This window comes from Helianthus annuus, chromosome 10 (genome assembly GCF_002127325.2).
Source record: "Helianthus annuus cultivar XRQ/B chromosome 10, HanXRQr2.0-SUNRISE, whole genome shotgun sequence".
NCBI lineage: Eukaryota > Viridiplantae > Streptophyta > Magnoliopsida > Asterales > Asteraceae > Helianthus > Helianthus annuus.
This window is the reverse complement of record NC_035442.2, coordinates 173,115,837-173,187,925: the sequence shown is the minus strand read 5'-3', so window position 1 is coordinate 173,187,925 and position 72,089 is coordinate 173,115,837. Positions and strand designations below refer to the sequence as shown.

General features: G+C 37.2%; 4 protein-coding genes across 9 annotated transcripts; 2 read left to right on the top strand and 2 right to left on the bottom strand.

Moving 5' to 3' along the window:
• Positions 1 to 29,826: 29,826 nt before the first annotated feature.
• LOC110886631 (protein SRG1) lies at positions 29,827 to 31,659 on the bottom strand. Its single transcript, XM_022134443.2, is given in 5 exon segments — positions 29,827 to 30,172; positions 30,293 to 30,363; positions 30,366 to 30,622; positions 30,699 to 30,946; positions 31,328 to 31,659. Coding segments are annotated over 5 exon segments (1,062 nt in total). The 5' UTR covers positions 31,574 to 31,659; the 3' UTR covers positions 29,827 to 29,932.
• Positions 31,660 to 38,144: 6,485 nt separating this feature from the next.
• On the top strand, positions 38,145 to 40,058 carry LOC110883549 (protein SRG1). Its single transcript, XM_022131272.2, has 4 exons — positions 38,145 to 38,413; positions 38,958 to 39,205; positions 39,294 to 39,624; positions 39,745 to 40,058. The coding sequence occupies exons 1-4, from the start codon at positions 38,168 to 38,170 to the stop codon at positions 39,982 to 39,984; spliced, it is 1,065 nt and encodes a 354-aa protein (XP_021986964.1). The 5' UTR covers positions 38,145 to 38,167; the 3' UTR covers positions 39,985 to 40,058.
• Positions 40,059 to 55,064: 15,006 nt separating this feature from the next.
• On the bottom strand, positions 55,065 to 62,096 carry LOC110886632 (pyrophosphate-energized vacuolar membrane proton pump 1). The gene is made up of 7 exons (XM_022134444.2): positions 61,773 to 62,096; positions 59,172 to 59,746; positions 57,908 to 58,287; positions 57,726 to 57,812; positions 56,435 to 57,176; positions 55,630 to 55,689; positions 55,065 to 55,459 (listed from the first exon to the last, which is right to left on the bottom strand). Exons 1-7 carry the CDS (start codon positions 62,017 to 62,019, stop codon positions 55,253 to 55,255), a joined length of 2,298 nt encoding a protein of 765 aa, XP_021990136.1. The 5' UTR covers positions 62,020 to 62,096; the 3' UTR covers positions 55,065 to 55,252.
• Positions 62,097 to 69,304: 7,208 nt separating this feature from the next.
• Positions 69,305 to 71,850, top strand: LOC110886633 (BAG family molecular chaperone regulator 1). Of its 6 annotated transcripts, none has more exons than XM_022134447.2 (6): positions 69,386 to 69,400; positions 69,540 to 69,557; positions 69,900 to 70,096; positions 70,561 to 70,724; positions 70,826 to 71,082; positions 71,279 to 71,850. In XM_022134447.2, exons 3-6 carry the CDS (start codon positions 70,035 to 70,037, stop codon positions 71,342 to 71,344), a joined length of 549 nt encoding a protein of 182 aa, XP_021990139.1. In that variant the 5' UTR covers positions 69,386 to 69,400; positions 69,540 to 69,557; positions 69,900 to 70,034; the 3' UTR covers positions 71,345 to 71,850. The 6 variants fall into 6 exon arrangements, with proteins under 6 accessions (XP_021990137.1, XP_021990141.1, XP_021990139.1 ...); XM_022134448.2 differs by lacking the exon at positions 69,386 to 69,400 and adding an exon at positions 69,783 to 69,835 and having other exon boundaries at positions 69,408 to 69,557; positions 69,932 to 70,096; XM_022134445.2 differs by lacking the exon at positions 69,540 to 69,557 and having other exon boundaries at positions 69,305 to 69,400.
• The last annotated feature ends 239 nt before the right edge of the window (positions 71,851 to 72,089 follow it).

The window sequence follows — 72,089 nt, the reverse complement described above, 5'->3', positions numbered from 1 at the left end:
TTGATGAATACCGGATGAAATCACTATAAACAAACAGTTAAAACACTTTTTGAAACCTTCTGTTAAAAAAAAATTCAAGTGACTCGACGAAACTGTGAATGATGAAGAGTGCGGCGAAACTGGATGTAATATGATGAACGACGAAACCGAATCATATGTGAAACTGAATAATGAACGACGAAAGTCAGATGTGCTTTTTGTTCGACGAAAAACAATTTTGTTTGATAAATGACGAAACAGATTTGCGACGAAACTGATTTATGATTTAAACTGCGACGAAACTGAACGATGATTTATATCGACGAAACAGGAATGAATATGGAGCGGCGAAACAGGTGAATGATTTAGAAAGCGACGAAACAGGTTAATGATTTAAATGATGTGACGAATGTTTCGTTGGTTTTTTTGTGTGTGACTAAACCTTCCAAAAAGATAAGATCATAAGTTGGTGAAAATTTTCAACACAAAATCTTATCCTTTCTGACACTAGTACACCGATTTCAATCCTTTACCATACCTATCTTACTTTGAAAGTATGGCCACTAATATTTGAATCAACTTCTAATTTTCAATGCACCAACAACTTGAACAGTACATTTAGAAAGGATCAAAAAGTTGATATCATGAAGAACACTTTGAAGGTTTGAATTTTCCGGCCACTAACGAAGTTTCCGAACAACAGATTTTGACGTAGAAACTCGACACAACTTGTACCTTCGATAATCTCCAACACTTTTAACAAGTTTTAAACCAAACAACATCAAACAAACACAGATTTTTCGAGTTTTAAATCCAGATTTTTATGAACAAGAACTGGGTTTTTGAAAATTATGGAAGAATAACTCAAAACCCACTCGAAAATCACACCGGTAACTCGGTTTTCAACAAGAAATCGAGCCTTACGCTCTGATACCAATTGTAGGTCCGTTTGCGGATCGCCGGACAACTACGAGATCTTGTTTCGAATACCGTAACGAGTGCGGAATCCACGTTACGATACAAACCGAGCGAGAGATAGACACAACACAAAGATATATACCGTTTAACGATTGTATATTGATACCGATCGAGTTTTCTTACAGAAAGATATAACAAGAAATACAACTAAACTCTCGGTTCTCTCTCTCTCACTGTGTTCTCACACTTGTCTTCTGTCTTCAGTCTTGTTTATATAGGACCAGGTACGACGAAACTGAAGCAGGGAGTCGACGAAACTGTTGTTGTCGACGAAACACTTGGCGAGTCTTCAAAGTCGACGAAACACTTCCTTGTTTCGTCGACATGCACGTTTGGGTTATGACTTATGGGGTTTCGGCCCAGTGAGGTTCTGGCCCAAATGAGAAGTTACGGCCCATATAGAGTTTCGTCGATCACCAGCAACAACTCATGTTTCGTCATAGTATAAAAGGCAAACAGCAAAACATATGAATTCACGTTCAAATTAATGAAGATATGCATTGAAAAGTCTTCTCATGACATCATCATGACATCATCATGGTGATGTCATGGTGATGTGGCGTCGGGAATGGTTGGCGGCTCTCCGTGCTTCGCGTGTCGAACTCTGGGGCGCACGACGGAGGAATGTCGCGACGTCGGGCTTGAGCCGAACCTAACCAAGTCGAACCGAACCGAGTCGCGTCCACATATCGTGTACCAACAAGATGGATCTAGTATCTTTTCAACAAGATGTTGATCAACCCCTGTTACAAATTAAAAGATATTTAAATTAAACAAACTGTGTATCTTCAAAATCAAATATCAAATAATTTTGCTCATATTGTAAAGAGTAAAATGCCATTTTTGTCCATGAGGTTTAGCCAGTTTTGCGACTTTTGTCCAAAGGTTTATCTTTTCGCATTTAGATCCAAAAGGTTTGAAATCTTGCCATTTTCATCGGGCACGTTAACTCCATCCATTTTTCTCCGTTAAGTGAGGGGTATTTTCATCTTTTTGTTAACTTAAAGGGAAATTCGGTCATTTTCACGTTATGTACAAGCATTTAGCATAATGTACAAATATTTGTGGTGCTTTAGTCCCATAACTCTTTTCAACTTATTAAAAAGGTTTAAATAGTTGGGTTTAATTTGTAATTTACAAATAATAAAATCTCCCAAATCATTTTGTTCAAACTTTTGGATTTATTATTGAAATTATAAAATATCATATTTATTAGAGTGTATGTATTTGTAGTATGTATGTGTAGTTGAGTTAGTTGGAGTTAGGTGAGATAGTTAGTTGTGGGTGTATAGGGCGTGATCGTCGACAAGAAGCCCTCACCGCATTCCAGTATGCATGGTCTTAGTACCATGTATGAAGAAGACATATCATATATGCATGGGCGCAGCTTCCTTGGGGCGGGAGCCCCCCCCCCCACCCCCGCGGAATTGGGAAAAATCGACCCCTCAAGCTTCGCCAATGCATATATGCATGTCCATGCAAAGTAGAAATGAATGAGGGGATGTATCATACGATCATGTGTGTCTCACTTTCTTAATTAACATTTAATGGTACACATAAGATATTACTAAAAGTGGACATAGTAAGGGAAAACATTATTCTATAAGCCTTTTGTTCAAATAATGCAAGAGGAATGTGTAAATAGGGGTATTCTTGGAATTTAATCTTGTAAAAGATTTTCGAGTTAATTACTGTTTTCGTCCCTATGGTTTGTCAAAAATCACTATTTCAGTCCATTAGTTTAAAAATTGCGATTTCAGTCCCTGTGCTTTCACTTTCGTAACCATTTCAGTCCCTGTGGTTTCACTTTTGTAACCATTTCAGTCCATTTATTCTGTTAGTACAGGGACTGTATGGTTACGATGTGGACTGAAATGGTTACGAAAGTGAAACCACGGGGACTAAAATCGCAATTTTTAAACTAATGGACTGAAATAGTGATTTTTGACAAACCACAGGGACGAAAACAGTAATTAACTCAAGATTTTCTTTTACATCATCACCAATTGTTTAAATTCTAATGTAGGAGTTAATATAAATTGAGGATTTATGACTTAGAAAGAAATCAAACGTGAGGATCAACATGATAGATAAACACACAGGCCACAAAATGTTAGTCGCAGTTGGATTTTTTCTTGTGTGCCATTGATTTTAGGTAATATATTGATAACAAGAATGGTATAAAATATATAGTGTGTATGGTATAAAATGAGAACTTAATTATAAATATTCTCAAACACAAGCTAGATTTATTTCATCTTTAATTAATCTACACTACCAAAAATGTCTAGGAGAAAAATCTTACTACTTCCATTTTGACATGGGTCCCATTATTAGAATCTTTTGGCAACTATATAAAACCTTCAAGTTTCAATCAAGAAAATCACCAACTGAAACACTGTCATATCACCGGCTCAAACACTCAAGATCAACGACTGCTATCTTTGCAGATTGATATTTTTAGTGATTTTAAAGGAGATAATGTGATTGTTCTTTTTGTTTGTGATTTCAGGTTCTTAAACTTATAATAAGAGAGAATGAGCAGTGGAGATTGGATATGCTGCATGCCAGCATTTGAACTTACTGTGGGTCACATAAATACATAATTACGCTAGTAGGACCTCGTGTTATACACGTGGTACATTAACTAAGAGATTATAGTGCTATAAAAAGAACACAAAAACAAATAACAAATAATAAACGAGTCGCACTCGAGCTTAATTAGACATATAACTCGGAAAACATATAAAACTTGTACTCGCTTGAGTTTAAACTTTGTCTAGTTGCTACTAGCTAACCAAATATGTGAATAATTCTACTAGCTAACCAAGTATCTGAATAATACGTAATATAGACAAATAACCAAAAAGGCAAAAAGCCAACGTCCATTTAATTCACCAATCAAGGCCACTTCTTTCCTTATATCTACATAATAAAGAACAACAACAACAACAACAAATATATATAAGCAATTAGACATTAAGGGTGGGAGTTTGCTACAAAGTCCATCTTTCCTACAAAGTGTACAAAGTCATAAAACACCACAATTTCAGCTATAAAACACACTCAAAACCCACGAATAACAAAGTGGAGATTACTAAAACACCATATTTGTGGGTTTTGTGTTGTGTTTTGGATGATCAGGCTTTGATTATCGAATGAGTAACATTAGTGTGTTTTATATTGATTATCATGCTGTGTTTTATATTCATAGTTCTACGATGGTGTGTTTGAAGTTTTTATGGACCGATAGGGTTTGGATATTGTGTTTTAGTGATCTTCACTTTGTTATTCGTGGGTTTTGAGTGTGTTTTATGGCTGAAATTGTGGTGTTTTATGACTTTGTACACTTTGTAGGAAAAATAGACTTTGTAGCCGAACCCCACCCTAGACATTAGAGTTTAAACATATGTTTGTTAAAAACTAAAGTATGGAATCAAAAAGTAATGTAATACCTGACTTGGTACGATGGCAAGGGTAGAGCAAAACGTGGAACTAGCGGTGCCGGCTAGAACACCTTGATTAATTGTGTAGAAATCCCATCGCCGCCTTGCTATATCGTACCGGAAAAGTATGTATCGCCAATGTCCATTAACCAATATCGACAAAGACAAGTTAAATCCATTGTTAATTGGAGTAAGGTGATAAGAGCGGATGTCAAACATCCCGGTCGGTAGATGATCATTAGGGATTATTGATTCCAGCCGCCATCGGTTCAAGTTCTCGGTTAAGAGGTTAAGATGAAGAGTGAAATTCTTTCTAGACTTTGAGGCCCCATAAAATGATTCATAAAGGTGTCGATCATGACCGTGTGTCCATCCATTATATGCAAAACTTCCGAAATGTGAAAACCTATTGGTGGAAGTACATTAAATACCGGAAACCTGGTCAAATACACCGGTAGCTTGTCTCTAAAAATCAGTAAACAGGTACTTCGGGGCAAGTTTGATACCATAGTTGATCTTCCTAAATCATTGGTTTCCGCTACTGTAAGATTATCAACCAAATTACAAATCATTTGATGGTTTCCTTGTTCGTTAGACAACTGTCTCCAAAGGGTAATACCACCATCAACATGACGATAAAGAAATTCCACTACATAAGTAGCATCATTTACCAAGTCTTGGTAAACCCTTACCCCATTTCTCAAAAGTTCAATCATCATCGTAGGAAATACAACAGTCATGTAAAAAAATTGAATTCTCCTAACCATTCCATCCCGCAAGTTTACGATTAACAAACTCCCACCCGGAATGCCAAACAAAAGGATACTTCTCCAAAATCCTACAGGAACGAGCATCTCATTCAGGTCTATAAAATGTTTCGATTTTCAAACAACCTGTTAACTTGAAGCCGCCTGATTTCAACTTCGCCATTAGCCTCTTCTCGAACACAAGAAATCCATCCCAGATTCGGGTTAGGGTCAAAGTTGACGGGAAGATTTTGATAGTGAGTAGACCTCCAAACATAACGTCTATTAGCCGCTACACTGTTGTACTGCCTCCAAAAGTTGGCGGTGGAAGTGATAGTTTCCAAAATCTTTAACTAACCCATTACAGTCGCTCTTATAAATTTCGAGCTAAATATATAAAATAATGTATGTCATTTAGGAATGAGATACAAAAAAACGATTTAAATGGCATAGTTGCAAGAAAAATGTTTTATTTGAGCCTGAAAATTAATTATTTAATGTGTTACTAAGTCACTATGTATTACACATATTCAAATATGAACATTAAATGAGACAACACAAAACATGACCGAACACAACACGATTTTAACTTAGGTAGGTCCGACACCGACACAAATAAATATATGGGTTGGGTTAGCGTTGAAAGGTACAACTCGCTAACCCAAAACCAGTCATCTACGTGAATCGACTAATACCTGTGTAAAACTCACAAAAAATGATTCTAAAGCAAAAAATGTAATATCTACTACTATCCAACAGCTTTAAAACGTCAAATACATACACGGTCAAATATAGGTATAGAATTGGTACGTACCATACCGGAATTGACCGAACGGATACAGTACGTTATTTGGTTTAGAATGTAGCACAATTTTGGTATTGGTAAAATATGGTACAGTACTAGTTCAAGCCTTTTAACGAACGGTACCGTACAGTACCATATACTATACTATATTGGTACTAACCAAACATACGGTATTTGGTTTTGGGTTTAGCAAAATTTATGCATTGGTACTATGTGGTATGGACCGTACAGTACGGGTTCGGTGCTAGTACCGATCGTTCACATTTGGGCCTACTTGGAATTCCGGGGAGAATTTGGTTGTGTCCGGTATTAGTTCGATTCTGACAATATCGGTACCTGGTATTGTTTACAATACAAACTTTGAATACAACGTCATTTTAAATAAAATTTATATCATACTATAGCTATGTATTCAGCTTTTAAAAAAAAGTTAATAAATGAATTTATTAGAGAAAAATAAAATTAAATGAAAATGAGTTAAAGTATATAGTGTTTTTTTAGTGTAAGGGGTAAAATTGAATTCCAGGGTTTCGGATTATCTTCTGTTTGGTAAACTTTGAGATGATAGAACATAACATTAAAAGTATATTTCATTGAATATGATAAAATCTACAAGCTTTGGTATAAAAGTCTTCTTGCAATGTAAATTATGTTGGCACATGTATTTTGGGTTGGAGTTATAGGAAATGATAACATATATTCCAATATATTATTTCTTACTCTCCGATTCTAAAAGTAGTCCATTAGATTCTGCAGACTACAAGAAGCTTGTTTAGACTTTAACATCATTAAGAGGAACATTAATGCCTTTCTGAAAGCATTCATAATTAAAGACGGCTTAGTTTTTAACGGTCTTGTACACCCTCGGCGTCTTCTCGTCAACCAACACATCCACCGAGCCAATCTCTTTGTTAGGGTCGGGTTCTATAAACATAGCCATGGATATTCTCGCCTTCCCCTTGTTTGTCACAACCCTGTGAAGCGGACTCTTGAAAATCCCATTACTCAAGATCTGCAAAACCAATAAAACTTGTGTAAAGTATAACTGTATCATATAACTAACATAGTTTGAAACGAGTATGTTGTAACCTGCATTTGATCGCAAAGATTAATGAAAAGGGCATCGCGTATCACAGGAACCATGTACCATTTACCATCATTAAACACTTGAAGCCCTTCGACTTCAGGATCTTGTTGAAATCATAATCTCTTCACATCCTATATAAGTATTAGGGTTTATTATGTAATTAGTTAATAGTTAGTTTTTATTAGAATTAGATTAGTGATAGAAGTGCGGGGACTAGATATGACAACTTGAAAGATAATAACCTACAACTTGTTTGGATCGACACTTTCAAGGGACGTACCCTTTCAAGATTGGCGGCAACAGGAAACAAAGAAACAGGACGTGACTTTTCAAGAAGACACAACTCTTCATCTTCGATTGAGAGCCACAAGATCAAAAGACGCAACTGTTCGCGAAGAGACACGTCTATTGGATTCGCACCTCTTCAGTTAGTATAAATAGGGTTAGATATTTCTATTGTAAACACTCTCAATTCATTCACTTGTACATACATTCAAGATTTGTATTCATTCAGAAATAAAGGTTAGTTTACGTTTATTCGTTCATTGTGATATTCGTTGTTCGTTATCAAGATTCTGGGCAACAGTGGTATCAGAGCCTAGGGCTCAAATTCGTTTCGGGAAGATAATCATCAGGCGGGTGGTTGAATTCCCTGACAATTCTGATCACGCAGGAGGCGTTGATTGGGTTGTTCTTTGTTAAGTTTTAACATCAATCGCATCAAGCGGGTACGATTGTTGTTCGTTCGTTAATCGGTCATCAGAAGGGTGTTCGATTTTGATCCGATCATCACTGAGGGTGTTTGGATTCTAAGTTTTTTTAATTCAAATCACGGCAAGAGGCTACGATTCGGGTTAAGAAGACGGAAGCAAATCTGAGAAGTTTGTATTCCGGTTTGAAGAAGCAATCGCAAATCTGAGAAGTTTGGGTTGTTTGAAATTTGCAAAAGACACAAAATCTGAGAAGTTTTGTGATATCAAAGCATCAAGAGGGTGTTCGGTTGAGAAGGTTAGTCGCAAATCAAGCGGGTTTGGGGCTGATTTTTGGTTTGTATTTAGAGAGTCGCGAATCAAGCAGAAAGAAAAAAAACGCAGCCAAGAGGGTTGTTAAGAAAAGTCAGAAACCGTGCGGAGAATCACGATAAGAGAAGTCGGTCGGTTCGCAAATTCCAGGTTCTACGTTCTATTTTTCTGGAATTTATATAAGGTTTAGAAATTGTTTTGATTCCACGTTAGAAAGTTAGTGTGAATTTTTTTGGAATCATAGACTTCGGTTTTAGGAGAAAACCAAAGTTTAGAAAGTGAAAATTGTTGGAAAAGAAATTATGGCGGATTCGGGAGGAGCCTCTCCGTCAAATGCGGTAGTAATTAGAGAGGGTAGTTCGTTCTCCCAGTTTCAGTGTCCTATTTTAAAGTCTACAAATTATACGGTATGGGCAATCCGTATAAAAACCATTTTGAGGGCAAACGGTTTATGGGAAATGATAGAACCAAAAGAAAATACGCAAGCGGATGAAAAGAAGGATATGATGGCGACCGCTTATTTATTTCAAGCACTACCGGAAGATATGATAATACAAGTTGCAAGTTGCAAGAGTGCAAAAGAAATTTGGGATGCATTAAAGACTAGACACGTCGGTGCAGATCGAGTGCAAAAGGCACGTCTTCAAACGCTCAAAACAGAGTTTGAGATGTTAAAGATGAAGGAGGAAGACACTATCGATTCGTTCACTGCAAGACTAAATAGCATTGTCACGAGGGCAAGTGGTCTTGGATCAACTTTTGATCAACCGACTTTAGTACGGAAACTTCTGAGTTCTGTACCAAAAAGGTTCGTTCAAATTGTTGCAACCATTGAACAATTCGCTGATTTAGAAACAACGACGCTAGACGAGACAATTGGAAGGTTGAAAGCCTATGAAGAAAGGATCGGTTTGGTGGATGAAAACCCGGCATATAATCAAGAGAAACTTATGTATACGCGACGCGACAAGAACTATGGTCGTGGAAGGCGTTTTGGGAAGAATGGCCAAGGAAGGTTCAACTCATCGCAAGACAAATGGCGTGATGGAAAGTTCAAACAAGAAGATGATGATGAAGATTCATCACATGATGCTTACAAGAATGGAAGCAACCAAAGGAAGTTTGGGAAGGATTTAAGCAAGATAAAATGCTACAATTGCCAAAAGTTTGGTCATTATGCCTCAGATTGTCCTGAATCAAATCAAAGAGAAGAAGAAACAAATCTGGTGCAGGAAGACGATGAACCAACTCTCCTAATGGCAATCAAAGAAGACTGCAGCGATCTACTACAACATGCTCATGATAAAAATGGAGAAGTGCAGGATGGCAAGCAAGACATGGAGAAAGATCAAGGTGCAACTTAAGGATGTTCGAGATTAGGGGGGTGAATGAAATCATAATCTCTTCACATCCTATATAAGTATTAGGGTTTATTATGTAATTAGTTAATAGTTAGTTTTTATTAGAATTAGATTAGTGATAGAAGTGCGGGGACTAGATATGACAACTTGAAAGATAATAACCTACAACTTGTTTGGATCGACACTTTCAAGGGACGTACCCTTTCAAGATTGGCGGCAACAGGAAACAAAGAAACAGGACGTGACTTTTCAAGAAGACACAACTCTTCATCTTCGATTGAGAGCCACAAGATCAAAAGACGCAACTGTTCGCGAAGAGACACGTCTATTGGATTCGCACCTCTTCAGTTAGTATAAATAGGGTTAGATATTTCTATTGTAAACACTCTCAATTCATTCACTTGTACATACATTCAAGATTTGTATTCATTCAGAAATAAAGGTTAGTTTACGTTTATTCGTTCATTGTGATATTCGTTGTTCGTTATCAAGATTCTGGGCAACACTTGTAATAAAAAAGTAATCCCAGATTTATCCGAATGGGCTTTCAGACCAAGCACTTGATCTGGGGTTGGACATGGTGGGTACAAAAGAAACCTCGCTGACATAACTTCATGTTCTTCAGTAAATTGTTTCGACAAGCAATTTTCTTCCAAATCTAAAGATTTCGCCATTGCCTCGAATATGACCATAGATATAGATTTGATCTTCATGGTATAGTCATCGATGGTTTCCCTGCATAACACACGACTCTTTGTTCTTTTAACAGATTGAAGAGTATAGGTTATCAATGCATCTGGATGAAGAAAGTTAGAAATGGGACCTGAAATTCGATGGGTTTTCGGGCCAGAACTGGAGTTTTCTTTGATCTTTGGGGAGAAGTAGAAGAAAAAGGCGATCACACCAATCTTGAACTTGACTCTCAGAGACTGTCACGTCGTTTCCATAGCCTTCAGAAGAACCAGCTTCTCTGTAGTATTTTTTTCTTTTCCTCCAAGGGTAGCTCCAAGAAGTGTTTGATCACTTGTCGAACGATGTCTAGATATGACTCTGAAAGCCCGTGATTTACAGCCTAATTTTGAACAAAAAAGGTCAATGAATTTGAGTACCAACTTTCTTTAAGAAATCTTGAATTTCAAGATAAAAGTTTTTATTTTCATGGTAGTTTCAAGCTTGGTTTTAAAAAGCGTGTGACACTCTCTGATGCATTGATCTCAAAAGCCGATGTGTGAAGCGCACGCATCACGTATTTGAGGCGAGCATTATGAAAAACTACTAAAAAACTATGTATAAATGATAGTTTTTTTAGTAGTTTAAAAAAAAATTCAACTAGTTAACTTTTAAACCCTAAGATATAAGATATTGTCAGCATCTCTGGTCAAATTTGTTCGGTCGATGGTCTAAATTGTTCAACTACTCAAACCCATTGCTTAATAGATGGTGCGATTTGTTCAAACACTTGTCAAATGCATAAGGCGCCACATCTAATCACATCAAGTGATGCGTGATGACGGGGGTAGCCCAAGACAAAATCAAATGACTAAAATACTTGAGTGCTCAAAGGGTTAAAGGGTTCGAAGGTCAAAAAGTCGTAGAGGTGAAGTAAAGTAGTATGAGAACAGTAGAATGTCACATCTCCGAATCACTTCACCAACCCACTAGCCGCAAAAGTAACGCAGGTCCCAGAGCACACTCTATTATCCAGGGGTCAAAAGGCTTTAACCCCCGAAAGGGTAAGCCCCTCACTGCAAGCAGGGACACTAGTCAAAAGCCTTCTTCTTTGGGAGATGCCTTCTCCTATATAAGTGATACTTCATTTACTTTCCAGGACATTCCAGGCCAGTCTTGATTTCACTAAATCCCTGGCCATACATCACCGAGTACTTGCTTCTCGCAAGATACTCTTTTGTCACTTCCAACACACACATCATGTTTGCTCCTTCATTCAAATCTGAACGAACTTCAGAGGAGGGCCCATAGCAAACATCAAGAACCTACTAGTGAACCTCCTTCCACGTCTTGCAAACGTGGGGGGACCCCACGACCTGCGTTAGGCAAGGTTGAACCCTTCAGCCCTTTTGCCTAACCAGCCCAGCTACCATCCTTGGTCTATTATTTGTTGCATCAACAAGTTGGTGCCCACTGTGGGGCTACGCCACTATTTTTCTCCAAAGAGACCAAGTAGCGTAGCTCCGTTCTCTTGAAATTACCATGTCCGAAAGTGGATCTCCCTGGGAAGTGAATCAGGTCCCTAACACTTCCGCTCTGGGTGCTAGCCAAGCTCGAGTGGCTACACCCGCTTCCTTCTCAACACCAGGAGGTACCTCGGAATTCCTAACTTTCAGTACACCTACTCCGTCCAGATCAGGGGTTCCTTCCCCCAATGTTGGTGTCACCAGTGCTCCGTGACATGTCGAGCTTACCCCGGAGGGGGTCGCCAACAATTTCCTTGAGTTGAGGTCCCTCCTCAACCAATATGTGAGTAGAGAAAGGGACAAGGGAGTGAGAATCCGTCTAGACTATGACGAACCAGAGCCGACGTTGTCTCCTGGACCTCCCATTCCTCCCTTTGCATCTAGGGATGAGGCAGGACCCAGCAATCCTCCAAATCCTAACCCGTATCTATCAGCAAGACCAAACCCTACAGTATACCCTCTCTTTTCGTCTCAACCTGCTGCAAGTGGTGTTTCGCTGGGCCATGAACTGACCCTTGATCAGCTCCTGCAGTCCCCAGTAACGAGCCTTCCACCCACAACGACAACTTCGTGGGAACAAGCTTTGTCGGTACTCCCTCTAGCACGAAGTGCCGTTATGAGCACTCCCTTGGGAATCAACTGTTCTGTGGCACCGGGAAGCCTTCAAGGCTTCAACCTAATGCCCCATATGATGACCCAGATGATGGCCAACTTCCCGTGGCAACACTTCGTCAATCAAGTGCTAGCCACTCAAGGAAACAACAATGGTAACAACAATGTGGGTACAAGGGATGAAGAAGATTTGGCCAAGCCTTATAAGCCAAGCAACCTTTCATGCTTTTCACAGCAGATTTCCGATTATGACTTCCAGACAAAAATCAAGATGCCGGCCCACATCAGAACATATGATGGGACTGAAGATCCTGAAGACCATCTTCAGATCTTGACCGGTGTAGCAAGAATCGAGAAATGGTCGAACGCTGAATGTTGCTTAATGTTCATGCAAACCCTTGTGGGATCAGCAAGAATCTGGTTCAATGACTTACCTGCTCGAAGCGTTCGAAGCTTTGACGATCTTAGCAGGGGGTTCTTAGCGAATTTCTCCCAGCAAAGGCGATATGTCAAAGATGCTACAGTGATTTTCCAGATCAAGCAAAGAGATGACGAAAGCCTTCGGGAATTCATAGAAAGATATAAGAGGGAAGGCCTAACTTATGTGGGAGCAGACGAGAAAATGAGGGTGGCCGGTTTTATGAACGCCATAACATCCAAGTACCTCACAAGGGATTTCAACAAATCCCTCCCCAAGACCTTGGAAGAAGCTCTTGAAAGGGCTGAGGCCCACATTCGAGGAGAAGAGGCAGTGGATATCAAAGAACAAAGGAAGAGAGGGTCCGGCTGGCGAGGTAACAACCCACCCAGAAAGAGAGGAAATTTTAACCCCTATGACAGACGCCAAAAAGGTTCAGACCATCGAAGGTCTGAAGGTCGCAACCCTTCCAACAGGGAAAAAGGCATGAGTTTCACCCCTCTCACCAAAACCCCTCAAGAAATCCTGGCAACCGAAGAGGTTAAGCAAAACTTTCGACCTCCTAGGCCTCTCCCCAAAAGCAGAAAGAATGAAAACTCCACACAATATTGTGAATTCCATGAAGAAAAGGGCCACCACACCAATGACTGCTTCCAACTTAAGAAAAGAATTGAAGAAGCTGTCAAGTCCGGAGAACTTGCTCACTTGGTGAAAGGAGTAAGGGACAAAATGGCTGAAGGAAAAGGTAAGGAAGTCAATATGGTGGATTTTGATGGAAGGGTTCCACAGAAAAGACAACGGTTGGAGGCTTGGGAGCTTCAGTGTGTGTGCTTTCCCCCAACAGAGAACGACCCTCTTTCAAACCCCCTCGTGGTAGAAGCAACTGTGGGAACATTACCAACGAATAGGGCATACATAGACACTGGGGCAGCTACTGAAATCATGTTCGAAAAGTTCTTCAGTCGCTTGAGCAATGAAGAGCGATCAAGGCTTCAACCCTCTGGGACCTCCATAAAAGGTATTGGCGACATACCCCTTAAGCCTTTAGGGCAACTGACGCTTAATGTTCGTTTTAGCGAAGGTCAAAAGGAAAGAACTCAACCACTTACCTTTGTGGTTATCAATATTCCCTCAAACTACGATGTGATCATTAGGAGGCCAGGACAGTGTGCGTTTTACATGGCTGTGTCCATCGGCCATGGCACCGTCAAATTTCCCACCGAAAGGGGAATAGCAACCCTTCAACCTTCCCGGGAAACCTACATGGTTGAAGGTGAAAGTTCCAAAAGCGAAGAGGACGAGCAAAGGCTAATCATAAATCCTAAGTACCCTGAGCAAAGAATAAGGGTCAATCCAAGCCTCTCACAAGAAACCCTCTCATATCTCGAAAAGTTGCTAACACACTACAGTGATGTCTTCGCTTGGTGTCCAGAGGATATGACAGGAATTCCTCGGAACATTACCGAGCACGAGTTAAGGATACCACCGGATGTCAAGCCCGTGGTTCAAAAGAAAAGAAGTTTGGCACCAGAAAGAAGTTTGGCTGCATGCCAGGAGGTTGAGAAGCTTGTATCAGCCGGCATTCTCCGAGAGGTCAAGTACCAATCATGGGTTGCAAACCCAGTTATGGTCAAAAAGCCAGACAACTCCTGGAGGATGTGCATAGATTTCAAGGATCTCAATAAAGCTTACCCCAAGGATTGCTATCCATTACCGGAAATTGATCTCAAGGTTGACTCTCTCACCGGCTATCCTTTCAAATGCTTTCTAGATGCTTACAAAGGGTATCATCAAATACTCATGAAAGAAGAAGATGAGGAAAAGAAGGCATTTCACACCGATAAGGGAATCTTTTGTTACCGAAAGATGCCTTTCGGTCTCAAGAATGCTGGGGCCACCTACCAATGTCTGGTGGACAAAGCCTTCGCAAACCAAATTGGTAAAAACATGGAAGCATATGTAGATGACTTGGTGATCAAAAGCAAGACGGAATCTCAAATGCTCGATGACATCCAAGAAACCTTCAAGAACCTAAGAAAAGTTAACATGAAGCTCAACCCCGAGAAATGTTCATTTGGGTTTGAAGAAGGCAAGTTCCTGGGCCATATTGTTGGGAAACAAAGCATTAAGGCCAACCCAAACAAGGTGAAAGCTGTTCTTGAAGCCAAACCACCAAAAACTAAGAAGGAGGTTGAAAGCTTGAATGGAAAGCTTGCAGCCTTGAAGCGTTTTACCTCAAAATTAGCAGAGAGGTCTCTCCCTTTCTTCAAAACGCTTAAAGGTTGCACTGACAAGAAGGACTTCAAATGGACTGAAGAGGCTAACGAAGCCTTCGACCAAATGAAGCAGCACCTAGCTTCCCTGCCTGACATGGCAGCCCCAGAAACGGGCGAGTTGATTTCAGTCTACCTCTCAGTTGCCGAAGAAGTAATAAGCGCGTTCCTCACTATTGAACGAGAAAAAATCCAGGTACCCGTTATTTCTTCAGCAACACTTTAAAATTGGCTGAAACCAAATACCCTCCTTTAGAAAAACTTGCCCTAGCCCTAGTGCAAACAGCTAGAAGGCTTCGAAGGTATTTCCAAGCACACCCTATACAAGTGGTCGCCGACCAACCTATCAGGAGTGTGCTTGAAAAACCAGAGAACTCGGGACGATTAGCCAAATGGGCCATAGAACTAGGTGAACATAACATCACCTATTGTAACAACTGTCACTAAAATCAATAATTAGGACGATAATTAGTCAATAAGAAAACCCTAATTGAAACACCCAAGTAATTCTGCATTAGCCCTAAAATTTTCAGAACAATCGGAATCAGGATCAGGGCCCCTAAAACTCAAGGGGGGCAAACCCTAGTTGAATAATTATCTAAATTATACGTTGCTTAAAGCTGATTGGCCAAAATAGTTGATTCATGCAAGCTAGTCCCGAGCCTAGACAACCTATAATTAGACTGCTTAGCTTACGGACCGTAAGGGATCAGGCATACGGTCCGTAAGGGAGTCCCAAAAATTAGTATAAATAGCCGACCTTGGGACTTGCCTTCTGCCTTTAGAACGACGTTTATACCTTCTGTGTACGTCGAGTTATACTCAAAACAGTCCCCAACACACACACGAATCACGAGGTGCTGCCGCAATCAGGGTAATAACTCGATCGCTATTACGATTCAACATCCGATCGATTATACTATCCAACGATTGTCTGAGTGCTGCTCAAATTGAGCTGATACTTTGTTATTCATTGTGATTTCGACTTGAATGTTTGAGTGCTGTTCGAATTCGGACTATGCTCTGTCATTCGTTGTGAATCCATTGAATTATTAAATATTGCACTTATTAATTGTTGTGAGGGTTTAATCTCGTGAATTGACGTAACTGCTGAATTAGTTACTAACCCGTTTGTGTGTGCATTTTATTTAAATTAGGTTAATCACAGGCAAATCAGTAAGGCTTAAACTCTGCTCGTAAAATCTGCAAAGTGAGTCATTCTCTTTTTATCAAACATGCTTTACAAAAACTCCAAACTATTTTAAGTTATAATTACAGGGATTAAGTCTATGTAATCACCAAATTACAGCCGGTATGTGGGGTTTTGTATACATTACTTATTTCCCGTCACACTTGGACAACGAGTTAGCCAAGGGGTGATCTGACCACAGTCACAGACACCATTTGGACAACGAGATAGCCAACGGGTAGTCGAGTGACAAGTACTGTGGGTAGTTGGTTTGATATCAGAAACATTGTAATTCCCCTTAATACTGTAAATTATAACAAATGCGTCATTTTTATAAACTGAATGATTCACTCAGTATTTCCCCGCTGACAAAACCTTTTTCAAACATGTTTCAGGTGATCTATTGTGAGCAAGGAAAAGTGTCGTGGAGCACTCTCAGCTTAGAAAAGTGGCTCAATGTAAATAAATAAAAGAAACATGTTTTGAAAAATAAAGATTTCCCTGAGAAATCACATTATTGTAAATTACGGGAATTTATCCCTAAATTATGAAACGGGCAGTTTCAATTATTAAAAGATCCTGTTTTAAAAGTCTTCCGCTGTCGCCTAAATTAAATACCACGGGATTTCTGTCCCGCGACTCCTGAAACGGGTCAAACCGGGTCGGGGGCCGTGACACCTATGTTCCTAGAAAGGCCATCAAGGCCCAAGTTTTGGATGATTTCATTATAGAAGTCCCTATGCAAACTGTCACTGAAGTGAACACTGCAACCTCTAAACCCTCTGACCTTGAAGCCTGGAAGCTTTTCACCGACGGGGCTTCAAGCGTTGAAGGATCAGGGGCTGGGCTCATTTTGATCAACCCAGAAGGGTTGGAATTCACATATGCTCTCCGTTTTGACTTTCAGACCACCAATAACGAGGCTGAGTACGAGGCACTGATCGCCGGTCTAAGGCTGGCCAAAGAAATAAAGGTCCAAAAGCTTGAAGTGTTCACAGACTCATTACTGGTCTCAAGCCAAGTAAACGATAGCTATGTTGCCAAAGAGCCCAACATGAATCGGTACAAAGAAAAATCCAAAGAATTGATGAACACCTTCCAAATGTGTACAATCAAACAAATTCCAAGATCCCAAAACAAGAAGGCAGATGCCTTAAGCAAGCTTGTATCTCTCACTTTTGACCACCTAACAAAGAAGGTGTTAGTAGAAGTGTTAAAAGCTTCATCAATCGATGAGGTAGAAGTTCAGGACGTAATCATTGACGAAGATCCAAATTGGATGACTCCAATCAAGAAATTCCTTAAAAATGGTGAACTACCCAATGATCAAGTAGAAGCTGAAAGGGTTAAAATCAAGGCAAGGCAGTACATATTACAAGGAGAAACCCTTTACAAAAAGGGTTACCTTGCCCCCTTGCTAAGATGTGTTGGTCCTAAGCAAAGTCAGTACTTGATCAAAGAAATTGACGAAGGCATATGCGGAGCTCATTTTGGAGCTAGGTCGGTGGTTGCAAAACTCATGAACCTTGGAGATTTCTGGCCTTCAATGCATCATGACACTGCTGAGCAATTAAGAAAATGTGATGCTTGCCAGATCCATGCATCAATCCCAAAAAGTCCTAAACACGACCTTGTCCCAATAACCTCGGCATGGCCATTCCATAAATGGGGAATGGACATCGTTGGACCATTCCCCCAAGCAAAGGAGGAGTAAAATTCCTACTGGTGGCAATAGATTACTTTACAAAGTGGCCCGAGGTTAAACCACTTGCAAAGATCACAGGAAAACAGGTCATTGACTTTGTTTGGGAAAACATTATTTGCCGATATGGATTGCCGGGGGTACTTGTCACTGATAATGGCAAGCAATTTGCTGAGAAGCCTTTCAGCAGCTGGTGTAAAGAGTACAGGATTAATCAGGTTTTTAGCTCAGTGGCTTACCCGAAATCAAATGGTCAGGTCGAAAGGACAAATCGAAGCATAGTGGAAGGTATAAAACAAGATTGGGAAGGTACGAAAGTAACTGGCTTGATGAATTGCCTAGTGTTCTATGGGCAATAAGAACAACCGAAAAAACAAGTCATAAAAGAACACCCTACAGCTTGGTATTTGGATCCGAGACCGTAATCCCAGCCGAGGTGGGAGTTGTAACACAACGAATTGTCAACATGGATCCCGAAATAAACCAAAAAGAGACCATGTTGAACTTGCAACTCCTAGAAGAGGCAAGAGACCAAGCTGCGATTCAAGAAGCCAAGTACAAGCAACGAATGGAAGCCTATTACAACAAGAAGGTAAAGAATGAACGTTTCAAGCCGGGGGACTTGGTCCTTAGAAACAATGAAGCTAGCAAGAAAGAAAATCAGGGAAAGCTTGGCCCAAAATGGGAGGGTCCATACACCATCCTTGAAGCACACAAGGGTGGATCCTACAAGCTAGCTGACCAAGAAGGTAAAAGGCTTCCAAGGCACTGGAACGGAAAAACCTTGAAAAGGTTTCATGTCTAAACGGGAAAGATTGGTTTGTATTTTGCAATATTGCATTTCAAGAGTTGAACTATGAAAACCTTTTGTAAAAATATCTCTTGAATGAATGAAGTTGTTTTATCAAATTTGTCTTTCTATCCTAAGAACAGGTTGAGAACCTAGCAAGAAACTCCATGGCAAGGGCCATGTAAGGGGTTGAGCTCCCAGGCCACATCGCTCAATAGGTTCAAGGGTTGAATGGACCTATATAAGGGGTGAGTTCCTAGATCAATACAACTCCATGAGACTTATTAGCAACAACCAAAAAGTCTCATATACATGTTTGGACAGCCTACACCAAATGTTCCTTAAGCTTTAGAAAAATAATCAACAAACAGGCTTACAAAAACAAGAAAATAAATAGGATAGGTGTTATACCTTCTTGTTAAAAATACCAAGGCTAAGTGACTGCAGCACTGAACCCTTTAAGGTATAAAAAACATAAGGGCAACACAAACTCAACAAAGACAAGGTTATAAGAAAACAGAAACAATGCAACTTGAACAAAACTTGAAAAACGCTAACAAAGTCAAACCAAAACACTAGAAAGCCTTCAAGGCTTCAAGCACCCAAGATAACAGCTTGAAACCTCAAAGGTTTCAATCTATCTATAGACAGCCAAAAAGCTTAAAAACTGGAAAGTTCAAAACCAACCAAGCTGCCTCAACAAAATAGGCACAAGTACAAAAACGCAAAATATAGTTAAACATAATACCATAACAGAGAAAGCCCCGAAAGACTTTCAGCAAAGCATAAGCTAAAGCAAGTCCTACTGACTTGTAAGATAAGACATTGTTCAAGAGGCCATACAGGCCTAAAAGCACAACCACATAACAGGAACCTTAGGGGTTCCTGCAAAACCTAATATTGTTCAAAGTTAATATTACAAACCACAAGTTGTTTTTGCTAAGAAAGCTACGAATAATCATCAAACATTGGCAGAAGGCTTGGAGGCCCCGGAACCTTCAGCCTTGGCCTTCTTGGACTTCTTAGCTTTTGCACCACCATCACCACCTACTGCTGAAGCCTCCAAGCTTGCATCCTTCGAAGCATCCGGCACACTTGGAAAGAGTGTCATCACTATCTCCTGAATAGGATCTTTTCTTCGAAAGGGAACCCAAGACCTCAGCACTAACTTTCTCATCAAGGCCTTCCGGTTTCAAGTCCTGTAAAACAGCAAGAGGCTTACCAAAACAAGAAGAAACCTGATGAACATAACGATAGGTCAGCCTCTCCATCTGTTCAACCGAGCCTTTAAACACATCAGAGGATTCAGGACGAAACAAAGGAGACTTTTCCAGAGGATGCCCAGCTTCATGCAACTTATAACCAATGAGGCCTTGGTGTTTTCCCAAATTGAGCAACTTAGTGTAAACCTCACCAAGAGCAGAGTTAAATTTAGCAGAGTGAAGCAGATAAGTAACAACTTGTTGAAAGCCCTGCTCAATCAACTACTGGTTATCACTAGTAGCCCAGGAAACCAAAGCCTTCAAGCTTTCCTTCTCCACATCAAAGGCTTTCTGAGCAACAGACAAAGCCTCCTTGCCTGCCTTTAGCTTCAATCGACCGGCCTCAAAACTCTTCTTAAAATCACTCATCTCAATCTCATGCTGCTTCGACAAATCATCAACCTTTTTTTGACCAAGCCTCCTCTTTCTCAACAAAACCACTTATCTCCTTCTTCATTGCGGCCATCGAAGATTTCATTTTATTTTTCTTCTTAGAAAATTCTTCATATTCTTGCATCCTCTGGCGAAAACGGGCAATGCCCTGAGGAAGCATGGCAGCAAGGTTACAAGTGCTCAGAATCATACGAGACAACATCACGTCATCATCCATCTCGGAAATAGTATTATGAACTGAAGGAGGAGCAATATGACTCAAAGCATCTTCACAAACAGCAAAATCCTTAAAACTGTCATCAATCTTCACCGACCAACCTGGCACATAAACCGCATCCGGATCCAACCCTTCGACATCCATGCTCGAAGAACCCTGAACAGGAGTAGCAATAACCTTTTTGGCTGAAGCTTTTTTGCCATGAGCAACTAGCTTCTTCTCTTTTTCAGAACCCACTTCAACACCTTGATCCCCAGAAACTTTGATATCATCACTCAACTCCACTGGTTCAGTAGAGGTGGATTGAGGAATACCCTTTAAACGACGAGTAGATCGCCGGGTTGAAGCCTTGGGGGCAAGAGGCTTAGAAAAACCTTTCACATTGGAAATGCCAACATATCCAGTACCCTCAAACCTTTGCTCAGTACCTTTAACCACAGCATTCTCATCAGGGATAACAGGAACATCTTCAAATACCACATCAGAAGTATCGTTACTCTTAATAAAATCCAAGGCAGACATAACTGCAAACAACAAACAGACAGAACATAAGACATAAATTAAGAAAAACACAAGAAAAGTGAAGAAGAAAATGCATACCCATGCCATTCCTCATCAGAACCGGATCCCGATTAGCCTTTTCCCATGACTTACTAACCACTAACAAGACTAGCAAATGCTCAGGAAAAGGACGAACCCTTGAAGGACACTCCCGGATGGCTTTCAGAAAAGCATCATTCAAATCGGATTCAGGGGGTTCTGGTTCATTGAGAACAACATCCGGGTGCCTCCACACCATCTTGAAAGGGACAATAGAGCCAGAAACCCAGAAAAAACGGTCCTTCCAAGTACCAAGGGTGGTTACCATGGAAGAAATAAGGCAAGCATCGACCTTGGACGTTTCAAAGGTGAACCAGTCACCGTTTTTGGCCAATCGAAAAAATCGGCGAAAAAGCAAAAGCGAAGGATCATAACCAAGGGCACGACACAAAACTTCGAAATGTAAAACCCTAGCCATACCCTTTGGATGAATATGACCAAAGGAGACTCAGTAATACTCCAATAAGTTCAATACAAACAGGGAAAACGGATGACGGAGGTTAGAAAACTCAAAGTGACGGCAATAAAGAGCAATAAAACCAACCGGACATTTGTCAATTGAAACATCACACGCAGGAGCAGTAGGTTTAAATTAAGTCCCAATACCATATTCCATACAAAACAACTCTACTTCTTCCTGGGTTAATCGAGAAAAGGATCTCGACAAATCCTTATGAGCACCCATTTAAAAATACGAAGTAAGTAAGAAAAAAAAGAAGAAGCAGGGACTAACCTTGAAGTAAAGAAACGAAATTGCAGAGAGAAACTTGAAGGGATAATGTGAAGAATGAATGACTATTTTCTATAATAAAAACCAAAATAGGGTTATAATGGCAAACAGTTAAAGACTGCAAAAACCGCCGCCCTATGAACTGCAACACATTAATCAAATCAGTTGTCAGTTTTTAAAATTCAAAAAATAACTGACTCCAACCTTTCAAGCCTTTAAGCTTTGAACACCTTGAAACCTTTTGTCAATAAAAACACATGTATAAAAGTCAGAAGTCTTTGAGCTCACCTCCCAAACACCTCTGACTTGGGGGGCTGATGACGGGGGTAGCCCAAGACAAAATAAAATGACTAAAATACTTGAGTGCTCAAAGGGTTAAAGGGTTCGAAGGTCAAAAAGTCATAGAGGTGAAGTAAAGTAGTATGAGAACAGTAGAATGTCACATGTCCGAATCACTTCACCAACCCACTAGCCGCAAAAGTAATGCAGGTCCCAGAGCACACTCTATTATCCAGGGGTCAAAAGGCTTTAACCCCCGAAAGGGTAAGCCCCTCACTGCAAGCAGGGACACTAGTCAAAAGCATTCTTCTTTGGGAGATGCCTTCTCCTATATAAGTGACACTTCATTTACTTTCCATGACATTCCAGGCCAATCTTGATTTCACTAAATCCCTGGCCATACATCACCGAGTACTTGCTTCTCGCAAGATACTCTTTTGTCACTTCCAACACACACATCCTGTTTGCTCCTTCATTCAAATCTGAACGAACTTCAGAGGAGGGCCCATAGCAAACATCAAGAACCTACTAGTGAACCTCCTTCCACGTCTTGCAAACGTGGGGGGACCCCACGACCTGCGTTAGGCAAGGTTGAACCCTTCAGCCCTTTTGCCTAACCAGCCCGGCTACCATCCTTGGTCTATTATTTGTTGCATCAACAATGCGCAAATCCTGGAACCGCATCGCGCAATGTGATATCACCGCATTTAAAACCAATGTTTCTAAAACACTAAAAATTTGAAGATATCTACAAACTAGCAGAAACTAAAAGAGTTTTAGACAGTTTTGAACATAAAAGGTCAATGAATTGGAGTCCCATGTTTCATCAAACTTTTCTCGTATGAGACAAAAGACAAGGACACAAAAGGGGACAAGAGTACCTAAAAAGAAAAGATGTTTGTCTCCCTAAGGACAATAACTTCTAGAAAGCTTGGCCTCCAAGCATGAATGCTACTATATATAAAGGCATTGAGTTCAAGTTTTTGCATCAGAGTAAATCAAGTTTTGCATTTTTTCATGAGTTCAAGTTTTTTGCATCAGAGTAAATCAAGTTTTGCTTCTTTTTTTTTCATGAGTAAATTATTTTTAGCATTTTTTTGGTAAAGTATATTGCACATAAGTTGCATCAGAGTTCCCTTATTTTGCAATATTGGTATAGAATTAAATTAAGGGTAAATTACTTTTTGATTCTCTATGTTTTAGTGGTTATAATCATTTGAGTCCAAAATCAAAATGTTTAATGCCCTGAGTCCCTATAGCTACTTTTCTTAACCATTTGAGTCCAAATTTCTAACACTGTTAGAATTTTTTGGTTAAATATAGTTAAATGACCAAAATACCCTTGTTTTTAAAAAATAAAAAAATAAATTATCTGCATCCTGCCCTAGGGCATGTTTGGCTAAGTTTTTTGAAACAACTTATTGACTTATTGGCTTTTTGGAAAAGTTAGTATTGAGTGACTTTTTGGAAAAGTCATTTTTCCCCTCACATACAAGCTCATTACCAAACATCATCTAGAGCTTATAACTTTTCAAAAAGTCAATCAGTCAATAAATTGTTTCAAAAAGCTTAACCAAACATGCCCACAACACAAACACGCCTCCTACTTATGACCGAGTCACAAAACCCTAACAAAACGCCATCGCCTCTACTTATCATCCATCAATGGCGCTCAAGAACCAAAAGGGCAGCCAATCAAACAAGAGAAAGAGAGTATACAAGCCAAGGTTTGTTCGATTTTTATCTATTTAACTTTCACATGAAAATTGATTGCCTTGTTATTGATATTGATGGATTGCAAAGATTAACTTTCATTGGCACCTGTTTTATTCATATTATCAGTTGTCAGTTGACAATAAGCCATGTTTGAATTTAGATGTCCAAGTTGTAGCCTTGATTCATTTTCAATATTCGTTTGCAATTTCATTAAAATGCAATAAACTTCATTTCAGTTTGACAAAAAAGTAGTGTTGGATGGTGGTGTTGGGGTTTCAATGGGATGGTGGTGGTGGTGTGGTGGTGGAGGGTGGTGGATGACCAAATTAAAGTTTATGCATTAAAGACTTGGGTTCCTTGTACTTATGCGCATATAAGACTTGTAATTTGTGTGTAAATGACCAAATTACCCTCATAGTTAGCATATTTGGTGGATGAAGTTAGAAATTTGGACTCAAATGGTTAAAGAAAACGCTTATGGGGACTTAGGTCGTTAAACTTTTTGCTTTTGGACTCAACTAGTTAAAACCAATAAAACACAGGGACTCAAAAAATAATTTACCCTTAAATTAATTATCTGTGGTATGTCTCTTTAACAACCTAAAATCCTCAGCTGTGAATTCAAATATTGTTGATTTGTGATTACAAGGGTAACCATGAGGATAAAATTCTTTTAATTATGCTGTTAAGAGTCATTGATGTATGTGTGTTTGCTTGCAAAAGGACCAAATTCATTTTTGATTAATTAGTTAGCCTACTATATATTCTTCTATTAACCTATAGTCCTTGTATATATAAATTCCAAGCTTATTGTTTGATAGCTAGGTTAGTGTATTATGCTTCAAGATTGTTAATAATGTGCTGAATGAATTGTGCACCATCTTCATGTATTGCATCTAGATAAACAGTTGTAGACGAATTAGTATTATTATTGCTTACAAAAATGAAATGGGCCGGGGTTTATTTATTTGGATATCTACGTGGTAATTACATTTAGATTTTAGAGTTTACCATAACTTGTATTAGGCCTTTAAACAAACTGAACGTTCATGAACTTGTTTGGCGAAGGTTCGTTTATTTAGTAAACGAACAAACATGAACACAATTTTTTGTTCATTTAATTAAACGAATGAACATGAACACACATTTTCATTTATGTTCGTGAACGTCCGTTTATGTTCGTTTATTTACATTTGTTTATGTTTGTTCGTTTCAATTTAAATACATAAGTAGTTATATTTATATATATTATTAACATAGAAGGAACTTTCTAACTACTTGTATAAATCTAACTAATTGGCAATTGAGCATGCCCATTTGTGTTCATTTTTGTTTGTTCATTTGTGTTGTTGATTGTTTGTTCAATTATGTTCGTTTAAGTTTTTTTTATTTATGTTTGTTTGCGTTCATGAACTGTTCGTTTAGGTTCTAAACGAACTCGAACATGCCCATTTTCTTAATAAACGAAGATGAGCAGTAGAGATGCGTTTGATTATATGTCTGTGTTCGGTTAAAGTTAGATGAGCGAACACGAACATGTCTCTGTTCGTGTTCGTGTCCGTGCGGTTCAATTACATGCCTAAGTTGTATAGTTTAACCAATGGGTTTACCCGTACACTTGATAAGTGCATGAATTTCAATCAGGGCATGGTAGAGGTGTTTTAACGGGTCATGTTGATACGTTAACTTGACCCAAACCTAAAAATTGTGTTACACCGATAAACCCAAACACACCGTTTATTTTCCCTTTGTAAATTTACTAACTACTTTGTTTGTGTGTATTCAAAACTCAGGTTTTCGAATGGATGCCCTACCTCAAGCAATGCTTTGGAGCGTGTTTTTGAGACTTGATTTTTTTGGAATTGCATTCTATAAGTAGGATGAGCCCTCAATTCGAAGCCCTAGTCCAACAAGATCTATTTTTAAGGGATTACAATAGGGAATGCAGAGGTTCCATTTGGAACTTTACACATTTTCGCAATCATGACGTCCTATATGAGCATCGTGTTGTAGGAAATAGAGAGGATGCGAAACAAGAGTTACCTACCGTCTTGAAGACTTTGGTATAGATTTGGATCACGTAGGGGACGACATTGAGCTGATACTCGTTGATAGAAACATTCTTATTTCCATGTATGGTGGAGGGTTCCTAATTTGCAATTTGATTATGATGACATCAAGAGTAGTTTCATGCCTATTATGACTTTTCATGGAACGAGAAAACTTGACCTCGGGTACAAGGATCATGGAGGACCCCATATAGATCCAGTGCACTACATTTTGATGTATGCTCTTCCAAATGAAGAGGAGGGAAATGAGATAGTCGACTACTTCATATATCATTCTTCGACAGATCACCAGTTGTTCCCTACGATGGGTTTATCAATGGCGACCGACTATCTAACCTATAATGAGAGGGCATATGCTTTATACATGCTTATGTCAGAAGAATTGTTTCTATCCATAAGAAACAGACATCCTGTTCACTTCGTTGAAATGCATGAGTTCGTCTACGGTCAGATAGAATTGCTCCCATAACTTATTGAGCTTCCAAGCTTTGTTCGATTTGAGTCTTTGTATTACAACAATGAAGGGTTTTTGATGGTAGTTATTTTTTAACCCTACAAGAACGAGCATCTCATTCGGGTCTATAAAATGTTTCGATTTTCAAACAACCTGTTAACTTGAAGCCGCCTGATTTCAACTTCGCCATTAGCCTCTTCTCGAACACAAGAAATCCATCCCAGATTCGGGTTAGGGTCAAAGTTGACGGGAAGATTTTGATAGTGAGTAGACCTCCAAACATAACGTCTATTAGCCGCTACACTGTTGTATTGCCTCCAAAAGTTGGCGGTGGAAGTGATAGTTTCCAAAATCTTTAACTAACCCATTCTGTTCGCTCTTATAAATCTCGAGCTAAATATATAAAACAACGTATGCCATTTAGGAATGAGATACAAAAAACGATTTAAATGGCATTAGTTACAAGAAAAATGTTTTATTTGAGCCTGAAAATTAATTATTTAATGTGTTACTAAATCACTATGTATTACACATATTCAAATATGAACATTATATGAGACAAAACAAAACAAAACATGACCCGAACACAACACGATTTTAACTTAGGTAGGTCCGACACCGACACAAATAAATATATGGGTTGGGTTAGCGTTGAAAGGTACAACTCGCTAACCCAAAACCCGTCATCTACCTGAATCGACTAATACCCGTGTAAAACTCACACAAAATGATTCTAAAGCAAAAAATGTAACATCTATACTCCCTATGATATATCCAACAACTTTAAAACGTCAAATACATACACGATCAAATATGGGTATAGTATTGGTACGTACCATACCGGTATTGACCGAACGGATACAGTACGTTATTTGGTTTAGAATGTAGCACAATTTTGGTATTGGTAAAATATGGTACAGTACTAGTTCAAGCCTTTTAACGAACGGTACCGTACAGTACCATATACTATACTATATTTGTACGAACCAAACATATACGGTACGGTATTCGGTTTTGGGTTTAGCAAAATTTATGCATTGCTACTATGTGATATGGACCGTACAGTACAGTACGGGTTCGGTGCTAGTACCGATCGTTTACATTTGGGCCTACTTGGAATTCCGGGGAGAATTTGGTTTGGTTGTGTCCGGTATTAGTTCGATTTTGACAACATCGGTACCGGTATTGTTTACAATACAAAGTTTGAATACAACTTCATTTTAATAAAATTTATATCAATCCGGTATTAGGTGGCTATGAAGAAGGTTGGGAAGGACATGGCCCAGTATTTGGGGGATTTTCAATTCGGGGTTGGTACACCAAATGGGGCGGAGGCGGTGCTTCATAGTGCGAACAGGTTCCTGAACTCTTTTCATGAAGATGGGTCCATGGCCTTGCTTACGGTAGACTTCACCAATGCTTTCAACATGGTTGACCGCTCAGCGTTCCTCCAACAGGTCCACCAACGTTGTCCATCTATCTATCGGTGGGTCAAGTTCCTGTACGCCCAACCCGCTAGGTTGTATGTTGGCAGCGAGTGTATTGGGGCCACCACTGGAGTGCAACAGGGAGATCCATTGGGGCCCCTTCTCTTTGCCCTAGCCTTACACCCCCTTATTCTCCGTGTCCAGGAGCACTGTAACCTTCCCTTTAATGCTTGGTATTTGGATGATGGCACGATTATAGGTAATGCAATAGAAGTTGCTAAAGCCTTGGACATCATCAACACGGAGGGACCATCCCTAGGGCTCCATCTCAATATTAAGAAAACGGAAGTGTACTGGCCATCATGTGACGGTCTCAAGGATCAGGACGGCCTTTTCCCGAGAGGGATAGGTAGACCTGAGAGGGGGGTTAAGCTCCTTGGGGGGGGCGGTTAGCCGAGATTCTGCTTTTATCGGGGAATTAGCTGGGCGGCGGGCATCGGCAGCGGTTGACCTTATGAAACTCCTGCCCTGCCTCCAGGACCCCCAGTGCGAGCTTCTTCTTTTAAGGTCTTGCATGGGGGTAGCTAAGTTACTATTTGGGTTGCGGACCTGCCAACCCCACTTGATGGCAAATGCAATATCCTGTTTTGACGATGGTCTCTGAGAGGCTATTGAGGACATTGTTGTTTGTGGGGGGTCCTACTTTGGTGACCTTCAGTGGCGTTTGGCATCTTTGCCGATGCGTTTGGGTGGTTTGGGCCTCCTCTCAGCTCGGGAGGTTGGAGTTTATGCTTTTGTGGCGTCTAGAGCTCAGTCGTATGTATTGCAAGACCATATCCTTCGGAACAGTGGAGTTGTTAAGCTTGATGTAGACTACCAACAGGCCCTTGAGTACTTAAGTGTCTCTCTTCCAGACTTTGATATTGGCGGTTTCTCTAATATGGACACCGCCCCCCCCCCCCCAAAGCCACAAAAAACTTTGGCGAATGCTCTATTTGACAAAATCGCTCAGAGTCTGGGAGAAACATTTGATCTGTCTCCCCGCCAGAAGGCGGTGATTGAGTGCTTGAAAGGCCCCCATGCGCAAGACTTTTTGACTGTTATCCCGATCGAGGGGCTAGGGCAATGCATGTCGGCTGTTGAGTATAGGGCTATCCTCAAATATCGGCTGATGATCCCTATGTATCCAGAAGACGAAACCTGCCCAATCTGTCGTAAAGCCTGCATGGATAAATACGGGGAGCATGCTGTTCATTGTAAGGAGCTCCCTGGTTTCAAATATCGGCATGACTGGGTGAGAGATGTTTTGGGGGACATCTTGAGGAGAGCGGGGATTTCTGCGAAGAAGGAGGCCCCTGTGAATTTCCTTACAGACCCCATGGAAGGGAGATCTACACTGAGACCAGCGGATCTGCTCGTCTTTGGCTGGGCAGGAGGGAAACATGCTTGTGTGGATCTCACGGGAGTCTCCCCCTTAGCTGGTTTAAGGGAAAGCGGGTTTGTAGCAGGACAAGCTATAAGGAAAGCAGAATCAAAAAAGATGGATAAACACGCTAAAGCATGTGCTGATAACCAACATGCATTTGTCCCCTTCGCCTTCGACACCTTTGGCTCCCTAGCTCCAGAAGCTATCCGTTTGTTGACTAGGGTCCAAAAGGTTGTCCATAACAGTTGCTCATCAACAGGGGGCAGGGGTTTGTCTTTAATAGGCTAGGGTTTGCTATTCAGAAAGGGGTAGCGGCGCAGCTTGTTGCTCGCTTACCTACGCTATTGATGTAAAGTGCACTTATTTTTAATAGTTAAGATCAATTGGTTAAAAAAAAATATATCATACTAGCTATAGCTATGTATTCAGCTTTTTAAAAAAAGTTACTAAATTGAATTTATCAGAGAAAAATAAAATTAAATGAAAATGAGTTAAAGCATATAGTGTTTTTTTTTAGTGTAAGGGGTAAAATTGAATTCCAGGGTTTTGGATTATCTTCTGTTTGGTAAACTTTGAGATGACACAACATAACATTAAAAGTATATTTCATTGAATATGACAAAATCTACAAGCTTTGGTATAAAAGTCTTGTTGCAATGTAAATTATGTTGGCACATGTATTTTGGCATATTATTTCTTATTACTCTCCGATTCTAAAAATAGTCCATTAGATTCTGCAGACTACAAGAAGCTTGTTTAGACTTTAACATCATCAAGAGGAACATTAATGCCTTTCTGAAAGCTTTCATAATTAAAGACGGCATAGTTTTTAACGGTCTTGTACATCCTCGGCGTCTTCTCGTCAACCAAAACATCCACCGGGCCAATCTCTTTGTTAGGGTCGGGTTCTATAAACATAGCCACGGATATTCTCCCCTTCCCCTTGTTTGTCACAACCCTGTGAAGCGGACTCTTGAAATTCCCATTACTCAAGATCTGCAAAACCAATAAAACTTGTGTAAAATATAATTGTATCATATAAGCTTAAGCTGCCCATTTGATGTGTCAAGTATTAGTACACACAACTAACATAGTTTGAAACGAGTATGTTGTAACCTGCATTTGATCTCCAAGATTAATGAAAAGGGCATCGCGTATCACAGGAACCATGTACCATTTACCATCTTAAACACTTGAAGCCCTTCGACTTCAGGATCTTGTAATAAAAAAGTAATCCCAGATTTATCCGAATGGGCTTTCAGACCAAGCACTTGATCTGGGGTTGGACATGGTGGGTACAAAAGAAACCTCGCTGACATAACTTCATGTTCTTCAGTAAATTGTTTCGAAAAACAATTTTCTTCCAAATCTAAAGATTTTGCCATTGCCTCGAATATGATCACAGATATAGATTTGATCTTCATGGTATAGTCATCGATGGTTTCCCTGCATAACACACGACTCTTTGTTCTTTTAACATAGGTTATCAATGCATCTGGATGAAGAAAGTTAGAAATGGGACCTGAAATTCGATGGGTTTTCGGGCCAGAACTGGAGTTTTCTTTGATCTTTGGGGAGAAGTAGAAGAAAAAGGCGATCACACCAATCTTGAACTTGACTCTCAGAGACTGTCACGTCGTTTCCATAGCCTTCAGAAGAACCAGCTTCTCTGTAGTATTTTTTCTTTTCCTCCAAGGGTAGCTCCAAGAACTGTTTGCTCACTTGTTGAACGATGTCTAGAAATGACTCTGAAAGCCCGTGATTTACAGCCTAATTTTGAACAAAAAAGGTCAATGAATTTGAGTACCAACTTTCATCAAGAAATCTTGAATTTCAAGATAAAAGTATTTATTTTTATGGTAGTTTTTAAGCTTGGTTTTAAAAAGCGTGTGACACTCTCTGATGCATTGATCTCAAAAGCCGGTGCGTGAAGCGCACGCATCATGTATTTGAGACGAGCATTATGAAAACTACTAAAAAACTATGTTTAAATAATAGTTTTTTAGTAGTTTTTCAAAAAAAAAAAAAAAAAAAAAAAAAAAAAAAAAAAAAAAAAAAACTAGTTAACTTTTAAACCCTAAGATATAAGATATAAAATCTTCTTGTAACTTAAAGATGACTACAAACTAGCAGAAAACATATAAAATAGACCTGAAAACAACCCCAAGTGGTGAGTGCTGATCTGAGTTTATCTAGCTCAGCTTGTTGATCATCTTGTTTAGAAGATGAAACAAAACAACCAATGTCAATGATGGGCACCGGAGCAAAAGGAGGTGAGATTTCTAAAGAACCAAATTTGGTGTAGTTGTTGTTGATCATGTATTTGGAAGATGGTTGATCACCATCTATAGCCATCTGATATGGAGTTTTCTCTGGGAGTGAGTCAACTGAAGCCATGGTTCAATAGAGAAGAGTGAGAATGAGATATGAAAATGGGTGTGGGTTCTTGATTTATATAAACAAGAAAGGTGGCATGTTTGTATTGCTTTGTTGATGCAAGATTGGCTTACTCTATGTCTTGAAGTCTGTGAAGGTGGCCAACAAGATTCCGCTATCTAAGTTTCTTGCCGGGCCGTTTTCTATATTTATGTAGAAGTTTTGCCGTTTAGAAAAAGTAGGAGTGTCGTCTCGGTTCTTGATTTATAAAGATTGATGTAACAATGAGGTAAATGAGTACAAATTCCAAGATGAGATAATGCCATAACACCAAATAAAAGATGTGTTGGAAATGTGTTCCTTGTAAGTGATTAAATGTTTTAATTTTATGGTAGTAGATGTGACAAATGAAACGGAACCTAATGAATAAACGTGAAATCTGAAAAATTTGAGATGAGTATTCGGGTATAGAACTGGATATGAGATTTGTTTTAAAAAAATCACGAGTGTAGGACGGCCGAAGGGGTATGGTATCAGGTGATAACCTAACCTATCCGACTATTTACCCCTTTTTACCTGAACCAATTTAATTTTTGTTTTTATTTTTCATTGGCCCTTGTTAACTAATGCTTTCATTTTAGTAGGTTAATTATGTGGAAAAAAAACTTTTCTTTTACAACTATATATTTTATAACATTATTTATATTTTGTATGCTATGAAGTATGAACTTAACTTTTGGTATTTTATCATCTTATAATTTTGTATTTTAGATATTTTAATAATTTATGGCCATGGTGAGATGTATATAGTTTATATATTTTTTTTAATTATCATGTGTACTTGAAAATCACAAAGTATATTTTTTTTAACAAATCGAAGGGTATAACCAATACCAGATGGAAAATTACTATATTGAAACCCGACTGATATTGGGTTGTGTACAAGATACTATTTGACAATCGGATATGGGACTAAGATATATACGCGTTTCGTTGTAGTTCATACATAGTGGGTATTGATGTAGATTTAAATCTAAATTTAGTAAGTGTGTGAATTAGATGGTAAAATAAAAGATAATGCCATTGTGATGTGATACCTTTCTCACTTATTTAAACTCTTTTTTTATTAAAGAAATCATTGTTACCAAAATTTTTTAAAAAAATATTTGTTTCTCACTTACTTTTATAAACAAAGTTAGTTTTAAAATTTTAATATTAACTTTTACAAAATTTTCTTTTGTAGAAAAGCAATATTTTAAATATATTCTATAAACTTTAATTATACGAATTTAAATAAAAGTAAGGTTATTAAGAAAACACTTTTAAAATGAAAAATATCTATAAAACATGTAATAATGTGAAAATGGGAAAATGGGAAAATGTATAGAATTTGTAAGACCATCTATTCACATCTCCAAGGGAGAGGCACAAATGCGTTTCTCCGGGCCCAACAATTTTTATGCCTCACGTAGCCAAGGGTGTCACCCTAAACGCGCTCCCCTCCAATGATGTCATTCCCACATATGTTGCCACATAAGTCAAATGCACCCATAAATGTGCGCATTGTCCATTGTCTAAGGATATCTGATATGATAGCTAACAGACGTGTCAATGGATTTTTTTAACTCTTGATTTTCTTATAATATATACATAATTATACCAAATGATCTTATGCCTTATAATATATACATTAATTACACCAAATGAATGATCTTATGCTGAACTTTTCATAATATATAAGTTAATTAACCAACCGCCCATTTTCTATATTTTGTTTTGAAGTCACTTTATCTATTCAAAATGGTGTGTTTGTGTAGGATTGTGTTTCGGGACCGAAACCATGATTAGCGTGAGATCGGTTCAAGACGGGAGAGATTAGAGATGGATAAACACACTTCTTTGTATTAATCGGTAGTATAACATTACAAATCGGCCCGATTATATGATAACCGAACTAATACCAAAGGAGTATACATCCGGGGAGAGACCAAGTGGTGATCTCTCCCCCACACAATAAAGCAAACTAAGAACTCTCACAAAATGAGTTCCCTATCTCTCAACTCTCTAAGTTTTGCAAATGACAAAGGGTTGGTATTTATACCCACACCCACTTGTCTAGCAAAATCCACACGGTCAAACATATAACCCTCTCGTTTGACCACTTCAAACGAGCGGGTCAATACACATTCTTTTGACCGTTTCACTAACTATTACAAATTCGGCGTAAAATAATAACTAATCTATTCGACAAGCATCGGACACAAAATCTCCATCAACAAATTTCCCCTTGTCCGTTGCTGTCGAATGCTGAAAATGCAACTGCAATCGATCTTCAGTCAAGTATTTATCTTCTTTGTGTTAACAAATTCCCCCTTGACCGATGATCCAGGTAAGTAGTATCTTGACCCTCCTTGTATAATAGTTCCCCCTCAAAGTACGCGTATCCGTGTTGGGTGTTGTGCAATTTCCTCACAAGGACCAATTGACCGATCTTCCGCTAATCTTCCAATACTCCAACCGGCATTTGATAAGGGTTCCAATCTTTAAGAACTGCATCAAGTCTTGATATGTCATAAAACCTTTGTTTCATTCAAGCATACTACATTGATAGAGATTTCTGGTGAACTGTCTTCTGTAAACCGTCTTTGTGGAATCGACCAAGTAATGCACTTTAATCTTCAGCATCAACACTCAGGAAAGTCAGCTAGACCAAGTGTATCCCTTGCAAGCTCAACCAAACAGCACGCTTAGTTGAACTACATCCAGATCTCATTGTCTCGCCTTTGTGAAGTTGACCACGTAATGCACTACGGATCTTCAGCATCAGTACTCAGGAAGTCAGCTTGACCAAGTACATCGTTTGCAAACTCAACGAATTGAGTTACCCCCAGATCCCTGTAAAATCCCAAAGAAACATCAAACCCAAAACCGAATCCTGCAGGTCTTCAGCCTTGAACTATCAACTTTCATAAAGATTCCCCCAGGTCTTCAGTAAACAGCGCTTTGAAACTACTGTCGACTTTAGATACCTGTATGTTTCCGTGCAAAACTCTTCACGCTGGCTGGAGAATTAATTAAAATCCTCAAATATGTGTCTGTGCAAAACATTCCACGCAGAACCGTTTGTATCACCAGAAAATCACAAACTCTACCACCTGTGATTGCGTTTAGAAATTTACCGAAGAAATTCAACATATGAAAATTTTTATCCCCCCATTTCTTTGGTAAAATCTCTAAACCTTAACAGATTCTTTCCACTTCAAAGAAACTGTCGTCAATTTCACATAACAAATTCTCTCCACTGAGTAGAATTTATCTTCAAATGTTCACCAATTCCCTCCACTGAGCGGAACTGTCATCAATCTTCATTGAATGTTCTCGGTTGTTTGAAAAATCACGAAAATGACTTTCTTCTTTGCATATTCTAGTTGAATAAGAACGTCCCCTGGTACCCCGTAGGATCCGACTTGTATCCCTCCAAAGAATTTGTGAACTCGTTAGGACCGGTATTGACATTCTAGGTTGATTCATTCGTTACCAAATGCGAGAATATGACAATAAACAAAAAGATTTCTTCGTTGCATATTCTAGTTGATAAAGAAATTTCGCCTAGTAACCCGTAGGATCCGACTTGTATCCCTCCAAAGACTTTGTGAACTCGTTAGGACCGGTATTGACATTCCAGGTTCATACGTTCGTTTTCAAATGCGAGAATATGACAATAAACAAAATGCTTTCGAACATTTACGAATAACCGATAACAATCATAAATATTGACGTGCGGAAGTGAACATACGGTTTTTGTTTTTGGCCCATAGTAGTCACGTCACCATTTTTGACATTTTCATCGGTAACCGTGACTACCCCACATTTTTCAAAAATCAAGTTTTCATCATCTCTTGTTTTCATCATGCCGCGTCATCCCGCGCGCTCCCAAATTCGTACGAATTTGATGTTGAGATTTGGAAGCCCGGTCAAATAATCTTCGCGAACACCCGACCCGACTCCAAGTGAATTAAATGAGCAACCCCAACAATCTGTCTGATCTCATAATAAAATTCCAATCCAAATACTTTCTGTGAATGTGCAAAGTGGGAAACTAACAAGAATCAATCCATGGACTTTTATCATTTAGTTTCTCCTGGGCCTGTTCCTTAAGCCCAACACTAATTTTGTCCAATTTTGTTTCCCAGTCCACCTTTCACTTTACAGCCGACATTAACATTTGTCTGACCTTCTTCTCCTTCTTCGATACACAACAACTCCAGCAGCTCTTTTCTCTGTCTGCGATACCCACCAAAACAGACAAACACCCTCAAAAGAAAAATTGAGCCGCTAACATCATCCAGCCGACAATCTTTTTCAGCGATTCCATCTTCGAAGAAACAAATTATTACCAATTTATGTGTATGTTTATCCTCCTGCGATTCATAAGCTCCAAACAATCAAAACCCCTGTTTTATGTCGACGAAAGTAAGGAACTGACGAAACTGGATGATCTTGTTGGCCGATGATCTGGATCCTTCGAAACAGAAGATATATGCTGGACGATTGATGTTATTTTCCTCGAAAGATGAAAGGCCTTATCGAAGGATCAACTTATGAAAGATCATAAATTTTGAAAGATATTTTGATCAATCGAATCTGATCAACCGAAGGATGATCCTTCGAAAACTGTTTCGTGCCAAGAACGAAGGATATATCTTTCGAAGTTGTTGAGGGTTCCCACAAATATCTGGTATCTTTCGATCCAGATCTGGATCCTTCGACCCAAAGTCTCATCTTTCGAGCACCTTTTTCATCTTTCGGGGTATGAAGCCGCCAAGAACATCAAGAACACAGCCTCTGTTTAATTTTGCAGATTTGACGAAAACACTTTGTATACAATTTTTGATGATGATAACTTGAATATTTAGGTGAAAAACATAAAACCCAACACTCGTTTCAGCACAGATCTGAATATTCGGGTCCAGATCTGAGTTTTTCTCATTTTCACCCAACCTTTCTTCTTGAAAAAAAATCACTAAAATCACAGATCTAGAGCACATGTGACTTAGTAAACGGTTAGATTTACTAAATCGGGCACCATGGCTCTGATACCAATTGTAGGTCCCTCGGAGGATGAGTTCAAACCTTAACCTTGTTATGTGAAACACACTAGCAAGTGCGGAATCCAAGCTAGAGTGCAAACCGAGATGAAACAAGCATAAACACAAGACACACAAAGTTCACCGATTAACACCACTTGTATTAATACGTATGAAAGGTTCGGTTACAAGCTCAATGTTTACAAATCAGTTTTGTAAACTCTCTAACAGTGTGTGTGTGTTCTTGACAGAATGCTCTCACTATCTCTCGAGTCTATCTTTCTGTCTCTGCTCATCTGTCTAGCTACTGAAGTGAACACACTACATGGGTATTTATACCCAACACCGAATGTCTGTCCGAAGGATCATGTTGACTGCTCGATAGATGATCTATCGAGCACCCAGCTATCGAAGGATACACATATACCTCGAAGGATGGCATATCCTTCGAGGTCCATCTACATCTATTGAAGGTTAACTTTCGAGCTTATCGAAGGATCTAAATCATCCTTCGATGTCTCATCCTTCGAGACAGACAAATTACAACCATATTCAAACTGTTTGTCCAAGTCAAACCGGAGGATGGTTGACTTGGTCAAACTTACATGACTAACAAAGGACATCGTTTTATATACAGACAAAGTACAGACACAAGTGCACCAACAGTTTGTTAAAAAAAATATACTTTGTGATTTTCAAGTAAACATACATGATAATTAAAAAAATATATATATATAAACTACATACATCTCACCATGGCCATAAATTATTAAAATATCTAAAATACAAAATTATAAGATGATAAAATACCAAAAGTTAAGTGCATACTTCATAGCATACAAAATATAAATAATGTTATAAAATATATAGTTGTAAAAGAAAAGTTTTTTTTTCCCACATAATTAGCCTACTAAAATGAAGCACTAGTAAAAAAAGGCCAATGAAAAATAAAAACAAAAATTAAATTGGTTCAGGTAAAGGGGTAAATAATCGGATAGGTTAGGTTATCACATGATACTATACCCGTTCGGCCGTCCTACACTCGTGATTTTTTTAAAACAAATCTCATATCCAGTTCTATACCCGAATACTCATCTCAAATTTTTTCAGATTTCACGTTTATCCATTAGGTTCCGTTTCATTTGTCACATCTACTACCATAAAATTAAAACATTTAATCACTTACAAGGAACACATTTCCAACACGTCTTTTATTTGGTGTTATGGCATTATCTCATCTTGGAATTTATACTCATTTACCTCATTGTTACATCAATCTTTATAAATCAAGAACCGAGAGGACACTCCTACTTTTTCTAAACGGCAAAACTTCTACATAAATATAGAAAACAGCCCGGCAAGAAACTTAGATAGCGGAATCTTGTTGGCCACCTTCACAGACTTCAAGACATAGAGTAAGCCAATCTTGCATCAACAAAGCAATACAAATATGCCACCTTTCTTGTTTATATAAATCAAGAACCCACACCCATTTTCATCTCTCATTCTCACTCTTCTCTGTTGATCCATGGCTTCAGTTGACTCACTCCCAGAGAAAACTCCATATCAGATGGCTATAGATGGTGATCAACCATCTTCCAAATACATGATCAACAACAACTACACCAAATTTGGTTCTTTAGAAACCTCACCTCCTTTTGCTCCGGTGCCCATCATTGACATTGGTTGTTTTGTTTCCTCTTCTAAACAAGATGATCAACAAGCTGAGCTAGATAAACTCAGATCAGCACTCACCACTTGGGGTTGTTTTCAGGTCTATTTTATAAATTTTCTGCTAGTTTGTGTGTAGTAGTGTTGAAATTAGAAGATGTTAATGTTCTTGAAACTAGCATGAAAACTATGAACTTTTTCTTGAAAATCTCAAATTCAAGATTTCTTGATAAGAGTTGGGACTCAAATTCATTCACTTTTTATCTCCAAAATCTACATTGTTTTTGGGTTCATTTAGAACACTTATTTTCTGCTAGTTTGTAGTCATCTTTAAGTTACAAGAAGATTTTATATCTTATATCTTAGGGTTTAAAAGTTAACTAGTTTTTTTTTTTTTTTTGTGAAAAACTACTAAAAAAATTATTATTTATACATAGTTTTTTAGTATTTTTCATAATGCTCGCCTCGAATACGTGATGCGTGTGCTTCACGCATCGGCTTTTGAGATCAATGCATCAGAGAGTGTCACACGCTTTTTAAAACCAAGCTTAAAACTACCATAAAAATAAATACTTTTATCTTGAAATTCAAGATTTCTTGATGAAAGTTGGTACTCAAATTCATTGACCTTTTATATTCAAAATTAGGCTGTAAATCACGGGCTTTCAGAGTCATATCTAGACATCATTCGACAAGTGAGCAAACAGTTCTTGGAGCTACCCTTGGAGGAAAAGAAAAAATACTACAGAGAAGCTGGTTCTTCTGAAGGCTATGGAAACGACGTGACAGTCTCTGAGAGTCAAGTTCAAGATTGGTGTGATCGCCTTTTTCTTCTCCTTCTCCCCAAAGATCAAAGAAAACTCCAGTTCTGGCCCGAAAACCCATCGAATTTCAGGTCCCATTTCTAACTTTCTTCATCCAGATGCATTGATAACCTATACTCTTCAATATGTTAAAAGAACAAAGAGTCGTGTGTTATGCAGGGAAACCGTCGATGACTATACCATGAAGATCAAATCTATATCTGTAGTCATATTCGAGGCAATGGCGAAATCTTTAGATTTGGAAGAAAATTGTTTTTCGAAACAATTTACTGAAGAACATGAAGTTATGTCAGCGAGGTTTCTTTTGTACCCACCATGTCCAACCCCAGATCAAGTGCTTGGTCTGAAAGCCCATTCGGATAAATCTGGGATTACTTTTTTATTACAAGATCCTGAAGTCGAAGGGCTTCAAGTGTTTAATGATGGTAAATGGTACATGGTTCCTGTGATACGCGATGCCCTTTTCATTAATCTTGGCGATCAAATGCAGGTTACAACATACTCGTTTCAAACTATGTTAGTTGTGTGTACTAGTACTTGACACATCAAATGGGCAGCGTAAGCTTATATGATAGAGTTATACTTTACACAAGTTTTATTGGTTTTGCAGATCTTGAGTAATGGGATTTTCAAGAGTCCGCTTCACAGGGTTGTGACAAACAAGGGGAAGGGGAGAATATCCGTGGCTATGTTTATAGAACCTGACCCTAACAAAGAGATTGGCCCGGTGGATGTTTTGGTTGACGAGAAGACGCCGAGGATGTACAAGACCGTTAAAAACTATGCCGTCTTTAATTATGAATGCTTTCAGAAAGGCATTAATGTTCCTCTTGATGATGTTAAAGTCTAAACAAGCTTCTTATGTTATCATTTCCTATAACTCAACTCAAAATACATGTGCCAACATAATTTACATTGCAACAAGACTTTTATACCAAAGCTTGTAGATTTTATCATATTCAATGAAATATACTTTAATGTTATGTTCTGTCATCTCAAAGTTTACCAAACATAAGATAATCCAAAACCCTGGAATTCAATTTTACCCCTTACACTAAAAAAAACACTATATGCTTTAACTCATTTCATTTAATTTTATTTTTCTCTAATAAATTCATTTATTAACTTTTTTTAAAAGCTGAATACATAGCTATAGTATGATATAAATTTTATTCAAATTGAAGTTGTATTCAAAGTTTGTATTGTGAACAATACTAGGTACCGATGTTGTCAGAATCGAACTAATACCGGACACAACCAAATTCTCCCCGGAATTCCAAGTAGGCCCAAATGTGAACGATCGGTACTAGCACCGAACCCGTACTGTACGGTCCATACCACATAGTACCAATGCATAAATTTTGCTAAGGGTCATGCTATTCACACACGGAGAAAATTATTTTCACACCCCAAAGCGCCCCGCTATGGCCAAAGTGGGGCGCTTTGGTGTAAAGTCAACAGACAAGGACTGAACCGGTCAGACCTTGTCTGTTGCTTTACATCAAAGCGCCCCGCTATGGCCAAAGCTCGGCGCTTTGGGTTTTTTTTTTTTTTTACATTTTGGGGCAAAGCGCCCCTCTTAGGTCAAAGCGCAGCGCTTAGGGCCTTTTCTAAAATTTTAAAATTGTTTTTAATTCACAAACGTGTCGATAATAGTCTAAATTTTACGCTTTTTCCATTATACATCATTTTTTAATATATATGGACTATACTGCAAGTTCCGGATCAAATCGGTTACGTGTGATGACGTATTCCATTATATCGTATCATTTTGGTTTGAAAGCACAAGTACTCCTATGAGTAGTTTTATGTGTGTCAGCCGCCTACCGTACATGTACATGACGTATTTTTTCATTAATTGTAGTATTATGATGTATATTGTCATTTTGGGTCGTACAAGTGCGTATTGAATCTGATTGGGTCGTGTCAGTGACATTCGGTTTTTAACGTGATGTAATGCATATATTGAACAAACACAAACGTACTCTTGGATTGTAAAAGAATTAACGTGATTATTATTAAACACATTTAACATACATCTTGAACATATGGGGTTACATTAAAAGTAATAAAATCAATACTGTCATTTTATCACATGGGTTATGGGTTGATGTATTGAGTTTGAAATTAATACTTTTGTAAATTTTTTTTATTTTTTTATTTTTTTTATTTGAACTATTTTTTTCAAGAATCTCATACAACAAGCCTTGTAAATTCATATAAAATCAAGATTCAAGAAAAGAGTTCAAATGGGTGTGATAAAGAAGATTAATTAGAACAAAACATGTTAATTGTTAGTGCACGGTAGAACACGACACATGATAAAATCATGAAAAAGAACAGTGAGTTTTGTTCCGTCGGTGGTGGGGTCCATGCCATCTTTAACCAATCACACCTTTTTCTTTTTTTTTAAAAAAAAAAAAAGTTTACCACTTCACCAAGTGTCTAACCATTGCCAACGCTTTTCAACATAGTTTAAACACTTATGACTAAATGACGTGGCACACTCTCATTGGTTAATTTTGAAGTTTACCACTTTCAAGTGTCTAACCACTCCCTACACCCTAATGTATACTATATTTCATTGTGGCAAGTGGCATTGTGGAGCCCACAAGAACTGCTAAATGTATACTATAGCACGGATGGGACTAGTCAAAGAGTTGGAAAGGGTTGTACGCGATAGTGAGATGCCTCAACAAATTAAATATTGAGATGGGACTTCACCTTTAGATATATGTGCACAAACAAATTAAATATTGTAAAATTTGGACCAAAAATGTAAAATTTGAACTTAAACGTAGACCAGTCACCAGTCAAAAACACGCCCAAAATGTAAAAAAAATAAAATAAAATAAACCAAAGCGCCGAGCTTAGGCCAAAGCGGGGCGCTTTGGAAAAAAAAAACCAAAGCACCGAGCTTAGGCCAAAGCGGGGCGCTTTGATGTAAAGTCAACAGACAAGGACTGAACCTGTCAGACCTTGTCTGTTGACTTTACACCAAAGCGCCCCACTTTGGCCATAGCGGGGCGCTTTGAGTGTTTAAATAGACTAAGGACGTGTGCGAATAGACCAGGCCTTTTGCTAAACCCAAAACCGAATACCGTACCGTATATGTTTGGTTCGTACCAATATAGTATAGTATATGGTACTGTACGGTACCGTTCATTAAAAGGCTTGAACTAGTACTGTACCATATTTTACCAATACCAAAATTGTGCTACATTCTAAACCAAATAACGTACTGTATCCGTTCGGTCAATACCGGTATGGTACGTACCATTACTATACCCATATTTTCTGTATAAATTTCTCATCCCTACTCGCCCCCATCCTCACTGCAAGGGCTTGATTTGATTTAGAAGTACTATTTTACTTCTAATCTCTACTGATTTAGCAGGTTTGTTAGTTAAGGTATTATTGTTGTGCTGTAACGAAGATCCACTTTTGATTTCTGAATTGTTGAATGTGCCATTGTTGTTGATGTGTTGGCTAGAGTTTATGGCCAAATTGTTTGATTATTTGATCATGTATGTATTTGACGTTATGTTAGTTTAAGGTTCTGAAAAGGTTATTTCAAAGCTGTTAGATATATCATAGGGAGTAGTAAATGTTACATTTTTTGCTTTAGAATCATTTTGTGTGAGTTTTACACGGGTATTAGTCGATTCAGGTAGATGACGGGTTTTGGGTTAGGGAGTTGTACCTTTCAACGCTAACCCAACCCATATATTTATTTGTGTCGGTGTCGGACCTACCTAAATTAAAATCGTGTTGTGTTCGGGTCATGTTATGTTTTGTGTTGTGTTGTCTCATATAATGTTCATATTTGAATATGTGTAATACATAGTGACTTAGTAACACATTAAATAATTAATTTTCAGGCTCAAATAAAACATTTTTCTTGCAACTAATGCCATTTAAATCGTTTTTTTGTATCTCGTTCCTAAATGACATACATTATTTTATATATTTAGCTCGAGATTTATAAGAGCGAACGTAATGAGTTAGTTAAAGATTTTGGAAACTATCACTTCCACCGCCAACTTTTGGAGGCAATACAACAGTGTAGCGGCTAATAGACGTTATGTTTGGAGGTCTACTCACTATCAAAATCTTCCCGTCAACTTTGACCCTAACCCAAATTTGGGATGGATTTCTTGTCTTCGAGAAGAGGCAAATGGTGAAGTTGAAATCAGGCGGCTTCAAGTTAATAGGTTGCTTGAAAATCGAAACATTTTTATAGACCCGAAGGAGATGCTCGTTCTTGTAGGATTTTGGGGAAGTATTCTTTTGTTTGGCATTCCGGGTGTGAGTTTGTTAATGGTAAACTTGTGGGATGGAATGGTTAGGAGAATTCAATTTTTTAACATGACTACTGTATTTCCTATGATGATGATTGAGCTTTTGAGAAATGGGGTAAGGTTTTACCAAGACTTGGTAAATGATGCTACTTATGTAGTGAAATTTCTTTATCGTCATGTTGATGGTGGTATTACCCTTTGGAGACAGTTGTCTAACGAACAAGGAAACCATCAAATGATTTGTAATTTGGTTGATAATCTTATAGTAGCGGAAACCAATGATTTAAGGAGATCAACTATGGTATCAAACTTGCCCCCAAATACCTGTTTACTGATTTTTAGAGACAAGCTACTGGTGTATTTGACCCGGTTTCCCGTATTTGATGTACTTCCACCAATAGGTTTTCACATTTCAGAAGTTTTGCATATAATGGATGGACACACGGTCGTGATCGACACCTTTATGAATCATTTTATGAGGCCTCAAAGTCTAGAAAGAATTTCACTCTTCATCTTAACTGAAAACTTGAACCGATGGCGGCTAGAATCAATAATCCCCAATGATCGTCTACTGATCTGGATGTTTGACATCCGCTCTTATCACCTTGCTCCAATTAACAATGGAGTTAACTTGTCTTTGTTGATATTGGTTAATGGACATTGGCGATACATGCTTTTCCGGTACGATATAGCAAGGCGGCGATGGGATTTCTACACGATTAATCAAGGTGTTCTAGCCGGCACCGCTAGTTCCACGTTTTGCTCTACCCTTGCCATCGTACCAAGTCAGGTATTACATTACTTTTTGATTCCATACTTTAGTTTTTAACAAACATATGTTTAAGCTTTAATGTCTAATTGCTTCTACCTAAGCCTTCCTAACAGCTCTCCTCCTAAGTGTTTGCTCCATCCTTCAACTACCATCAAAGACTCTTCATTGTTGTAATACAAAGACTCAAATCGAACAAAGCTTGGAAGCTCAATAAGTTATGGGAGCAATTCTATCTGACCGTAGACCAACTCATGCATTTCAATGAAGTGAACGGGATGTTTGTTTCTTATCGATAGAAACAATTCTTCTGGTATAAGCATGTATAAAGCATATGCCCTCTCATTATAGGTTAGATAGTCGGTCGCCATTGATAAACCCATCGTAGGGAACAACTGGTGATCTGTCGAAGAATGATATATGAAGTAGTCGACCATCTCATTTCCCTCCTCTTCATTTGGAAGAGCATACATCAAAAAGTAGTGCATTGGATCTATGGGGTCCTCCATATCCTTGTACCCCAGGTCAAGTTTTCTAGTTCCATGAAAAGTCATAATAGGCATTGAACTACTCTTGATGTCAGCGTAATCAAATTGCAAATTAGGAACCCTCCACCATACACGAAAACAAGAATGTTTCTATCAACAAGTATCAGCTCAATGTCGTACCCTACGTGATCCAAATCTATACCAAAGTCTTCAAGACGCTAAGTAACTCTTGTTTCGCATCCTCTATATGTCCTACAACATGATGCTCATGTAGGACGTCGTAATTGCGAAAATGTGTAAAGTTCCAAATGAAACCACTGCATTCCCTATTGTAATCCCTTAAAAATAGATCTTGTTGGACTAAGGCTTCGAATTAAGGGCTCGTCCTCCTTGTAATATGCAATTCCAAAAAAAAATCAAGTCTCAAAAACACGCTCCAAAGCATTGCTTGAGTTAGGGCATCCATTCGAAAACCTGAGTTTTGAATACACACAAACAAAGTACTTAGTAGATTTACAAAGGGAAAATAAACGGTGTGTTTGGGTTTATCGGTGTAACACAATTTTCAGGTTTGGGTCAAGTTAACCTACCAACATGACCCGTTAAAACACCTCTACCGTGCCCTTATTGAAATGCAGACACTTATCAAGTGTATGGGTAAACCCACTGTTTAAACTATACAACTTAGGCATGTAATTGAACAGAACAGAAACGAACACGAATAGAGACATGTTCGTGTTCGCTCATCTAACTTTAACCGAACACAGACATATAATCGAACGCATCTCTACTGCTCTTCGTTTATTAAGAAAATGGGCATGTTCGTGTTCGTTTAGAACCTAAACGAACAGTTCATGAACGCGAACGAACATAAATAAACATAATTGACTAAACATAAACTAACCTAAAGTAATGTTTTTATATAAATTAGTGGTTAATACCATAAATTCCATTGGAAACCCATTTTTATCACTAGAAATCTCAATTGCCAATTAGTTAGATTTATACAAGTAGTTAGAAAGTTCCTTCTATGTTAAATAATATATATAAATATAGCTACTTATGTATTTAATTTGAAACGAACAAACATAAACAAATGTAAATAAACCAACATAAACGGACGTTCACGAACATAAATGAAAATGTGTGTTCATGTTCATTCATTTAATTAAATGAAAAAAAAATTGTGTTCATGTTCGTTTGTTTACTATATACGTTCATGAACTTTCAGTTCGTTTAAAGGCCTAATACAAGTTATGGTAAACTTTAAAATCTAAATGTAATTACCACGTAGATATCCAAATAAATAAACCCCCATTTCATTTTTATAAGCAATAATACTATTAATTCGTCTACAACAGTTTAGCTAGATGCAATACATGAAGATGGTGCACAATTCATTCAGCACATTATTAACAATCTTGAAGCATAATACACTAACCTAGCTATCAAAATTCGTCTACAACAGTTTATCTAGATGCAATACATGAAGATGGTGCACAATTCATTCAGCACATTATTAACAATCTTGAAGCATAATACACTAACCTAGCTATCAAACAATAAGCTTGGAATTTATATATACAAGGACTATAGGTTAGTAGAAGAATAAATAGTAGCCTAACTAATTAATCAAAAATGAATTTGGTCCTTTTGCAAGCAAACACACATACATCAATGACTCTTAACAGCATAATTAAAAGAATTTTATCCTCATGGTTACCCTTGTAATCACAAATTAACAATATTTGAATTCATAGCTGAGGATTTTAGGTTGTTACCACAAATAGTTAATTTAAAGGTAAATTACTTTTTGAGTCCCTGTGTTTTATGAGTTTTAACTATAGTTGAGTCCAAAAGCAAAAAGTTTAACGACCTGAGTCTCCATAAGCATTTTCTTTAACCATTTGAGTCCAGATTTCTAACTCCATCCATCAAGTCTGTTAACTATGAGGATAATTTGGTCATTTACACACAAAGCACAAGTCTTATATGCACATAGGTACAAGGAACAAGTCTTTAATGCATAAACTTTAATTTGGTCATCCACCACCCTCCACCACCACACCACCACCACCATCCCACTAAAACCCCAACACCACCATCCAACACTACTTTTTTGTCAAACTGAAATGAAATTTATTGCATTTTAATGAAATTGCAAATGAATATTGAATATGAATCAAGTCTACAACTTGGACATCTAAAATTCAAACATGGCTTATCGTCAACTGATAATATGAATAATATGAATAAAACAGGTGCCAATGAAAGTTAGTCTTTGCAATCCATCAATAGCAATAACAAGGCAATCAATTTTCATGTGAAAGTTAAATAGATAAAAATCGAACAAACCTTGGCTTGTATAGTGTCTTTCTCTTGTTTGATTGGCTGCCCTTTAGGTTCTTGAGCGCCATTGATGGATGATAAGCAACGGCGGTGGTGTTTTGTTAGGGTTTTGTGACTGGGTGATAAGTAGAAGGCGTGTTTGTGTTGTGGGTTTTAGGGCAGGATGCAGGTAACTTATTTTTTTATTTTTTAAAAACAAGGGTATTTTGGTCATTTAACTATACTTAGCCAAAAAATTCTAACAGTGTTAGAAGTTTGAACTCAAATGGTTAAGAAAAGTAGCTATAGGAACTCAGGGCATTAAACATTTTGATTTTGGACTCAAATGGTTAAAACCACTAAAACATAGAGAATCAAAAACTAATTTACCCTTAATTTAATTCTATACTATATTGCAAAATAAGGGAACTCTAATGCAACTTATGTGCAATATACTTTACCAAAAAAATGCTAAAAATAATTTACTCATGAAAAAAAAAAAAAAAAGAAGCAAAACTTGATTTACTCTGATGCAAAAACTTGAACTCATGAAAAAATGCAAAACTTGATTTACTCCTTGAACTCAAGGCCTTTATATATAGTAGCATTCATGCTTGGAGGCCAAAGCTTTCTAGAAGCTATTGTCCTTAGGGAGACAAACATCTTTTCTTTTTAGGTACTATTGTCCCCTTTTGTGTCCTTGTCTTTTGTCTCATATGAGAAGTTTCATGAACCCTTTCCCCAGCTCTGTGAAATAAGCATGGTCATGCCCAATAACTGTTGTCTTTTGATATAAATGCATATATGCACGATCATGTCTCGTCCTTTTGCCCCGACAACCTGTGGTCCTTGTCTTTGTAGTCCTTTCCAGTTATAAGCATGGCCATGCCCAAGCTTTGTCTTTATCCTCCACGGTCGTGACTAAGGGTGCACGGTCGTGCCTTCGCACATAATTTTGTTGACCAAAATAGCGTTGGTTTGTTGACTTGTCCTTACTGGGCTGGTATGCACAGTCGTGCCCATAGCCTGACACGGTATCTGGTAGATTACTGATTTTCTAGGAATCTTGGATTTTTGGCTCGTGTTGGGCTTCTTTTCATTCAGAGCCCTCGAAAACCTGTAATTATCAAATATGAATGATTTAGATATTATTTTCAATGATAAAGTTATAAAAAGTACCATAAAATAGGGGTAAATATGTATTAAAATATATATATAATTGACTTGACTCCAATGGATCAAAATCTAGAAGCCAAATATTTGGCATTGGTGGGAAAACTTCCACCTAGTGGCGGATACACAACCTTGGTAGGGTGGGCATTTGCCCACCATTCAGCTGTGTCCATTTCTTACCTTTTCTATTTGAATGGCCCAAGTTCAAGAAATTTGGTGTTTTAGTAGTGCAAAAAAGGTTTTATAGAATGGCATACAAGACACGTGTTTTTCAGGTTTTTCAATGTATAGGAAATCTATTTTCTAAAACCGCACTTCGTTTTTGAAGTCATCGGAAAAGGTTATATTTATATCGTTTTATATGAATTATTTCATCTACTCACCCTTAGTAGACAATGTATTTTCAATCAAATTGAGTTACATCATTTACCAAAATATAGCAAACGTATTTGATTTTGATATATATATATATAGGTAGAGGATCCTGTAAAAAGTGCTCAAAGTGTGAGAAGTGTATTATAACACTATATATAATACTATATAACACCATATAAACACCGTATAACAATATGTAACATCATATAATACCATATAACACTATGTAACACTATATATCATTATATAACAAATATAACACTATAGGTTGTCTGATAGCATGTCTATGATAGAAGTATAGTGTTATATTTGTTATATAATGTTATATAGTGTTATATGGTATTATATGGTTTTACATATTGTTATACGGTGTTTATATGGTGTTATATAGTATTATACATAGTGTTATAATACACTTCTCACACTTTAGGCCCTTTTTACATATTCCTTAACGTACATTGTGTACGAGATGAAATTACGCACAGTTGTGACTGGAGAAAATCGCATGTGGAAGATTGAATTCGCACAGCTCGTACAGTTCGCATGGAGGTATTAAATCGCATGGGAGATGAAGATCTGACGGCTGGGGTTATCGCGTACGTAATGTACGATAAGCCCTATTGTACGTTAACCGGCCTATATATATATATATATATATATATATATATATATATAGGGGGAGGTACAATTGAGAAGATTCCTCTTAAAAGAAGAAAAGATGAATTAATCTAGACCCCATATTTTTTTTATCAATGGTTGTGAATCAAGATATCATTTTTGTCCATTTTTAATTAATGCTTTAATTACTAAGGGTAGTATAGACATTTTGATGTAGAATATTAATAAATATTTTAAAGAGTTACTCATGTCTTATTAATACAAGCATAAATTCCTCCTTCACCATCATTAATGTATTGACTCCTACACAAATTTTATTAGAAGTGACAAAATTATTTGAAAATTTTGTGTCCTACACATATTTATTACGAGTCGCAAATTATTTAAAAGTGTTTGAGTCCTACACATTATGTATCCTACACCAAAATATGGATAAATTACACTTTTCGCCCTTTATGTTTGTATCGAATTGCAACGGATAGCCTTTAACTTCAATAATTACAGTCACAGTCCTTTTTTTATAAAACTCATAACACCCTACGTCCTTTGACACTAACTAAGTTAAAATTTTCAGTTAAGTTTATTCAGTTAAGGGTATTTTGGTCAATTCATATTTTTATTTAATTGTTTAATAAATAAAAACAAAAAAAATTCATATACATCCTTCTTCCCTCCCTAATTTCCTAACCACCACATCTTGCCACCACCACCTCATCCTGCCGCCACCACCGCCACATCCTACCGCCACCACTCTGGCCACACCCACCGCCCCTAACCCCTCCACCAAATTACCTGAATGCCGTAAAGAGAAATAAGCCCGATACCAAGCCAGGAATGTAAACTGTATAGATTTCCAATACCACTTTCATTGTGGTTCCTGAACGCCATATAAATCCCAATAATACCAAGTACGAGGGCAATAGCGTGTAGAATAAGATGGATACGCTTCTTCTCAGCTTTCTTGAAAGGAAGAGCCTTATAACTTATAATTGCTGCAAGATAAGCATCAGAACTTGGATGGACCTGGTATGTAACAAAAGACAAAACAAATTAATCACATATTTAGGGACCTCCAATTTTAGATAGACAAGCAATTAATCAACAAAATCTTTAAAACACACAATTATGACAGGGTAGGTGAACAACTGTCTACTGGTGCCAAATTCCAAAATTTATCTTCTACAAATCTTGATTGCACCATAGTATAGTACTTGAAGGTTGGGTTTGCCATTAATATCCACCAAACTTCAATTCACAGGATTAACAAAGCCTAATGAATTTCAAACATTTGCTGTTATTAATCCATGAAGTTCAATTTTTCTATAATAAGTATCAACTCATGAGGAGTCGATGTAAAGGAAAATAAGACATAAATCTGAAACGAAGCTTACCGGAAAAATTGTTGGAATCCACCGGAACTTTAGTTAGGTCGCCGGAGCCCTATACACCAACTCCGTCATCGCAGGTTTGCTTAACATCACCCACCATCCTCTGACCCGGAACTTTAGTTAGGTCGTCAGAGCCCTATACCTCCCTCATCTCTTTCTCTTTCTCAGTTTCCCACTCCCTCTAGGTGGTGGTGGTGGTGCCGGTTGGTTTTGGTGGTAGTGGAGATAGGGGATTTGGTGGTGGTGGCGGTGGATATGGTGGTGGTGGCTGTCATATCGGTTGCGGGGGACTTGATGGTGGTGGTGGGGGTTCGTTGGAGAAAGTCAGAAACTGTGAATTTTAGAATGGGAGATAGAGATGTTTATTTATTTAAATATATTATTAAACATGGTAAAATTACAAATATACCCTCGTGTGCCTTGTACATGCCCTAGTTAACTGAAAATTTTAACCAGGTTATAATCAAAGGACGTAGCGTGTAATGAGTTTTACAAATAAAGGATTGTGACTGTAATTATTAAAGTTAAAGGCTATCCATTGCAATCTGATACAAACATAAAGGACGAAAAGTGTAATTTATCCACAAAATATTGTTTTGATGGTGTAGGAAACGTTAAAAATGTAAGATCATGTGCAGGATTGTTTTTATTGTGTAAGGTGCACAACTATTTTATAAGATAGGCTCATTAAATGATTAGAGTTCATTAATTTGAATAGCAAAAATAAATAATAAACTCATTAAATGATTTGTTCAAATTACCTTTGTATTCTTTATTCTTTTTATTCTTAATTTTTAATTCTTTTCATTTGAACTCTCCACTATATATATATATATATTTATTCGTACATTTTTCCTCATTTTGCCTATTCATTCAAAAAACTTTTCTTTTTCTTTATAGAAAAACTAATACAAAGAGGAAACTGAGGCTAACAATGTTGGTGCTCTTTGGTACAAGCTTAATTGTCTTGTAATAAAGTTAGTTTTATTTTTAGCTGATCCTTATTGTGCATCCCTACAATTTTTTTTTTTTTGTATGAGCCACCATCTTGTGGCCATGATGATTAGTTGGTGCTTCCGGATCCCCTTTTTTCGAGTCAAGTTTGGGAGTACAAGAAACTTCGAGTCAAGTACAAGTCGTGAGCGATGAATTTCTAGATCCACACCAAGGCAATGTCGTCAACGTTCTTTATTGTACGCCACATTGAAGCGTTGGATCACCAACATGTTTAAATTAATCTACTAAATAGTTGGGATGAGGAGTGCCCACTTAGAACCACAAATGAACTAGAGTTACCAGATTTTCAGTTAGGCACCAAATGGGATAATCCCAGCAGTTGAGGTGTTTGAGGCACATAATCTAAGCATGATGGATAGGGATGTTATCAATATCTCATTTCGTATGCATAGCCTACATGATGCCCCTTGTGAGGTGAATTTGTGGTACCACATGAGACGCCTCATACGGACTTCAAAAACAACTCATTAGCCAGCCGAAGACATTGTAATATAAACTTTTGCGTGTACGTATTACCATCATCATCCATTCTTTGAAGATAAACTGATTTCAACCATTTTTGGTTCAATGGGATTTTGTTTGACTCTATTCAATTATACATTAATGAATAACTAGGGTTAAGACCCGCCCGCGTTGCGGCGCGGGTATATAGTAAACATTGAATGGATTAGTCCAAACGTTATATGATGCATTAACCATATGAAAACACATATTTTGACGTATCCAGTTGAACTCAGTGTAACCTATATAAGCATTGTGATTGAATCAAACATAAGTAAATGGAATTCATATCGAACAATCATAACGTGTATTATATGTGACCCAACTCATACATAGAAAACGTAACGGGTATGAAGGAAAATATGCACATGTAATCGAAAGGGATTAATTAGAGCTTTCGGAAAAAGGGGAGAAAAAAAAAACCATAATTTGACTCCACTCAGTTCGAAAAAAACTTTACGAAACATACATAAAATAAACACGAAAGCATATTATATTTGACCTGAATCATTTCCCAAAAAAATTTACGTCGAAACGTAGAACAACTTGAATTTATACCAAAACTTACATAAAAATATGCAAGTAAAAATGGTTTCTTTAAACGAAAACGTAGTATATATTGACCTAACTCGACTATAAAAAAAGTTTACGTCGGAATGTAGAACAAATCATATTTATACATATTCGTACATAAATATGCACCTAAAAATAGTTTTTAAGTAAATGAAGTATAGGGGTAAACCGAAACAAAATATTAGTAAAAAATTTAATAGGTTAAAAACGTTCGTAAAACCATGCCAAGTAGCACCAATGCCACAACGACATCGACTAAACATTGTAAAAATAAAATAGATAAAATGGTAAAAATTACATTGAACGAAAAGGAGACTACAATCGTTGAACCACGTACACCCGTTATAGTGTCTTAATGCGAAGAAATTAACCAGAAACGTAAAACGTATAAAATAATAACTTAGTCGATCTAGGACCTGCCCGTTGCGGGGAAGTTTTCAAAAGGAAAAAAAATGGGCGGCGTTGCGACGGGTCTGTCAAATATGAAAAAATAGAGCAAAAACGTTGAACCTCACATGCACGCTACGACATGTTAACTCACAAAATTTAGAACGAAACGTAAAAAGAAAAACATGCGAAAGATAAAAAGTATGGGGGACCAAATTTGTAAATAATAAAGTGTTGTGTTAAATTACAAAAGATGAAAAAGTTTAAGTTAAAAGTAAAAAAATCAAATGGATTAAAATGTAAAAGAAAAAACTTTAAGGTTGAAAGTGAAAAATCAAGTTTTTTTCAAATGGGTTAAAAATGTAAAAGAAAAAACTTAAAGGTTTAAAATAAAAAATCAAGTTTTTTTTTGAAACACTCCCCAAGCATGGAGTACAAGTAATGATGCACTAAAAAGTTGTTAATTTATATATGGAATAATGAGTAACTAGCATAAAATTTTCAAAATTATACCATGTATAAAAATTATACATTAATGAATAACGAGTAACTAGCATAGAATGAACACTACACTCCAAACAATTTAAAGGCTCCTAGGAGACTGCCATTTTATATATCTTGTTAAAAGTAAAGAAATCAAATGGATTAAAATGTAAAAGAAAAAACTTTAAGGTTGAAAGTGAAAAATCAAGTTTTTTTCAAATGGGTTAAAAATGTAAAAGAAAAAACTTAAAGGTTTAAAATAAAAAATCAAGTTTTTTTTTGAAACACTCCCCAAGCATGGAGTACAAGTAATGATGCACTAAAAAGTTGTTAATTTATATATGGAATAATGAGTAACTAGCATAAAATTTTCAAAATTATACCATGTATAAAAATTATACATTAATGAATAACGAGTAACTAGCATAGAATGAACACTACACTCCAAACAATTTAAAGGCTCCTAGGAGACTGCCATTTTATATATCTTGTGTAACAACATAGATTAAGTTACACAGTTGACCCACATTTGTATCCTGGTTAATTAATTACCTGACTTAAGAATTTTAATATAAGCATTTTCAGATAAACAAGGATTTAAAATTATTAGGGGGGAGGGGGTGGTCACTAGTGATAGATTTCTATCACTCCCAATATCCAATCAAATCATGTCATGTCATCACCCAATATTCTATCACTAGTGATAGAAATGTAGTGAGGGTGGTCATCACTAGTGATGGGATTCCAATGTACAAGTATTAATACACAATGTACAAGTAATACCCTATCACTCCTCAAAAGTTCAACGCGTTATATATATAACGAGTTATTGCTATCACTCGTTACGGAAGTGGAGGCGGTGGTGTTCGTGGTCCTATAACTCGTTATGGGGTGGCCATAACGGACCACCCCGCCTGCTCTAAGGTGGGGATTCACTCATCCCAACCTTCAAAGGGTCCTAGGATACAGCCTCAAATTATACCTTGTACGCGAGTTCATGAAGAAAACAAGCTTATACGATTACCTGTATAAAGGTAATACCCTTAACATATCAATTGATTACAAAAATATTAAAAATTGAGATACAGAAATATTCTTTTGTGGTTGTAGTAGCTGGAGAACTTACCTTCCCATGAGGGTTAAAATAGTAATAGGAGTCGCACGTGGCCGGGTTTTCTTACAGTGTAAGCGCGGCTGACTATCAGAGATTGGCCACTAAACACAGATGAGATTTGGCTTGACGACGTAAGCTTGATCTTTTCTCGACTCAAACTTTGGATTATAGCTGTAAATTTGGTTTCACCATTTTTTATTCTTAGGAAGATATGGTTAGATAGTTTCTTAGCTTTATCCAATTAAGCATGTTCAAACCACCACGTGCAGGACTTCAATGCGATAATTTGTTATGACGTGGCAACGTCGATAAACCACAAAGGGTGGGGTGTATATGTATACTATTCTTAGAATGTATATACTATGATTTAACTGAAAGGTGCGCGGTTGTGTATGTGTGTGTGATGACTAAAAAGTTATCAAATAAGATTATCAACTAATTATCATCATTATCATATCAAAATCGTCAATGGAAAAATTGCTAAGCACAAAACAAAACATCAAAAATAAGACATTCCCACAAGCTTAAAAAAAGGCAAGAAAATGAAATGATGATACAGACTAAACAGATGAAACGACAACTGGCATCACCTTCATAACGGATCTAGAAGAGTTTGAACAGAAGACCTCCGTGAGTAGCAAAGAAAGGGGCAAACACCAAAGATTCAACAGCCATGAGCTTGATCAGGATGTTTAGTGATGGCCCGGAAGTGTCCTTTAAAGGATCCCCAACGGTGTCTCCGATCACAGCCGCCTTGTGTGGGTCTGACCCTTTTGGTCCAAGCGATTTCGCGTGTTCAGAAACACCAGCCTTAACATTACCAAAAACAAATCAGTAATTAATAATAATAATAATAATAATAATAATAATAATAATAATTATAATAATAATAATAACAATAATAATAATAATAATAACAATAACAATAACAATAACAATAAGAGTAAAAAGGGCATAATGAAAAGACGTTTTCATTGTACCTCGATATATTTCTTAGCGTTGTCCCAAGCACCACCAGTGTTGGAAGCAGAGATAGCAATCTGTGTCAAGTCAAGTAGTTAGAAACTTGCTTATAGCGAAAACTAGGGCTGCAAACGAACCAAACGTTCGGCGAACAGTTCGTGAACAATTCGGCGGGAAGTTTGTTTGTGTAGAAATTTCGTTCATTTAGTTGAACGAGAACACATGAACAGAGGCCGCGTTCGTTCGTTCATTGTTCGATAGTTCATCAGCGTTTTTAGTTTTTATATTTTATTTAAAAACTTCAAAATTTCGACAAATAAAATCTTTAATAAGTGTCGGTGTATTATATATTTTGTTCATGAACGCTTGTTTGTGTTTGTTTCCATTTGTATTCATGAACATTAGTTTGTGCTCATTTGTATTCATCGGCGTTGGTTTTCGTTCGTTGAATAAAATTAACAAACAAACACGTTGCCTAAAATTAACAAACGGACACGAACAAGTTCATTTCCTTAACAAACGAACACGAACATAAATCTCGTTCGGTAAGTGTTCATGAACAGTTCGTGAACACATATATTTCTTAACAAATGAACACGAACAAGTTCATTTCCTTAACAAACGAACACGAACATAAATCCCGTTCGGTAAGTGTTCATGAACAGTTCGTGAACACATATATTTCTTAACAAATGAACACTGAACAAGTTCGGTTCGTTTGCAGCCCTAGTGAAAACTAGAGGTGGTACATAAGAACTGGTTCTAGGTTCCTAACGGGTTAAATAACTCGACCCATTTTAAATAAGAACGATTTAGTTGTACCTGGACACCAGAAACAAGTGATCCTGCAAGAACACCGGAAAGTGTTTCAACACCGAACAAAATTCCAACAATGAGTGGTGTCAGCATGACAAGTGCGCCAGGCGGGATCATCTCTTTAATCGAAGCGTCGGTGGAGATTTTCACACAGGTGGCATAATCAGGCTTAGCAGTGCCCTCCATGAGGCCCGGAATGGTGTTGAATTGCCTGCGGACTTCTTCAACCATTTTAAGTGCTGCTTTTCCGACACTTTTCATTGTCATTGCCGAGAACCAGTACGGAAGCATGGCACCCACAAGCAACCCAATGAAAACTTTTGGGGTTAATACATCTACAGTTGTTATTTCGGCACGGCTCACAAACGCACCGAATAGAGCCAACGACACAAGAGCTGCTGAACCAATAGCGAAACCCTTGCCGATAGCTGCAGTGGTGTTTCCAGCGGCATCAAGAGCATCGGTCCGCTCACGAATTCTGTGGCTCATGCCAGCCATTTCAGCAATGCCACCAGCATTGTCACTAATGGGACCGTACGCATCAATCGCCAAACCGGTGGCTATGGTGCTCAGCATCCCAAGAGCCGCCACAGCAACACCGTACATGGCGGCAAAGCTAAAGCTAACAAAAATACTGATTGCAATTGCAAAGATCGGGATAATAACCGATTTGTATCCCAAAGCGAGACCGAAGATAACATTTGTAGCAGCTCCGGTACGGCATGAATCAGCAACATCTTGCACAGGGCTAAAGAAACAGTCATGTTAGTCAGAATATACAAGTAATTGACTTTTTAAACAGTTACACTTAGTTTTTCTTGCCAAAAAACATCTTTTTTCTTTTGAGTAAAATGCCATTTTTGCCCCTAAGGCTTGGCCAGATTTGCGATATTCGTCCAAAGGTTTGTTTTTCCGCATCTGGATCCGAAAGGTTTGAAATATTGCCATTTTCATCCGGCTCGTTAACTCCATTCATTTTTCTCCGTTAAGTCAGGGGTATTTCCGTCTTTCTTGTTAACTTAAAGGGCACTTTGGTATTTTTCAACGGTATTCGGTCTTTTTACATAAAGTGAAAAAGACTGAATTGCCCTTTAAGTTGGCCAAAAAACACTGAAATACCTCTGACTTAACGGAGAAAAATGGATGGAGTTAACGAGCCAGATGAAAATGGCAAGATTTCAAACCTTTTGGATCCAGAAGCGGAAAATCAAACCTTTGGACCAGAGTCGCAAAACTGGCCAAACCTCGGGGACGAAAATGGCATTTAACTCTTTTCATCATTGAATAAGACCAATACCTGTAAGCATTGCTAGTGTAGTACTCAGTTACGAATCCGATAATAAGACCTGCCCACAAACCGACACCAACACACAAGAACAACTGCCTGCATCATATTATACGAAAGTGTAAGTTTTAGCAACAATCTTTTTCGCATTTTCCATATTGAAAAACTGAACATTAGATCACTGATCATCATACCAGTTCTTAACTACTTTTTGGGCTCCAAAATTGAAGATAGTGAAGCTAGAAGGAAGAGCGATCCAACTAACGATAGCGATACCGATAGTCATCAACACAGTTGAAATAATGAGTTGATTTTTCAAAGAAGGCTCAATTTGCTCAACGGTTTTGACTTCAAAGAAATCAGTAGCAAACAAAGTGGTGATTAAGCATACAAGGATGCCCACAGAGCTCACAGTTAGCGGGTACATCATTGAAGTGAAATCATGAGTGTTGCCGAAAGAGGAAATCGAAGCAACAACAAGAGCTGCACATGATGACTCAGCGTATGACCCAAACAGATCAGATCCCATACCAGCAATATCCCCAACATTGTCACCAACATTGTCAGCAATAACCTGCAGCAAATTACCATTCCGTTGATAAGAAATATTTCACTTAAAAAACAAACGAAAAGGTAGTTTATTAAAAGAAACTCCCAAATATTGAAGTTTTGAATACATACAATCACCAAAATCATTGTTATTTAATTAAATATTTAAGATTATTATTCTAATAATAATGTTTTGATAATTAATGTGTGTGTGTGTGAGGGGGGGGGGGGGAGTTACTAAAAATAAACAAAAAAAGGTTTGTAGGTGAATCCAACCGAGTTGGCCTGTTTTGACCGCATGAGCATGAATGCGTTTGCATGTGTAGTATTCCCACATGGGGCTACAAACGAACCAAACATTTGACAAAAAGTTCATGAACCGGCGGGAAGTCCGTTTGTGTTCATTGTTTATTAACCAAACAAACACGAACAAGAAATTTCATGTGTTTAGTTACGAGTTTACGACCGTGTTCGTTCATTTATGTTCGTGAACGTTTGGTAATGTGTTCGATTGTGTTTGATAGTTCACTAGTTTGTATTTTATTTAAATGCTTCAAAATTCTGACAAAAATATTTAATAATTATCAGTGTATTATACATTTTGTTCATGAACGCTTGTTTGTGTTCGGTTGTTTCCATTTGTGTTCATGGACATGAGTTTATGTCCATGAACGTTCGTTTGCTTTCGTTGCCTAAAATTAACAAACGAACACGAACACGAACACGTTCATTTCCTTAACAAACGAACACAAACATAAATGCTCGTTCGGTAAGTGTTCATGAACAGCTCGTGGACACATATATATCCTTAACAAACGAACACGAACAAGAACAAGGTCTTGTTCGTGTTCGTTCGCAGCCCTATAATCCCACACCCTGTAAAACACATTAAGGGGAAAAAGAAATTACCGCTGGATTTCTGGGGTCATCTTCAGGGATATTTCTCTCGACCTTGCCAACAAGATCGGCTCCAACATCCGCAGCTTTCGTATAAATACCGCCACCAACTCTACCAAAAAGAGCCATGGAAGAACCACCAAGCCCATAACCGGTTATGGACTCAAAAAGGCCTTCCCAATCATCACCATAATAAATCTTAAAAAGATTAATGGTAATATACAACACAAGAAGCCCGTTTGCAGCAAGGAGGAAACCCATAACGGCTCCAGATCTAAATGCAACAATAAACGCCTTACTGACACCCTTTCTAGCCTCAAGGGTAGTTCTGGCATTTGCATACGTGGCGATTTTCATTCCAAGAAAGCCGGAGACAACTGAGGTGATGGCACCTAGCAAGAATGACACGGTGCTGAAGACAGCTGTCATTAGAGCGGGTTTACACATTCTGGTGGCGTCGTATGTGCATATTTTGCTGCTAGTGCTGAATCCCTCAACGGACCCAAGGAACACAAAGATCAGAACGGCGAAAATGACCATAAAAATACCGACATATTGGTATTCGGTGAATAGGAACGAGGTTGCCCCTGCAATTCAAACAGAGAAACTCAATTAAGTATTAACATTTCCAGCCAAGAAGATAACTTTCAGTTCAAAAATTTACCCTTTTAAAAACAAACAGAAAAAAGAAAGTCAACTTTTGACTTAAAACCTCATCTTGAACAAAAAGAATACTCCCTCCACAGAGGTATACCGTATATTCAAATGGAAAAGTAGTATAAGTGACTAACTAATAATAATATAATAACTTCACATATATTGAGTTACAATAACTGTACATTAAGCATAGTATATTGTTACAGCATGTTTAAAAAATAAACTGATAGGACTGAATACCACATTATTTTCATAAACATAGATGATTTTATGAAATATAGCTATAAATTAGTATTAAAAGAATCTGGCCCATTTTAAAATAAAGAGTGAACTACCAAAATGATCCCCGAGGTTTGGTTGTTTTTGCCACTTTAGTCCAAAACTCAAACCTTTTGAATCTGGGTCCGTGTGATTTCAATTTTATTGTCATTTTCATCCAAAAGCAACATATAGTCAGATTTTTCAGTTAACATCCAGCTTTTTTGTCTTTTTACTCCCTTTTAATGAAGGGCAAAATGGTCAGATTTTTTTATTTGTTATGATAAAACGTTAAAAGACCATTTTGCCCTTCATTAAAGGGGAGGAAAAAAAAACTGGATGTTAACTGAAAATCTGACCAGATTTTGATTTTGGATGAAAAAGGCGACAAAATTGAAACCACAGGGACCCAGATTCAAAAGGTTTGAGTTTTGGACTAAAGTAGCAAAAATAACCAAACCTCAGGGACCATTTTGGCAGTTCACTATAAAATAAATGTTAATCATTGTTCAAAGGGAGGAAAAGCAATAAAGATATTAATAGTTTGCACTTTGCACTGTAAATCTTTAAATTCATCCTGAACCAATCATATTAACAGAAAGAAGTGGAACACCACTGGTCCCCCACACATACTGACAGACACCTCTCTTGTTTTCTAATTCACCCACATTTTAGGCACATCTTGTTTTCTTATCCAAATCAACCAGATCTATAAACAACAAGTGTTAGATGCAACCACACTTAAATAATAAAAATGCCATATTTTCTAAGATCTCTTTAGCATAAAGCAACCAATAATCATTTACAGATTAAAAAACTATGCCACCGACAACCGGCAAGATCCCACCACCTGTGATCAAAATCACTAGTCTTTAAGATTTATAATTGAAGTATGAAAGCTTGAATCAAACTCTACCTACACGTGTATATATAAAAAATTATATAATTTTCATCTATTCAACAACCACCGCCACCACTAAATACAGATTTATGTCTTTAACAATTAGTAGTTAAGTAATCAGAAGGTAGATCTATATTGAAAAAATTCAACCATAAGTTACAATTAATTATTAATCATTAATCAATTATATAATATAAGAAGCCTTAATTAACAATCAATAAACTTTAAATCAAACAGAGCAAAACCAGAATATTCAGATTATGCAAACTAAAACCTCAGATTTCCATTTTACAGATATTATCAAACTAGAATTACCTAACATTTATACACTAACAAACATTAAATTTAATATTAAAAATTATAATATTATAAACCCTAAAAAACCTTCAATAAACTCTAAATTAAACAGAATATTCCCAGTACACAAACTAAAATCTCAGATTTCAATTTTACAAATATTATCAAACTATAATCACCTAACATCAAAAATCAATTACAAATTTATAATATTATAAACCCTAATTAACCTTCAACAATTATTAAAACTATAATCTCAGATTTCAATTTTTTTTTTAAATTCAAACTGAAATTACTTAACAAGTTAACATTTACGAACAAAAATACATCAATTTCAACATTATAAACCCTAATTAACCTTCAATACACTCTAAATCAAACAGAATATTCCAATTACACAAACTAAAATCTCAGATTCCTAATTAACAAACATTATTAAGCTATCATTAACCTAAAATCACCAAAATTTAAACAACTAACAAACATCAAACCCTAATTACCTTCAGAAATCGCATTCTGAATCTCAGCGCATTTCTGAACAACCGCATGATCATTAACACCTTCTTCTTCTTCAATCAACGCTTCAGTGAACCCGTTCTTACCGTCTCCGGCAGCCGGTTTCTCAACCGTTAACTTAACTTGTGACACAAGGTACCACTGGAACAGAGAGAAGATGATTCCGATAACTGCGCAGATCGGGATGAGGATCTCGGTGCCGAGCTCTGAGAGGATTGGTGACGTCACCATGGCGGATTACGGCGGTGAGTTGCCGGAAAAAGAGATCGGAAAACAGAGAGATTTTGTGTTGAATGTTGTTGTTGTGGTGGTGAAAGGATGATAAATAGGGTGGGGATATTTGAATTGTGTGTGGTTTACAGAGTGATAATTGCTAAGTTCAGAATAATGTATGCTTTAAGTGTTGTACGTTTTGCATTGGAAGTTGTATGTTTAGTGGTTGATGTTTTAATTTTATTGTAGAGGGTGACGCTACGAATACGTGTGAGAATTATCTGTATTATAATCATGTTTAACGGCTTTGACAATATATACGGTAGATATTACTTTTGCCTTATATAAGATTTATATTTATTATATTTCTTATTTCTTATTAGTTTTTAGAGTGAATTTCAAGGTCCTTTATCTTTAGGCCACTTTGTAAATTTTGTCCTTTATGTTTAAATTTGACGAGTTTTGTCCTTTATGTTTAAAAATCAAGCACGTTTTACCCTTTATGTTTAAAAATCAAACACGTTTTGTCCTTTATGTTTAAAAAATCAAGCACGTTTTGTCCTTAAAAATCAAGCATAAAGGACAAAACGTGCTTGATTTTTAAACATAAAGGACAAAACTTGCAAAGTGGCCTAAAGATAAAGGACAAAACTTGAAATTCACTCTAGTTTTTATTTTTATTTTATAAAATACATTGAATAATTTTATCTATTTTTAGATATATATTTGATATAAGATATAATATATATTGCACTGATTTTAACGTTATTTTACTAGTTCCATGAAAATAACGTTAAAAACGGCGGACGACTAATCATGCATCAGTGACGTTGATAGCCGAAAGACAAGGGGTACGTGCACAAATCTGCCTTTGTCTCCATGGCTGAGTGTTATGTGCCTCATGTGCAACGCTTGATACAAAACTACTATCGAACTGGAGGTTTCACTGGAAGCAGTCTCTCTATTCCTATGGGATAGATGTAAAGTTGTCTACATCTTACTTTTCTCAGACTCTACCTTAGCTTTGTTATTGGTGAGATTTACTGAGTATGATGATAATGAATTAATGATAATGTTACAAGTTTATATATACTATTCATTATATAAATTTATATATTTTAAATGAAATTTATTTTATGCAAGTGTTAGGCTCGTGTGAGCTTGTTCACTCTCGATACATGAAATTAGCCTAGCGTTCGAGTTTGAACTCATTTGTCTAACAAGCTTTAATATTTGTTTAATATTTTAGTTTTTATTTTAATTAATAAACAATCTTAATGCTTGAGTTGCTCATAAATTTTTATACATGTAGCTTACAAGATTGTATGTGAAGTGTCAACCTTTTGTTGTAGAAATGAAAAGGTTTACACATGATTTTGGGTTAAATTTGGCTTTATCCCGAAAGGTAATGCGTATCGTTCCATCATTAGTTGGTTATAGTAATGAAACATGATAAACATGATAAGATCAAGTTGGAAAACGTATCTTATTTGTTATTATTAGTAAAAAATAGTAGGAAAAACATGTGACAAACAATAAGGGGTCGAGAGCAAATATTAATTAACTTTTTAATTAAAAAAAAGGGACATCTATGTAGTTTACTGAGTAAACTAAACGTGTGTTAAAGTTTCACATCAACAATAATAAGCGCTTATTAGTATTTAATTATTTATGCACCCATGGCATTATAGTCTAGTGGTATCTTAGGGGTAGGATAAGGCTTATGACCATTAGGTCATGGGTTCGATTCTCACAAAGGGGGTTTTCCCAAATTTATTGGGTTTCCTCCTGAATTGGTGTATAGGCATTATTGCCTAGTAGAGATGGATATGATCGGGTGGTTCTGCTAGTGGCACGATGATACTCCAGTGGTCCGTCAGTGATCCAAATTTGCCGTTCAAAAAAAAATTATTTATGCATAATATATAAATTCTTTTTTTAATATTATGAATTTATAAAAATAAATCATAATTCACCGTTCAATAGGATTAAACTTATATTAAATATTACATTATTAATTCGAACCCATATATTAAATAAAAAATAAAAGATACCTATATTAAATAAAATATACTTTGTTGTAAAACAAGCTAAAAATTACATGATATAAAAGTTTTACTAAATACCTTTTTTTAATGAAACGAAATTTATCGTTTACATGTATATGTCATGTATTTTTATGATATATATCGGTGGTAGGTTGCATTGTTTCAAATTACTACATGACCTCGGCCCTGAAGGCGGGGAGGACCACCGGCCAGGGCCTGATATTTCGAATGGCAGGTTATTTTTTAAAAAACTCCGATATGTATATGTAAAAATAAATAAATTAATAGGGTATACCCATACAAACATCAACAAAGGTCCATTTACAAAACTATTTTTATGGTTTAGATTGGTTATTAGACCATTGTCATTAGGTTTAGATCTTTAATGAGCCTAATACTCAATTTTGTTAAGGCTTAAGGACACGTTTTTTCAAGCTCAAACAGGGTACATAAATTATCAGGGCCGGCCATACATGACCTCAAGCGTTTTCTCTAAAGATGAGTGTGTCACGTACACATTGGAAATGGTCTTAAAGAACTATATAAATCAACAAACATATTTTATTATTTTTTTTTTCGGATAAGACTCAACACTTAGTTTTTCTACGATCATATAATCTTTTATTATTTTAATAAAAATAATAATAATATAAACTATACTTATCATTATTATTATTATTATTATTATTATTATTATTATTATTATTATTATTATTATTATCTATTAATTAGTGAATGGAAATGAACAGGGATTAACGGTAACATTAAGACCCCCGTAGTGGGGCGTTTTTTTTAAATTAAAAAAAAACGCCTAAAAACGCCCCCAAACCATTACATAGAGCGTTTTTTTTTAAATTCAAAAAAAGCCCCCTTGGCGTTTTTTAAAGCACGCCTTGTCCAATCATCTTTCATTTCCCTTTTTGTTATCCAATAAGATTTTTAGTTGTTTTTTCTTTATTTTATTTAATGCCCCAATAATGTCCAATAATGCCCCATCCCCACTACACCCATTTTAGAAAACGCCCAATAATGCCCCTTTTGCTGACTGGACCGTCACATGACGTAAAATGCCCTAGGGTGGGGCATTATCTTCCCCTTCCACTACACATGGTCTAACACCTTGAGAGGGAACTAATACCAACACTAACGGCGTGGGGTGAAAGTACATGAGGCACCACCCAAACACCCGTTCACCACGTGTTGTTATATTGATACACCAGGAAATGGTTTTTGAAAACCACTACACCTATAAAGTGATGAAATCTTTTTTTCTCAAATTCATTTTACGGATGGTCGGATTAGCATCTCCGGCGAACTTCTGGCCGTCCGGCGTATTGGTATGCCGTTACCGACGGCGGCGGCGGCAAGGTTCTTCCGCCGAGCCAAACCTCCGTTGACCTAACGACGATGATCTAGAGTGAGAAAGAAAGGAGATGGTTGTTGCCTATGAATCATCTGCAATTAGTGGATGCGTTGCACAGCGTAGAACTGGCGCCCTCCGATAATGGCGTATTGGGTTCCGGCGAGTCTTTCGGCCTTCCGTTAAAGCTCGGACGAGTTTAGTAAATATTTGATACACATGAAAAACATTCCGATCAAAAGATACCTTATTGTTAAAATATGAGACGAATACCAATTATTACCAAAGGTTGTGATATAGTAAGGTTGTCCAAAAAGCTCGCGGCTTGAAGTTCGTTTGGATTTAGCTCGGAAAAGCTCGCTCGATGTTGCTCGGTTTGAAAGTGAACCGAATCGGCTCGGCTCGGTTAGAAAGTGAGTCTAGCTCGGCTTGGCTCGTAACGAGCCGATTGGCTCGGTTTGGCTCGCATACCAGCTCGGCTCGGCTTAACTCGGATTATTTTACTTTTAATATATTTTATTTTATTATATACATTATAATATATCACAAAAACTTATTACTATTTACATGTGATTAGGAGTGTAATTTCATATCTATACCATATTTAAATGTTGATTACTATGCTAAATAACTTGTATTGTATTTCCTTAAAATTAATAACGTATTTTATGTTGTTAAACTTGATTTTGGCTTGTAATTTATTAAGTTGAGCTTATTTTGGATATGTTCTTTTAAATTATTGAAAAATATTTTAGATTACTTAATTTTGATAGCAATGTATTAATTTTTCTTTTCAAAATCGAGCTAAACCAAGCCAAGCCCGAGCTTAGATTTCCAGCTTGGTTTCAAATCCAAGCCAGCTCGGTTTATCATCGAACCGAGCCTAAGTTTTAGCCTAACTCGGCTCGGTTCGGCTCGTGAACAACCCTACCGTATGGTGTGAATAGCTTTACGATTTTTTTTATATTACCCCATTTTGTGTAATATTTTATATATGCAGGGCTATAAACGAACTGAACATTCAGCGAACAGTTTATGAACCGTTTGATGAGAAGTTTGTTTATGTTTGTTCATTTACTAAATGAACAAACATGAACAAGAAATTTTGTTCGATAAGTTAAACAAACAAGCATGCAACAAAGGCCGCTTTGTTCGTTTATGTTCGTTAACGTTGTGTTATGTGTTCATTCATTGTCGCTCATTTATATTCATCTGTGTTTGTTCACTTAAAGTTTTTATTATGTTATATTTTTATTTTATTCGTTTTAGTTTTCTAAGACCCTAACACGTTTTAACCACATAGACGCAACGGAAAATACAAGCCTTAAAAAATTTATAAGCATTCTAATAATTTAGAAACAAGTTTTAAACGACTACATTCAAAGATTTAGACAATTCATCCTAAAAAATAAATCAAAAACAACATGCAATTATCAACTACGTGACCAACCTTCCGTACAATCCATGCTCTTCAACTCGATCTTCACCCGCCTGCCCTTAATAATAATAAAAATGATCCGCATAACGTGTAATCACCATATACAACCAACCCGTTAGTAAGTGGTGATAATCAAAAGTAAAGTGATGCATATGTTAGACCAACATATCGCATTCTAACTATGTAAGTTACTTTAGTTAATTATCCTTCTCGCTCTCAATCATTTCAATCCAGTATCGACTCTTCGAGAGACCGACATTCTCATACCTGCATTTTCCAATTCATACTCAATAATAACACGGTTAGCAATCCTGAATCTCAACATATTGAAAAACAACATCTTCACAAAACACCTACCGTTGGTATACATTTATTGGACTACAACCCGAGTATACCCTTTTATATATTCATGTGCACACATACGAGTTCATACTACATACACCTACCATAAATTCATTACAAACCACTGCACATAATCCAGTTCATTCAAACACATACAAAATATCATACATATTCATGCATACAACTATCCGACTAAAGACATACTTTAAAACAAATTCCATCCTTACACACATATAAACACATTCTATCTCATTTGTTCTTTCAAGTTTTAATCACATAACTATACGCAACCCACGCATACGAATCCACGATCATTATTCGTGTACCACACGTACCCGTCTACCACTTCCACCGTCACCCGCACCTTGATGCGTGTTTTCATTCGGTATTTATTCCATTAAGTTTATACTTTCACATGGACATGAGTTATACAAGTCTAATGGAGTACAAGGGGTCGTACAAACACCTTACAGAGTACCGAGACAGAACTAGGATTAACGGTACATGCGAAACAAAGAAACCGAAAACCAAGATACAGTGTTGCGTCACCGACAGGCTAAACCCGCTTCAGCGACGCGGCCTAGTTTTCCGCGTCGGGGCACAAAGGCTATCGACAGAGAATTAAGGCGTCGGAACAGGACGCCGCGTCGGCGACACAGGGATGCCCTGTCGGCTACGCGGCTCCTACAATACCGACGCTGAATTTCTTGTTTTGACCCGTTTGACCGTACCAAGCGTTTCCAACCATAATTAATCTACCATTGACCCAAAACGACCCTAATTGTGTTCATTCCATCATGATTTACCCATTTGTTGGTGATTCCCACTCTTTTCACAATTCAAAACTCATTACGTAATAATAATTTCGTTTGGAAATCACCTACCGACTTAGTTAACTGCTTTTGTCCCACTACAACGAGGCTTACCATAGAATTTCTAATAATCATTCATTTTTTACGTTACTCCCTACAATTACGCATACAACAGTTTCCATTAATTACTAATGAGTGAGTTAGGAATCACTTACCTTAAGCGTCTATATTCGTGCTTGCCTCCTTGCTTCCTCTTGACCCGTTAGCCATCCATGTTTGAGTCAATTGACAAGATTTTCGTCCTTACATGTCATTACATTCATAACAAGTAAGGTATGATCATAACCCATTTCTATTTGATGCTTCTAGTACACAATCATGTTTAGTTTCATACCAGTTCAGGATATGATCAAAACTCATTTCTAAAACGATCATCAAATAAGAATCTACAACTTACCAAGTGATTAATAGGGCTAGATGGTCAAGAATTCAAGTTCATGCACGAATTTTAGCTTGAATCCATCTTCAATTTAGACAAAAAGGGTTGAATTGAAGTTTTCTTCTTCTCCTTCTTGTGGGTGTCGCCAGCAAGCCGAAGACCCCCAAAAATTTTGCATTTTTCACCCTTTGTAACTCAACTTTTGACCACTTAAGTAGTTTGTGAAATTGTCATAATGGTCCCTCAACTTATCTTCCATCTTTCTACATAACAACCCCTTTTAACTAAGTTAAGTTACCTAGTTATGTTATGACATAACATAAGAGAACCTACTAGCAAATAAAATATACAGGTTTTGGGGCGCTACAGTTTTAAAAATTTGAAACCATAGTTATACTATACGCCTCCTTCAACATCTCTCGTTTGACCATTTCAATTTCAGTTTGTGTTAAATTTGACAAACTTCTTAATATCTGTGTTGATTATGTTTATAATAATTATGTCAACTATGTTCTCATAGTTATGTTACATGCTTATTTATTTATTTATTTTTTGTGGATTCTTCATAATTTTAAAATGTATATATAACATTCGTTTATGTTCATTTATGTTCATGAACATCTAGTTCTGTTCGTTTGCATTCGTCTACGTTTGGTAAGTGTTAATGAACAGTTCATAAACATTTCCATTTCATTAAGAACGAACACAAAGAAGAAATCACGTTTGGTAAACATTCGTGACCATTTATGAACATGTATCTATACCTTATAATAAAACAAAACAAACTTAGGCCACTTGGCATGTACTTAGGCTCCTTGATGCCACGTGGCATGTGATTGATTCCTCTTTTTTCCCTTTGAGCGGCAAACTATTACACTTCCTCTTATTCTAAAACCCTAAATCAAAACACGCGTATAGCTCTGTTCCTTCTTCTACAATCTTCTTTCCTTTTGGAAATAGGTAAGTTTTTTTTTCCATAAACAGATTACACATTCCTTTCTATATGATGTTGCAGATGCAAAACCCTAGATCTAATTCTATAATTTACCTTGACGCTTCTTCTATCATTCAATTCGTCGGCTTTTCTTTCATCTATTAGCGATTTATCTTAAATTCGGTAATTTTCTGTCCTATATCCTTATAATTTTTCTATTGAATCGTCTATTTGTATTTCTTAGATGAGATTTGTTTATGTGTACTACGATTTCATCTATTTTGTTGTTTATGTTGTGCGGAAATCCGAATTTTGTGGTTTTTGTTAAAGATTATAAACTCTGATTTGTATCAGTTCATTCCTAATTGAATACTGTAAATCTTCTTACTGTTTTTTTTATTTATTTAGGAAAGCTGTATAACCAGCAAATTTTTTTTTCCGGGAAGATATACCATGGTTTAGTGAGTGTATTCATTTTAACTTTATACTATGTACACAATACTCAAATTGATTTTCTTTGTGCAGATATCTCATGATATAAATACTTCAATATTCAGGTATGTAAGAGTTTACAAGTTTATAGAATGATTAAACGCTGGTGGTGCACAAGAACTTGATCCGCGGTGCTAATATGGCGTCAATGTGGTGACAAACAAGACGATGGCAGCGATGCACACGACTGATTTGGTTGGTGATCGGTGGCTGTGTCAAAGCGGTGAAAGGTAACGTAAATCTTCCCGGAAAAGCTCAGCGAATGAGACGACAACGTCATGCATTCTGGGCGTTTTTTAGAGCATATTCACGGTTTAATTATCGATCCGCGACTGTTTTCTAATATATGTGTAGATCTTGGAAGTCTGATTTTTAGTGTTCTGTATCAAAAATTAGTTTTTGGAAGTCTTATTTTTGGATCTTTGAAATTTGATTTTTAGGGTTCATTGAGAGGAAAAAGTCAAAGAAACGTAGGAAGTGAATATTGGACTTTTAGTATGGGCTTATTAGAGGCATCGGCTTCAAAAACGTTTATATAGTATTTTTATAGTTACGTTAGTTATGTGTTTTTTAGATGGATTTTGGAAATGGTTTTGTCAGTTCTTGTATCTGCTATTACATTCTTAGCTTTGATTATCATTATTATTTTTTTTGCAACTGGTCATAAATTTTGTTATACCTTTAAGTGCTGCAGGATATGTTCATCGAATCGAGTGAACTGGGCGAGCACATACACGAGTCAAAATAATACATACAATAAGAAAACTTTAGTAGCGAACAACCCGCTAACTATTAGAGTTCGTGTGAAATACGGGTCTATATACCACGGAATCAATAATAGTTCTCAAGCTACATTCGGTACAAAAGTTGTTATAAAAGTTATACGTTTTGTTTAAAATTCGAGTGTTTTCTGCTTTTCGAGTGTGATATTTTACTGGGTACGTTTTTCTTTTTTGCAGGGGAATTGAAGAAGATGTTATTGGGCCCGACAGGATTACACCATGAAGATCAAAAACTTATGTACAAGAATAAAGAGAGGAGCTCGAAAACATTTTTGGATGTTGTCGGTGTGAAGGATCTATCAAAAATGGTGTTGGTGGAAGACCCGATTAGCCAAGAAAGGCGGTACGTCGAGATGAGGAAGAATGCAATGATGGAGAAGGCTGCTAAAGCGATTTCGCAGATTAGTTTGGAGGTCGATAGACTCGCTGGTCAGGTACACCGTGTAAAAATAATGAAAACCCGACCAGTTATTATGTATATATTATTAATCAACTTCTAGAAAAAAATAACATTCTCTGTTTAATGGAAATTATCTTCAGGTTTTGTTATATCCTAATGCTTTCTGATTACAAATCTTTATAGAAGTACATAAATGATCAGTTTTTTTTTTAAAATATGTTTGCCTGTAGGCGACCGTCAGAGGACATGACTATTCCGTTGGGCGTCATTGCAGAGCGGACAAAACTATTGGTTGAAGATGTTAAGTATCTTCTCATGAAAAGTCTATCTGTAAGCTCTTAATTGTTACCGACAAGGCTACAACTTGATGCATACTTGAGTTCATACGTTGTAAATAATATATTGTGATCCATACCCGTACGGTACCGGTACCCGGTACCCGATACCAAATGCTCATCCCTAGGCGTAAGACAAAGGCCATAGGGAAAATGCAGCCGAGATACACGATCATGAAGAAAGCACCCGTGTATTGTTGAGTACAATTGAGACAGCCGAGGCTGCAGGCATGACATATGGTCAACCTGCACTTGAGTTCAAAGAAGCAAAGGCCAAGCTCAACTTCGTAAAGTGTGTTGTTGATATTTAACATCAGGTTGTATTTTGTAGTTTGTTGTTGATCTTATAAGGGATTGGCAGATACTCATAAGTTGAGGCTATTGTATACTCCTAAGCACCTTTGTAACTTAATAGCTACCTTACCTTTTATTTTTATTTTGTCTGTTGATTGATATCTTGCCAACTTCAAATGCCTGTTTCTTTTTTATTTTTTTGATGATTTTACTTGATTGTTTGGTCTTGGTTTTTACTTTTGCGATGTAGGTGATGAGAAGAAATACACTCATGCTAATTTCCAAGGTTAGTTATCATGCTCAATGTTGTTGCTGCTGATGCTATTACGGCTAAATGTTTTAGATAGAATAAAATGAATAATTGATATTTTAGCTTAAGTTTTGAGATTTCGACAACTCATCATATCTAGAA

What these genes read in the sequence shown, in the direction of transcription:
- LOC110883549 (XM_022131272.2), top strand. Translation starts at nt 38,168, where the DNA reads ATGGCTTCAGTTGACTCACTCCCAGAGAAAACTCCATATCAGATGGCT. An exon ending in CCACTTGGGGTTGTTTTCAG is followed by an intron (nt 38,414 to 38,957) that starts GTCTATTTTATA and finishes ATTCAAAATTAG; the next exon opens with GCTGTAAATCACGGGCTTTC. An exon ending in GAAAACCCATCGAATTTCAG is followed by an intron (nt 39,206 to 39,293) that starts GTCCCATTTCTA and finishes TGTGTTATGCAG; the next exon opens with GGAAACCGTCGATGACTATA.
- LOC110886632 (XM_022134444.2), bottom strand. Translation starts at nt 62,019, where the DNA reads ATGGTGACGTCACCAATCCTCTCAGAGCTCGGCACCGAGATCCTCATC. An exon ending in TCAGAATGCGATTTCTGAAG is followed by an intron (nt 59,747 to 61,772) that starts GTAATTAGGGTT and finishes TTTGAATTGCAG; the next exon opens with GGGCAACCTCGTTCCTATTC. An exon ending in ATGACCCCAGAAATCCAGCG is followed by an intron (nt 58,288 to 59,171) that starts GTAATTTCTTTT and finishes AATTTGCTGCAG; the next exon opens with GTTATTGCTGACAATGTTGG.
- LOC110886633 (XM_022134445.2), top strand. Translation starts at nt 70,035, where the DNA reads ATGGCAGCGATGCACACGACTGATTTGGTTGGTGATCGGTGGCTGTGT. An exon ending in CTGTGTCAAAGCGGTGAAAG is followed by an intron (nt 70,097 to 70,560) that starts GTAACGTAAATC and finishes TAAGTGCTGCAG; the next exon opens with GATATGTTCATCGAATCGAG. An exon ending in TAGTTCTCAAGCTACATTCG is followed by an intron (nt 70,725 to 70,825) that starts GTACAAAAGTTG and finishes TCTTTTTTGCAG; the next exon opens with GGGAATTGAAGAAGATGTTA.